Source organism: Protopterus annectens, chromosome 6.part0, assembly GCF_019279795.1.
Source record: "Protopterus annectens isolate FY-2018-M chromosome 6.part0, PAN1.0, whole genome shotgun sequence".
Classification (NCBI taxonomy): domain Eukaryota; kingdom Metazoa; phylum Chordata; order Ceratodontiformes; family Protopteridae; genus Protopterus; species Protopterus annectens.
Window position 1 is genome coordinate 131,717,047 of NC_056737.1, and position 72,089 is coordinate 131,789,135.

A 72,089-nucleotide genomic window follows, 5' to 3' on the forward strand; every position below is an offset into this window, starting at 1 on the left:
TGTGCCAAATTGTGTGGAGGCACATTCAAAAGACACAGCTTGCTACACTATTTGGATCAGATGTATTATTTTTCCTACTCTGTAAACAGATACCCACCCTAGCTTTTGTTAAACCTGAGGACGTCCTGCCTACTTTCCAGTCACTAGAATCTGATATGCCTCAGCAGGCTAGACCATTGTGTGAGTTCTTTAAGGCAAATTACATTGTGGGGAGACCTCGCCGGTATTGCATTAGACATTCCACAGCAGAATGTATTCCACCTTTATATGGTAATGACTTTTGGAACTAGTATGGCACCTGCCTACTGGGCTATCCAAGAACACAGAACACTGTCGAGGGTTGGCACAGACACCTGCGCAGTCTGTTAGGGAGGAAGAAATTGTATCTGAATGATGTCCTGCATGCTATAGAGTTAGAGCAGAATAATTTTGAGGATCTAAAGTATAGGGCTTTGACATGCCTTCCCCCTCCCCTAAACAGAGGCAGCTTGCACAAAAGGAGTCATCCTTCATGAAGTTACTGCATAAAAGGAATTATTTCACACCACGAGGCTTTGTGCAATTAATTGCACAGCATTGTTCTTTCTAAACATTAATCGGTGTTATTAAATGTACAACAGTATTAAGTGCACCGCTAGTGTGCAGTGTTTCATCAACAGTCACATGTACAGGATTGGATGAATCAACGCTATGAGACAGAGAACATGTCTTACATACGCGGAAGGTATTTCTAACTGGGATGGTGCTTCACTTCTTATGTGGATGGTATTTAGATGATGGTGTTGCAATACACTTATGGAATTTTTCGACATTGATATCGAATCTGAAATTCGGCAAAGCACATCGGGTTTATGAACATGCGCACATTTTATTTTCGATGTTTTGATTTGGTATTCTGCTGCAAAAATGTTTTTCAGTTTGGTTAAACAATAGTAAACCATATATATATATATATATATATATATATATATATATATGTGTGTGTGTGTGTGTGTGTGTGTGTGTGTGTGTGTAAGTATATGTAGATGGGGTCTGCTACGTTTTTCAAACAATGCTTTGGTTGACATCTGTTTAGTTGACACTATTTGGTTGACTAAACAGATGGTCAACATCAAGTCAACAAAAGTAGTGGATTGGACCATCTAACGGCCATTCATTGAACACATACCATTGAAAGTCCATTTCACTGAAAGGCCAAATGATCATATATAATATCATTGAACAATCATAGTTGACCAACATAAACAAAATGGAATGTAGTATGGACTTACCGGTATGGTAGGGATGAGGAAATTCGCTCTTTCCCTACTGTTGTGTGATATCAGAGTTCGTATATATAATTAGTGAGGGATGATGGGGATGCAACCCACCAAAAGAGGAGGATTCGGTTAATACAGGACCCTCCTCATGTGGCCCACATCACCTGCTAATTATATATGCCAACTCCGAGATCGCACTACTGTGGGGAAAGGGCAGATTTCCTAGATCAATGTAGCACAGCAAATGAAAACTACTGAAACTCAAAAGCAAAAGAACAGGCACCTATGGGTAATTAACAGTCCAAACGAAGTTTAGCACTTTCATTCTTTCCTAGATCATAGTACAGTAGGGAAAGTGCAGATTCCCTTATCCCTACCATACCGATAAGTCCATACTATGTTCTGGTTTGTTTATGCTGGCTGACTATGTTCGTTCAATGATATTATTTACGATCATTTGACCTTTCAATGAAATGGGCTTTTGATGTTATATGTATGATGAATGGCCATTCGAGGAATGTGCCATTCAATCAGTAAACATAAACTTGGACCTTATCTCTGAATTGTTCAGAGTTTCACAGAATGCCCAGATATTTGCCTTTTATTTTTGGTCTGTTCCCTTAGTTTGTAAGAGGAGTATTTAAAAAATGTGCCAATTTTTTTTTTACTTTGTCCTATTATTTATAGCTTTGTCCAGAGTTAGTATGTGTGTATGTATATATCTATATATATATATATATATATATATATATATATATATATATATATATATATATGTATATATATTTATATATCTATATATATATATATATATATATATATATATATATATATATATATATATATATAGGTTTACTATTATAATTTTGCCGTGCAATTGCATGGCTATGAAGTACTCGAACAACATATGTTCAAGTACTTCATATTTCGGCAGGTTATGTGAGCGAATGTTATTATTGGAAATAGACTGTGCATTCGCAATTATAACGTTCACTCATGTAAGGGGATCGCGGTACAGTGCGGTTAGGGAAATACATCCCTTTCCTCACTGTAGTGCGATCTCAGGGGTGCAGGGGGGCTTGCCTTCCTGCATAAACATGAGTTTAGGCTAGTTAGTTAGGGGGTTAAGGGAAGGGGTGAAGTGTTTGCCCAACAGTTACTTCTAGCTTTTGCTCAACAGAGCTATCCCAGGTAACCCAAACTGGACAGCTGAATGTCAGCCTGCCAGTAGCTTATTAACCCAGGGTTGCTGGGCTTTATAGTGGGCACAGACTGATCAGTAGGGGCACATAAAACCCTCCTGTTGTTAGCATGGACATAGGTCAGAGTAGGCCAGGTCCTCAACCTACTTATCACCAGAAAATATCCATGCCCATTTTTGGCAACATTAGTCCAAACGACTGAATCACCTAGAACACATTTTTCAATCATTGAGTGGCTAGCCCTGATACTGTGTGCAGGCTGTGGTCCATGTTTTTCTCTCTTGAGGATACTGCACAGCACTGTTGATGCCCAAAATGGTTGGTCTATACAACTCTTCCCCCATAGGCATTATCTAGATTCTGTCCTGCTGCCAACTACTGAAGTGGACATACTCAGTATATTTTTTTGGGGGGGGGTATCCCTACAGAGGCACCAGGGGAAAATGCAAACTTCATAAAGGCATTGGTCGGAGATCAGGATTGAAATTTGTACCTTGTGCATGGGAAGCAAAGACCTTAACGATTATGCAAGCTGGTTAATTCACATTCAAGCATTTTCAGTAATTACCTGCCCATGTCAATAAGGGTAAATATGATAAATATGAACAATTTTAAGTAGCCAGTTTAACCAGAAGTCATTTAGAAAGTAGAAGGAAACAAAAGTTTCTTAAGGAAAAAAAAAACATGCGGTCACAGATAGAGCTGTGAGGACGAGATCTTAATTGCTAAGGCACAATGCTTCCTAGTATTAAATTCCAGCAATAAAGCATATGTGGTGCTGTTGATATAATGTATGTAGTTAATGAAAAAAATGTGATACTTAGAGTACCATATGAGAAATGTAGGACACATTGTCTAGTCCTACAGGCAAGTAGTTCAAGTCTGAGCACTGAAGAATACTGCATTAAAAAAGACAGCTCATACCCTGCAGATTTTGTTGTAGACATCAATACATTTTCTTTTGTCTTGCACCCTATATATTTAATAAAGGTGAACATATTAATAAAGTAAATTATTTTCTTTTGTCTATTGGCAACATAAACAAAGAACTTAAAGTCAAATTCATGTATCTCTAAAGATACATGAAATATTGTTTACACATAAACACACATACAAATATCATCATGATTTAAGCTGATTTACTAAACCTAGCTACTGATAAGAAGATCCTCCTTGAATACACATTCTCTACCAAGCATTTATGAGCAGTGTAGCAGATCACAAAATATATTCACATAAAAGTTTAAGACTCAGATTATTGTATGTTCAGTCCCTGAAAGCTTAATATGCTAGATATAGAAATGCTGCTCATTATAAATAAGGTGAGTATAAAAGGCTGGCACTTTGACAAAGATGCCTTTTTTTTTGAAAACTCACAAAACTAAATTGCACTAGTTAAAGTCTGCTGCAGGATTCAAATGCTGTGGAAAAAATTCTATAAACATAAATTTACATAAATTTAAGGCCTCTCAAATTGAGTACAGAGCAGTCTGTATTAATTGGCAACTTTTCCACCTCACAGACTCTCCTGCCCTGTGAATTTCCTTTTTGTTTGGATGTGCTGTTGATTTAATTTGTAAAGTATATTCCACCCCTGTCAGATCTCTCAAAATGTTGTAGACCGAACATCACTGTTATGTAGATTATGCACAGTCATATAGAGTGGGCCACTCAAACAAAGACTACTTTTGAGGAGCCAAATAACTGATTATTAAAGAACCATAATTGGATGATTAAGGTTTGAATTCTTTCAGGATATTGGCACTGATAACCTTGTCTGGCCTTGAATATGACATGAATGCTAACTGATCCTGTTTTATGCAATCTACACTGTGAATCTGTCAAGCAGGGTAAGCTCCCAAAAACTTCCATGTTGCCCAAGCTTTAGCTTTCCTTTTGATTTACTTAACACCTGCCACTTTAAACTGCTCAGACGATTGCACCTAACACCAGACTTTCAATGCTTACAACGGAGGGAGTGAAAAATTTGCATGGCTGTTCACATACAGCAAATAACTCTGAAGCCTGGAATTCTTTTCTACTATTTCCAGGAACAGACCTGTTAACCAAGACATTTTAGAAGTTTGTGAAAACTAATTTTTGTTTATCAAAGCCACTCTAGCTTGTTTATGGTAATATTAATGCTTTATTTGGCAACATGTAGTTATCATGTTACGTTGGAGTTGGGTGCATTGATGCACATATTTAGAAACATATATTGATATATATTGAATAGAACGTTACACCTATTCTCTCATCACAATACAAAAAAAACCTTAAGAATTAGTGATATACTAATTATTTTACTTTACAGTTTGTTCCTAAATGAGCAGTGTATATGTCTAAGACCATTTGATTTCAAATCATCTGTCAATGTTTCCAGTCATTTTAGAGTTATTTAACTAAGACATTCTGAAAAAGTTAGCATTTAATATCAAATGACAGCCATGGTTAATCATATTAATTAGACTGAATTATTTACTAAGTTAAACATTTTATTCTTTGTAGTTACTCCATAGTCTAAGAACATGAAAATACTGTTTGTGCCATCAATACAAATAAAAATTAATAACTACAAAGTTATGTTTATAGGAAAATATGTCAGTGTAAAGATGTATATCTGTAAACAGAGTTTAATTCTTAAATGTATCTTCTAGAGCTTTTCTTCCCAGGCCTCACCTGAAAATGCGCCTTGCCCAGTCAGACTTTCCCAATCAAAAAATATGATTAAAATAAATAAATAAATACACAATTTCTTTCATAGACATTCAACTTTATTTAATAAGTTGCAAAACTCTAATAGTTAATTACATATTTTTCACAAATGATTCACTAAATCTGATTACTTAGAGAAGAAAGTACTGTCAAAAGTATACAATCACAGAAAGCCAGGTCATATTTTGAAGCATATTCTTTTATAGAACTGAAAACTTTAGAAGAAAGTACATTTGTGGGTGTGTGGGTGCACTTGTCTGCATGTGTGTGCATGTGTGTATGTGAGTAGCTGTGAGTGCTGCAAGTGTAGACACAAATAAACACACACATGCACACGTGCGCGCACACACATATATGCACACAATATATAGAATACTTACATGCGCAGTTCACATTTATTGCATGCACAGATACATGAATGCAAATGTATTCTCACTAACTAGCTCAGCAGGAAGCGGTGGCAGGTTGCCATACTGGTCTACTATCATTATATGCTTTATATGAGTATTGATTACTTTGCTCTGACTGAATTGTGCAGTGTAGCAATGAAAAAAAAAAAGGATTTACAGCTTTTTTATTTTTTTGTTCAGAAGTACTACAGCTGTTTTATGCAGCTACTACTCCAAGAGGTAACAGTCATGCCTTTGTATAAATAAGGAAATGAACAACATAAAATGTATATTTCTGCAAATGTCTGTCTTAGGCACCATAGACATCTTTAGAAAATAAATTTAAACAATCTATTTTTTATGTTTTTTTTTCTACAGCATTAATTTCAGTTTTAAACTAAAAAAAATATTCCTTCATATTTAGCATCAGTAAAACAAATAGTTATTGCTGAACTTTAAAATACTTCCGTTTCAGGTCTTGATCACTTAGTAATCAATTTTGATTAAAGTAAAGTAACACATTTAGACAGCCAGGAAGAACAATGACCATAGCAGGTTATCAATGGAAATGTTTCTTTTCTTACTTTATTACCTTAACATTAAAATGTTAATGGGTCATTTGTGAATCCTGAGATATTTCTTAGTACCTCAGAGACAGTTTTGGCAGAGAAAGCTGCTTGCAATTTGTTTGCTCTGCATAACTGTGAAGTCACACTTTACATATAAGTTTGGATTGCTTCATGCTTGATTCTCTCATGGTAATCTATTTTGAGTGTTCTTTTTATGAATAACCAACATGCTGACATTTCTGGCCACCTTATAAAATGTATGAAACAACATCAAAAGTCGGATTTAAGTAGATGATATATGATATGATACCTCCAAACTATAAAATGGTCTTAGGAATCTTTTAACTCATGCCTCCTCTTTTTATGAACATTAGATAAAATATGTCTGTGTGTAAATGTAAATATGATCACCTGCATTTTCTAATGGGGTGTCCCAGTTCATAAATCTGGGTTGCTTAAGAAATCAGGCTTACTTACCATGACTCCAAGTTAACAAACAGTATATAGCTCTTTGTCCATATCATGGATCTATATATTTACAGTTATTAAGTATCTACATTGCACATAGTTTGCTTATCAGACATTAATACTCAGAAGCATCATTTGCGGGTTTGTGATTTTGCTATATATCTTAATTTGTTATTCTTTGTTTTTGTCATCTCTTGGAATAATACTTTAAATGTCAATTCTTTACTATGCACATTAAAACATTAACAAGTAAAACATTGCTTTAGCAGATAAAACTGAATACTAGCATGTTTATCCTACAATGGAAGATTAAGTAATTGCTACATGGAAATATATTTAGAGATACCAGCTATCTTTAATTAGAAAAGTGGAATTGCTATTTCATGTTTACAGATTTTTAAATATGCATTTGTTTCAGAAAGCAAATTATCGCATATTTGAAGTTAATTAATGCTTGAAGTAACACAAACCATCCTGGAAATCAGTATAGCTAGCAAAAGCAACTATGCAAAAAACAGGATTTCTTCAACAATTTTTTTATTATAGCATGCATGAGATGATTTAAAATAATGCAATTCTGCATGAGCTAACTGATATATTATCTCATGGGGAAATGGTAAACATTACCAAATGTCCTTAAAGGTATGCATATAAAAGAGCTGTTGCCTGAGACTGTGCAATGCATTTTACTTTCTGAATGTTTTATAGCAAAGCGTCAGTGATGGTCTGTGTTAATGTTAATTTATCAAAATGTGGTAGACTAAAAAACATTTTTGGAAATATATTCAAGTAACATTTTGTTCCCATATAACAATTGTGCTGACATATGCAAATCAGCATGCTTTCAGTAATAGCTTGCTAAGACACAACATATGAATTTCACGAAGAAAATCTATTTTAAATCCAAAGAAATTATGACAATAAATTTGTAGTATCATGTCAAGTTGTAGGAACAAAGAAACACTATTAGGCAAGTGATTATGAGGTCTATAAGAGACATAGCTACATACAACTTTAGGTACAAACCCTTAAAAGTTTGTACTTCCCTTTTCAAAAACTTAATAGTGCTTACCTCCCAAATTGAGCAGAGCTATACATGACAATCCTGGTGTAAATCTGAGTCTAACCATCCAGTCATCAAAACTACCCTTAAATGTATTCAAAGTAATTCCTGAATGTCAACATTTCAGAAGAACAAAAAAAAAAAAAAGGACAAAAAAACTCCTTTTTTCTCTTTTTTTTTTCTCCTGGGGGCAATTACCCTACAGCCACGATAGGGGAGCAAGCCCACCAAGAAGGAAGAAATCTCCCTAAAAAGAGAAACATTGCTGGCACTATAAATTATTTCCTATGGGGAAAAGTCATTGGCCTTATGCCATTCTTGTTTTTTTTCTGCAAGCTACTGATGCTTGAAGGATTTCTCCTTGAGCATGTATGTGTAGGAAAGATGCCAGGTGTATATTAAGTTAGGAATCTATCTATCCAGTGAGTTTTATTTGTTGGTGTAGATTTAGGACACTAATGCAGATTTTTGTAGAGACACTGGGTTTGCAAAGAAAGGGAAGGACAAACAGGACTGGATCCTTAATGGATCAAACAGCAAGACAGTAGACCACTGATTATAATGAGAGTTGTGCTAATCTGTTAGGATAGTTAAGATACTTAACACATTTGATTTTTTTGTAAGGTGTCTTTGGGGTATTTCTAGCTGAGTAATATGCTTTGCTTTATATGTACTAAAGGGGACATTGTACTCATAAGGGAAGAGAGTGGTTAAACGATGCCAGGTTTGAATCTTGAAGACATTCCTTTAATTGGGCCAGATAGAAGGATTTCCTGATTATGAAGGTAACATGACGATTGAATGAGAGATAGAATTGTCTGCATAAGTACATAGGTTTCTTATGAAAGTGTCTGCTTGAAGAGGAGTACCATTTAAAACCTACAAGGTGGTAACAGCTTTTTTACTGAATCCAGCTAAATTGTACTTTATTGCATTTAACTTGAATCTATGTTCAGTATACCATGCATGTGCATATTCCAGTCTTTACTGGAGCTGCTTAGTATCAGTGCATGACTGGATAACAATGTCCATCTTGCAGTCATGAGCAAACTTGGTCAACCTCACTTCTGGGATATTGGAATGGATGGCTGTAAAAATAAATGTCAAACAGGATTTGACCCAGCTTTGAACCCTGTGATACTCCACTAGTTATAATTTTATGTTCAGAGAGGGTACTACCAACTTGCACAACCTGGGATCTGTTGGATAGCTAATTTGTTATCCCTGCAATAACATAGGGGTTTGTGTAATTTTTTAACAGTTCCAGCATGGGAATAGTGACAAAAGCCTTGGCCAGACTAAGATCTGCAGTGTGCACTGATTACTGTCCACAGGCTTTGCAGCCTTTTCAGAAAAGCTCACTCGACTCAGAAGACGGGACCTGCCCTTCAAATAAATAAATAAATAAACAAACAAACAAACTGACTGGGAACTAAATCAGTTAAATTGCCTGTGTCTGCATACATGAGTAGTGCTATAATATCTTCCACGGTTTTGCATACAAGGCTGGTAAGGCTAATTGTTCTGTGTAATTGCCTGTACTTGAAAGGGGTTCACTCTTGTGGATAGGGATCACAGTGACCATTCACCAGGCATCAGGCACAGACATGATGGATAGGATGAGGCTTTAAAGTTTAAGTAGAGGCTAAGCTAGTGCATACTTGATATTGATGATAATGCAGCCTGGTATATTGCCTGGTCCCACAGAAGTATTACTTTTAGTCTTTGACAGGGATCTAAAAGACTTCTTTCAAAGTTATTTAAGGGGAAATTACATTTTCATGGATACTGGGAGCAACAGTGTGGGTAAGTGGGGTAAAGTTAGCACTAAATCTTTCTGCTAATATATTGGCTATATCCATGGGAATGGAATGGGCCATATCATTATGGATGAGCTCAGTGCATTGCTGGACATTATTCCTTAATTTCCTGACATAACTAAGACAGATTTGCATTTTCTTTGGGTATCTATAGTGACCATAAGCTTGTACCATGCTTTACATTTTCTAATCACACTCCCAAGTTCCTAACTGTCATATCTCAGTGCTGTCAAGAGACAAGATGATGGGGATTTCTCACAGCTTTTCATCATTTGTTTTCTTTTCTTATACAGTTTATTAATACAGGAGTTCTACCAAAGAGGTTTACTGCTAAATTTACTATATGGACAGGTGCTAACTTTTCTATACAGCTCATACCTTTTAAACTCTTAGCACAAGAAATCTGGACAATGCCAAAAACAATGGTTTGAGAAAGGCTCAAAATCAGGGACAGAGTTTAAAAAATGTGTTTACAAACTTAAAAAGTTGATAGAATAGCATGCCTTGCATTAGTATGCATTTTCTGCAAGATATGAAGTCTGAAACCTGAATGCCTGTTTTTATTTAATGACTTCACTCCTCGATGATTTTCCAGAAAACAACACATTTTAGAAGGGACAGAAGAAAATCATGAGACAAAGATCTGGACATTATGAGAAATTCTGAACAGCTGGGAGGGATGATGCAGCAGTTTAAGCATTTTTAAAAGTCAGAGGTAAATGTGGCAAACCTTTCAGATGGATCTATTTTCAGAGGATTTCTGGGAATTTTGCATAGGTCTTCTAAAAGCTAAGTTTGCCATGACAAAGTCCCTAAAGCTGGTTTAATTTCAGAGTGGGCTGATACCAACAGTTTAGATCAATATGTGTACATACCTTTAAGAAGCTATGCAAGGGCTTGGACAAGTGTATAAATTCTGAGCAAGCTAGACTGCCATTTTGTAGTAAGCTGTTGAGATGTAAACATGTATGCATGTAAGTTCTGTCTGTTAACTAGTTTGTTTGTATTTTATGATGTTGCTATCCATCCTGATGTGTTTCTATGTATTAAAACATCTAACCAAATACCCCCGCTTGCTTGTCATCTATGTCAGACAGGTATGAGTGACATGGCGTCAGAAGCGGCATGACTATAGGGCATGAAGTTAGAGGTGGCATGATTAAAATGACCTAAGGCACTTGCTTGGAATGGGTGGAATATACAAGAGTGAAGCATCCCTAAAATGGGCATACTTCACAAAACAGGTCAGAAACAAATTTCCGATATTAAAACTTGTTCAGCACTATTTTTTTTGTAAAATATGAAATGAGGCATACAAAATGTTGTAAATAATATTCGCATAAACCAATATGTACGATATTGATAATAATATTCAAATGACTACGGGAAATGTTTGAAATAAAATCTGAATTGCATAAAACAAATAAAATAAAGGGAAACAAATGCATTTTTGTAAAACATGTATTTTTCATATTAAGCAAAGATATCTGAGTTATCAGAAGTGTATAAAGTGTTTGCACATTTGTGCAGTGTCACAGTAAATCTATTTCACAAAAAATACACCTATTACAGAGCATATTTCGCAAAGTACAATATTTCAGAGTTTATTGTGTATTTGAATGTTATTAAAAGCTCACAGAACAGTTTGTTAGTACATTCATTTCAAGGGCCATATTTTCAGTGTGTTTGTGCATACTTTGTGGGCATGGCTGATGGATTTTGAAAACCCAGTGCACTTGTGTTTGACAGTAATATTGCAAAGAACTGGAGAGTGTTTGAGCAAGAGTACAACATTTTCATACAGGCTACATTTTCTGATAAAGATGACCATGCAAAGGCATTTATTCTACTTAATTTGGCTGCATCAGAAGCCATAGAAAGGGAACATTCATTTGTGTATGCACCTGCTATTGATACAGGAGAGGGGGAAAACCATCATATTATTTTACAGGCTGAGTCAAGGGAGGACCTGGAGTGTGTAAAATGTAAATTTAGAGGGATGTGTAACCACCAGACAAATGCTACAATGGAAAGGCACTTACTTTATACAAGGGATCAAAAGCCTGGTGAAACTTTTGCAGTATATATAACTGACTTCAGAAATAAGGCTAAGACATGCAGATTTGGTGATTTAAAGGATGACTTGATAAAGGACAGACTTGTGTGTGGTATTAAAGATGATGCTGTGAGAAAGATTTTGCTTCATGACAGTGATTTAACTTTGAATAAGGCCACTGAGATTTGTCAGATATATGAGCTCACAGAAAAGTGCATAAATATGCTTACAAATGAGAACAGCTCTAGGAGGCACAGTGACAAAGCTCATGGTTGATAGTATGCAGCATGTTATTAAAAGAAACAGACCCACGCACATGGCAGCAACTGTAGCACCTGCAGCACTCACTGGTAAACCCCAGAACATTCCAGTCAATTCCAGAGTTCGCACAGTCTCAGTGAAGTATGAGTGAGTCAGCAAACTCAAAGCATGGGCCCCAACAAAGTTTTATAGCCACATGTCATAATTGTGGTGGAAGTCATGAATCTAAAAGGGAAAATGTTTAGTTTTTGGTCAACAATGCCACAAATGCAATAAACAGAATCATTCAAAAGGTTATGTAAATCAAGAGGCCCACATTCTTTTATTAAAAGGGAACATTTTATGAAATTAGTTGATCAGTTAGAAAGCTGCAACCCTACTATTTATGTGGATGGTGTGTCAGTGCTTCATGAAATGGTCAATGCAGTAGATTTAAGGGCAAAGAATGAAGTATTTTGCACTGTTCAGTTAAATGGCAAACCCACAGAGCTAAAATTTGATACAGGTTCCAAGTGTAATGCTATGTCAGCAGAAACATTTGTGAGAGTGTGTCATGGTGACAGGCTTGATTTGGCAAGGTGTGTGAAGCTTGTTGCTATTGGAGGTGAAGAAATTCAAACAGAAGGCTCAGTAGTGCTTTCATGTTACTCTGCTAGAAGAACTTATGACTTGTTATTTTATGTGGTCAAGAAGCACGTCCAGTTATTATTACGGCTCAGAAACAATTTCAAAATGGGACTGCTTTCATTTAATAAGGAAGTCCATCATGTTAGCTTAAAAGACCACTACTCTAATTTTGCCTAGTACATTTTTCTACCTATACTTATCTTTTTGAAGACAAACTAGGCAAACTTCCAGTTGTGTACTCCATGAAGTTAGATCCAGATGTCAGTCCAGTTATCAGGCCACACAAAAAGTTCCAATAGCCATGCAGGACAGAGTAAAAGCAGAGCTAGATAAAATGGTGCGACAAGGTGTGATTTGTCCAGTGAAAACTCCAACTGAATGGGTATCCTCCATGGTGGTAGCTCATAAGAAAAGCACAGATGACACCAGAATATGTACCGATCCTTAAGATCTGAACAAAGCACTAAAAAGACCTCATCATCGAATGCACAAAGTCCAAGAAGTCTCAGTCTTGAAGTCAAATGCCACTGTTTTTTTTCTGTTTTAGATGCAGAGAGTTCATTTTGGCAAATTCAGCTTGACAAAAAAATCATCATTGCTCACTATGTTCAGTACTCCATTTGACAGGTATAGATTTTTGAGAATGCCATTTGGGATAAATTCTGCAAGTGAAGTCTTTCAACATGCAATGGAGTAAATTTTTTATGGGTATCCTTGTGCTATCTTAGTAGACGACATACTAGTAGGAGGTCATGATGAAGCAGAGCATGACAGAAATCTCAGAAAAGTTCTAGAAAGGGCACATCAAGTGAATCTCAAGCTCAATCCACACAAATGCAAATTCAGGCTGCAAGAAGTTACTTATGTTGGTCATTCATTTACGAGTACAGGTCTATGACCAGGCCCTTCAAAGCAAATAGCCATTCTCGAGATGTCAGCTCCAGACAATGTTCAAGCCCTGCAACATTTTCTTAGCATGGTCAAGTACCTATGCAAGTTCATTCCAGACTTGAGCCAACTATCAGAACCACTTAGAAAGCTGACACATAAAGATGTAGCCTGGTCTTGGTTAGAGCAACACCAAAGAGCATTTGAAGTCCTGAAACAGAATATTGCTAGTCTACCAACTCTCAGATGCCATGATGTTCACAAGCCAGTTACTCTTTCCTGTGATGCTTCAAAATTTGGTCTTGGTGCAGTCATTCTACAAGAGGATCAACCTATTGCCTATGCATCAAGAACTATTACCCAAACTAAGATGCAGTATGCCCAGATTGAGAAAGAGCTTCTGGCAATTCTGTTTGCATGTTCAAAGTTCCATGATTATGTTTACGGTAGACCTATCCAGATCGAAACAGACCCCCAACCTCTAGTCACTATCTTGAGAAAGCCTATGCATTCACCTCAAGCCAGACTGCAATACATGATGCTGAGACTACAAAAGTATAATTTCTAGCTTGTCTACAAGAAAGGCAAACTTCTAATTCTTGCTGATACCTTATGCAGATCGCCCAGAAACACCACAGAACAGCATGAGAATGAGAACCTTGATTCTGAAGTCATGGAAGTGAGAAAGTTTTCTTCCACATGTCTTGATGAGCTGAGAGATCACACCTTCACAGATCCAGTTTTACAAAGACAAAACCAATTTATCAATCAAGGATGGCCATCAAAGCAATCTTGTTTACCTCAAGAAGTGCAACGTTATTTTCTATACAGAGATGAGATTTTGTCTGACAAAGGTATCATCATGAAAGTTCCAAAAGTAATTGTTCCAAAGTCCTTGCAATAAGAGTACATTATTATCTTGCATAGTGGTCACCCAGGAGTTGATTCTACCAAAAGAAGGGTCAGAGGTCTAGTAGTTTGGATTTCAATGTCACAAGACATTGAGAAAGTACTTTTGTCTTGTTCCATGTGTAACAGTAATTAGCCACATCAACAGAAGGAACCCCTTCAAATAAACCAGATTCTGCAACTACCTTGTTCGTCACTAGCCACTGACATCTTCGAATGAAATGGTCAACATTATTTGGTGTTAGTAGACTCTTACTCCAACTGGTTCAAGATTGACATACCTCCTAACCTAGCATCCAGTACTGTCATTACTAAGATGAAGCATCATTTTGTCAGTCTATGGTAGTCCACACAAAGTTTTTTCTGACAATGGCATGCAGTTTACAAGCCAATAGTTCAAAAGATTTGATGAAGTATGGGACTTTACTCGTGTCATGAGTAGCCCTGAGTACCAGCAGTCAAATGGTTTGGCAGAATGTGTAGTTCAAAGTGCAAAACAGTTATTAGAAAAGTCAAAATGAGAAAACAGTGATGTTTTCCTAAATCTCTTAAATCTCAGAAATGTTCCTCATGATAAACAGCTTAGTTCACCTGCTCAGAGACTTCTGTTGAGACAAACCAGAGCCACATTACCAGTCAGTAGTCAATTGTTGGTTCTGTTCCATATGTCATGATCAACAGATAATTGAAAGCCAATCTGTTGAAAAAGTGCTTAACCCAGAAGTCCTACTACTATAAGACCAGCAAACTGCTCAATCCATTACGAGAAGGAGAAGTGGTAAGCATGCAAATGTCCAAAGGTTATGACTGTAATGGTGTCATCAAGAATATTTTCCTAGAGCCCAGATCATACATTATGGAATCACAAATAGCAGTCGTTAGGTAGAATCGGAAGCAACTGAGACTGGTATCTGAGCCTATGTCACAGCACATAGCCTGTGAGAAAGACTGTTATCTCAGAGTGAGTTGTCCGGTGTTCTATTTCCAGAGGAAGTTCCAGAGGACACTCCCATTCCTGTGACCAGTCCAGAAGTTCCTGGTATGAGTTGTGCACTGCAGACTGTCCCTTTTGCTAAATTTGGTCCAGACTGTTATGTTACAAGATATGGTCGCATCTCTAAACCCTGTAACAGATACAAAGCAACTTGGACATGAACATTGTGTTTTGTTTCTAATGTCTATAGCAATACATGACTAACTTTGATATTGTTTAGACAAAGGGCAATCTTTTTAAGAAGGAGGATGTAGATCAATATGTGTGTATGTACCTTTAAGAAGCTATCCAAGGGTTTGCATAAGTGTATAAATAGTGAGCACGTGCAAGCTAGAGGGCCATTTTGTAGTAAGCTATTGAAATGTAAGCATGTATGTATGTAAGATCTGTCTGTTAACTAGGTTGTTTGTATTTTATGATGCTGCTATTCATCCTGATCTGTTTCTATGTATTAAAACTTCTAAATGAAATACCCTTTATGCTTGTCATCTATGTTAGAGATGAATGAGTGACAAATAGGCCTGACAGAGAGGATGGAGAATTTCTGGTCAAATTTAACTAGAGATAAGGAGATGAAGGGTACAGTACATACAGTGTCTAGATTTGTGAGAACCAGGTCAAGGATATTAGAGTGTCTAGTGGGTAGTTTTATCATTTGTTCTAGTGCTGGGTATTAGTTTTATAATTTGCTGTAGTGCATTGGTATCAACAAAGTTAGGGGACACTTAAGCATATTCATTTTAGAGGTGTAAGTGTGATGATTAATATTTGAGTAATTAAAATCTCTTAATGAGAAGATGTTTGGTTTGATATTTAACTCCTCAATGGTGTTTAAGTAATTTCTATGATCTTTGAGGGACATTGATGAGGATCTGTAGTTATCAATGAAGTAATACTTGGATTTGTTAATGGTTATTTGGGACATCTGTGAGCTCCAAGTTAGTGATGTGGGTAATTGTAGTTGTTACATGACTGGACTTTGTTTTCACTTATGCGTATGTAATGCAATATTTGTAGTTATGTGCACACATTTAAAAAATAATTTGTCATTACACATTTGTTTCAATACACTGCTTGGCCTGTCACAAGCAACTTGATCTGTATTATGGCTAATGAACAGTTCTGTAATCAAACCTAATGGTCATATTTTTCCTTAGGTGTTACATTCCATTTCCTGTGTCTATCTATTGTGGGCACAGTCATATAATACAGTATGTTTCATAGTGCTACCATCTGTGGGTAGGAGGGATGTTGTCTGTTCACAGGTTAGTATCCAAGTAGTTTAGACAATGATGGACATAGTGGGCTGAGATATGTTGGGACTGGATTAAAGCCTAATGGCACTTAAAATTCTACAGTTGACCTTGGCGATATGATGCGCTATGGTTCTGATTACTAGAGTGCCACATGGTGTGCCATGGTTCTAATTACTGCAGTGCCACGTGGTATGCCATTCTTCTTATTACAGCAGCACCTTGTGGTGTGCCACAGTTCTGATTATGGCAATGCCATGTGATGTTCCAAGACTCTAATTGCTGCAGTGGCACAAAGTGTGCCATGGCTTTGCAGGGCCATGTGATGTGGAATGATTTTGACTACTACAGTGGCATGTGGTGTGCCATGGTTCTGATTATGGCAATGCCATGTGATGTTCCATGACTCTGATTACTGCAGTGGCGCAAAGTGTGCCATGGTTCTGCAGGACCATGTGATGTGGAATGATTTTGACTACTACAGTGGCATGTGGCGTGGCATGGTTTATATTACTGCAATGCCACTAGGTGCGCAATGGTTTTGATTACTGCAACACATTGTGCTGTGCCATTGCTTTGATTACTGCACTGCCGTGTTTGACTACTGCAGTGACATGTGGTGTGCCATGGATCACTGCAGTGCCAGGTGCAATTCCATGGCTGTAATTACTGCAATGCCACAAAGTGTGCCATAGTTATTTAGTGACACATGGTCTGCAATGATTCTGACTACTACAGTGGCATGAGGTGTGCCATGGGTCTGATGACTGCAGTACAACATGGTGTGCCATAGTTCTGTGTATACTTTTTACCTTTTCCCTTTTCTTGACTCACTGACTGTTTTCCAGACTCAGTGCAGACTGCATGTATTTTATTTATACTATAAATGCTCCCCTTTTAATCACAGTGTAAACTTTACATCTGCAGATACAATAGCAATTGTAAATATGTGCACTGGGCAACTTATTTAAGGAACTCTATTATCCAGTACTTCTGCTTATTTTCCACTATGGTGTTTATATGTCGGTATTTATGCTGATGTTTACTATAGAAGAGTACTTTTCATAGTACCGCCAGTGATTTTAGTCATAGACATTGGATCTTCATTAATATTTAATCCTGGCAGCAAATATTACATTTGCCAGGGAGATCTTAGCAACATAATTAACCCTAATGATGACAAGCATTTGAACTATGTTGCTTTCATAAGCTGTTTCATATGCAGATGTTTTTGTGAGTAGCTGAATTTTTTATGTGCATTTTTCCTTCATGCTGATGACCATCAGACCTTGCCCCAATACGACATGACCCATCAATTCCCTTTCGTGGGATTTTCACCCTGGATACGGACTAACTGTTATTCATGCAATTATGAGGGTGCTTTATATTTTCACTGGCATCCCAGTAGTAATGGAATTTTTAGTTATTTTTGTAAGCACCTAACCTACTTCTGGTCAGGGGGCAGATGTCACCAAGGAAGCTCCAAAATGCCCTCCCCATGTGATTTCCCATGTGTGTATGATGGCTTTGAAGTCTACCACAACTTAGTGAAGTGATGAGCTTTAATTCCCAACCATTGGCTATGCATTTGCACCCCCCATCCATTATAACAGTGCACATCTGGCTCTCTCCAACTGTCTCCCCTAAGATGGCCATGGTCTTTCTCTTCTGCCATCTCTATCAGGTGTCCCAGTTGTTCACTATACTTTGGTCACTTGGGTCATAGTTATGGATTTTCCCTGAACATTACCATCGTTGAGCTCAAACTGTTGAATTTTTTTTTTGCCAAATTATTTGTGAAAAATGAAAGAAACATTGTGTTAGTTTGTTTTATCTGTGGAAATCACATAACCTTCATAACAGATGTTGCTATCTGCTAGAATTCTGCTGTGAAATATTTATGGCCAGTATAAGATAGCTGTCATCTGCTGTCATTTATGCAGTGTAAGTGGTGCAACAGGTAGCACATTTGCCTTTAGTGTAGAAGGCTATGGGTTCTATTCCCCTCCTGAGTATGCTGCCCTTTGGATGAGACATTAAACTGAGGTTTCATCTGCTTGAGTTGGTGGTAACTCTGATAGATGTAAAATATTCCACTCCACTTACTGAACAAAATAAGGGATGCCCTGGCCAAATTTCTCCTAGTAGTAAAGAAAACAACAGCAGGTCTCTCCTGAAAAATTTGTACAAGCCTAAGGGGATTAACAGGCCTACATAGGATAAATGAAAATAATGAAGGTCAAATTAATAAAATCACCTTAGCATGAACATGTGTGCCCCCTTCCTCACAGTGGCTGTCACCACACAGTACTGTCACATTGCTATCAATGTGAGCCCCACGTTTTGTTATTAGTTGAAATGCATAGTCAAATACTGAAATACTGCATTTTACTTTCTAATTAGCATAAAATAGAAAGTAAAATGTCAAATTCTTAGTCCCCCTAGGTAACACAAAAATGCCACTTCTTGCTGCACAATAACACCATTTTGTGAACGTCTTTTTCTTTCTTTCAGCAGTAAATACTATTTTGTGAAGGCATTTTAAAATGTTGTCTTCTTTGTATCATAATACACTACAATGCAGAAAGTCACAGCCACACTTATAAAACTGGTAATGGATCCATTTTACATAATGAATATTGCCAAAAGCACTGCTACGTTTACTATATATATATATATATATATATATATATATATATATATATATATATATATATATATATAAAGCATAAATTGATATCACAGAATACTACTGTAGTGATAATTTCTCTAGCTCATGTTACCACAGAAAAATATTCCCCCGGATTCATGAAGCTTGCACCAGGTGCAGGCGTAGCGTAGCCGGCATAACGCCAAATATGTCCGCCGAGCGATTCAGGTACGAACCAATCCCACGTGCACTACCGGCGTATGCCAGAGCTACGCAGCCCTCGGCATAGGTATGCAAATCACCCCATGCGCAGTGTCGCACCATGATAATGAAGGCATACAGCGATTCACGAAGTGGTGCAGGCGTAGTGCAAGCCCATGAAAATGTAAACCAAAAAACACGGTTTACATTTTCCCAAACAGAACATCGGAGTTATGGAAGCAGACCACATGCATGTATTACAAAGTTAACATATGCCAATGGAGAAATACACAGCCAATGGCACAATAAAAGATACACAACACCTAAAAAACAACATTTAATGTCATGTCCACAGTAACGCACAGTACAACTGCAGGGCATGTGTGTGCAAACAGGAATACAAAGGAAATATATAAAAATGGCAGAAAATCACAATGAAAGACAAATCAGGATTGCACCATAATATGCAATGGTAGGCATGGCACACCACAAGCAAGGCGCAAGGGTTGCCAGGGGCCCGCGACAGTGTTTGGCACTGTAACTATGAATTAGTAGTCAATGCCATGCAAATGAGGCAGGTAATACTGAATCGCAAACGTCCCGCTGGATTAAGGATGTACCTGACAGCGCAGCGCAATAACACCGAGGAGTGTATCAAAGGTGATACATGACATCAGCAAAGGGGTGTGCCACTGTATCAGTAAGCACATTGGAACAATGCAAATCTGGCCTGGCTGTTGCTAAGCAAAGCTGAAGGACAGGGGTGGGGAGGAGGGTATAGAACCATGTAGTTGAGAGCACATATGGTGCCCGAAAGTGCATGTTTACGGGGATGAACTCATGCCCGAAACCCGGTAAGCGGATGCACGCGCCGCGAACAATAGCACAAACAGGAAGGTCATGGGAAGAAAAGAAGGAAATGCTGAAGCAGGGAAATTGGCGTAGTAATGAACAATTAACACCAATCAACACACGGCGGCCAAACAATGGCAGTAGACAAGCCTGCATGCAGAAACCTGCAAAACAGGATAGGGGAGGCATAGGATTGCAAAGAAAGGTGTGGAGGACCTGGAATGCAAAGATAGGAGAACTGTCATAGCAGAGCAAAGCAAACCCAACTTAGATCGGCAATAGCACACATTACGCAAGATAAGCCAGGTCTAGGAAAGTACAAATGAAAGCAGGCAGCTGGATGCATGCCAGCAAATGGTAGGTGTAACATGCACAAATGTAAACGGAAGGGCAGGAGGTAATTCACGGCATCCAAATGTAATGCAACACCAAAGGCAGCACAATAGCAGCTTCGTAAATAAAACACAGAAGATACCCTGTAGCCACGATTGTACATACACACCCTATGACATCATCAGTGTTCACAGCAGAACAGTATAAAGTGTGAAAGCACCTAACACACACCTGTGTATTCCCAAACACCGCACCATAGGTGTAAACAGACGGGGAACTTTTAAAATGTAGATGTTGGGAGCTGCCATAGCCGTGATTCATCAGCATGTGTTACAGACCGACGGTGTTGTGGAGGATGATGCCGACAACCACTGTAAGCCTCGGAGGAGGAGAAGAGTGTTCAGACCAAGGGTAACCTACCAGGGGCTACATGATCTGGAGATAGTAGAGTGTTACAGGGTGGACAGGGACATCTTACAGCAAATAGTAGAGCTGTACCGGCCATGCCTGAGAACCAGAAACAACAGAGGGGAACCCATCCCAGTGGACACGAAGGTATGTGTAAGCTTGCGAATACTAGCCACAGGTACCTTTCAAAGGCCAACTGGAGATATAATGGGGATCTCACAGGCATCGGCATCCAGGGTACTACACCAGTTCCTGGATGCCATGTTACCACATGCCAATGAGCATATATACTTCCCCCGAACTCAGGAGGAGTTGGCCAGTAATATGCATCACTTCCACCTTGTGGCAAACTACCCGGAGGTACTGGGTGCAATAGACTGCATGCACATACAAATTAAGTCACCACCCGGTGAGTATGGTAGGGGCTACATAAACCGCAAGGGATTCCACTCCATCAACTGCCAGGTCATGTGCAATGCCCAGGGCATTATCATGGATGTGTGTGCTGGCAGCCCTGGAAGCTACCATGACTCCCATATCTTTCATGCCTCACAGCTGTTTCAGGTATTTGTCAGGGGGGACATCCCACAAGGTCACCTTGTGGGGGATGCTGGCTATGCACTGGAGCCGTGGATGATGACCCCCATCAGAAATGCACACACACCAATGCAAGAACGCCATGATGAGGCACACGCACAAACCAGAATCATCATAGAATGTGTGTTCGGGATGCTGAAATCACGGTTCCAGTGCTTGGACACATCTGGTGGAGCCTTGCAGTACTCTCCAGGCACATGTGCCCACATCTTCATAGTATTTGCCATGCTACATAATATGATCCTGCGGAAACAGCTGCAGCAGGGTCATAATGGGGGAGGGCCTCACAGCCCACCGCAAGTGCCAAGGCCAACACAGGCACAGAGGGATCCAGACCATGGACACACTGTGCCAGCCCCAGTAGGCAGATGGGGGCATGCCCAATATGCCAACGCCTTGGCAAAGAGGGAATGTATAGCACATACCTTGACAGTGTAGGCTCCCACGGACTGACACCCCTCCCCACCTGCACACAGTAACATGGATGGCACACAAACATGACTACCTGTAAATTGTGATGTATGGGTGGCCCATTGTGGAATCCTACATAGGCAGCCCTCAAACACTGTACATGCAACAGCCATGGGAACACGGAACTGTCAACACCTGAACAGTAGATGCGCCCATCAGCATCTGTCAGTGCTGTGTGTATAGGTTCCCAGGTACATTGGTAGGTACACACCCGATTGTCAGAGGCAAAACACCAAATGGGGCAAACAGTGACACCCATCGCCACAACATCGAGTAAGCAACTGTCGCGTATTGGAGCAGAGGCAATCGCGGGAGCACATGTGTGTAAGCACTGTCCTACACACAGTCATCATGGATTACCCGCCGCATTACTGAGGGGCTCCACAAAATGTAATCATGGATGTAGTGTCAAGGCAGGGGATGTACCCACGACAGGCAGTAGTCACCCCGGCATGCTGCATCCACAGTCATATGAAGGTGTAGCAAATTATCGGGTGTACCTAATTGTGATATACATACCCAGTGCTGGAGTACAGCCAGTAAACATCACATGGACATACCATTAACTGGACCCATCAAGTTGTAAACTAACGGAGTCATCCATGTGAGTGTAGTGTGGAGTAACTGCTGTAGTTTACTGCACATACAAATTGACATAATTTGTGTACAACCTCCAGATGTCCAAGTGGTACATGCAGTGACTGTCCTGCATGTTCCTGGTCCCACGTCCCGCAAGGGATGTAACATAATCCCGACGGCATGGGTAATGCAGTCCGGATGCAGATTATCAGAATATGTGTAGCACACGTTAGCAGGAATAAGTGTTGCCCACAGCTGGTAAGCGATGTTTAAATACGACTATACGGATATGCGCAAAACAGGGCTAAGTGTCACCAACCACTGCGCAGATCATGGTCAATAATGTACAGAACAGGTGACACCAGCATTAGTCACCCCTGAACAAATAGCGCCTGCTCTGAAGGGTAAAACGACCACTGCCAGGAGTGGAACAGGCAGTCATGTACACAATCACCTAACACTATTGCTAGGCAAGATGTACGTATGGTAGGGTTGCCACAGTTCAAATGACAAATGTGTGACAAACACCAGATGTCAGCAGGATGACACACACCCGGCCAAGATGAAAACCAGAACAACAGTGCTTTGCATAGATAAAATGCTTATAGTTTAGTAATGGTCACAGGTATGTGTTCCATGTCCTGTAACATGTAGGTGGGTCAGATACAGAATAAGTGTGTCATGCAACAATGACATAAACTATAGGGAATATGTTTGTCCCAAAGTCACAGGACATTTGCTATGTTCACAAATATTTCGCAGGACACAACTGCACAAAGAGGGATTGACCTCGCAAAGTGGGATGGGAGGTACTCTTAACCTATGGCAGGTGTGTAATGTGACAGGTACAGACACAAACATGCGGAGTCTAGGAAACACAGTATACACCGACAAACACACAATGAAAGGTGTAGCGTGCCTGTCACCACCCCTGTCCGAGATATGTATATATATATATATATATATATATATATATATATATATATATATATATATATATATATATATATATATATATATATCTACACATATATAATACAGATAGAAAGGGCGATAGTGTGATATATGTCGATATACAAGGGGTCACTGGCATCTGCAAATATATAGATAGGTCGTCAATATTCTAAACACCTTTGAGGTACAAATAAACAGGATACCGCCAACTATGGAACATGTCACACACCGACACGCGTAACCAGGAGGATGAAAGACAGAAAGAACACAGTACTGGAACAGTAGAACCGCGAGCAATAGGATGATAGTAAGGACATGTAGTCACTGCTGTTGGCGGTGTGGACCACGTAGGTACTGTGTACAACTGTGGTTGTGTGTGATGTAGCCTGTGTATGTGTGTGATGAGGGTGCCATGTGTGTTCCTGTGTGACTAAATTGTGCCGTGTGTGTCCGCATAGTGTGTTTGTAGGTGGCAAATCGGAGGTAGATGACTATGGTAGGTGCGGGTATAGCTATCCGTAGGCATGCGGTAAACACCTGTCCCACATTGGGAGGGACAGCCCTCCCTGGGCAGGTGTGTCCTGACATGAAACATTAGAAAGGGCAACTGTCCATGAGTGTAGGACATTAGTTTATCCCACATAATATGCAATAGTTGCAGGAAATACTCATGCATGTATGTAAGAAATGGAAATGTTACATGCAAATCGATAGGTAGTGAAGGACCAAGAACAATAGGTATGTCATGAGGATAAAAGTATGTGCTATCCTGTGTACTGACCGTGGCCATATGTCAGCCTGTAAACACCACTGTGTGACCCGCAAGTGTCCAACTATGGCCATATGAAAAGGTGGCAAGCCATGTGACAGAGGGTCTGACACCAACACCACTGCAATGACTGCAAATATCTGGGGCAGACATACACGGGATAGCGTTCATTTACAAATATCTCTGCACATATCGCCGTACATCTGGAGATATGGAAGTATCAACCGCACCTGCATACCATATTGAAACCAATTAACAACGGCCCACAGTAAATTCCCATAATAGAAGTCTATTAAGTGATAGCACTGTAATTAGGGAAGGGGCCCACACACATATATATGGACTACATAGAAATGCAAGCCCCACAAAACCATATATGCTACGTACACCCGCCTATATCCCCCACACTGTAAACAATAGCAATACAGACCGTAACCACAGCCCAAACATCTAGTTAGTCAATTACATCTGCTGAACCATTGACATACCTTGTGAGAGACATTTAAAGGCACAATGCAAAATTGTATCTGTCATATAACGGAACAAACGGCAATGTTACGGGTGTTTGCAATAGTCCTTTATCAGCAAGGTGGGATGACACATACAGTCACAGGTAGAATCACACACAATCCACGGGGGACATGACCCCAAAATAGACTTGGCTCTACACAAAGCAGTTGCAATTACACATAACAAAACACAATATAGGCCGTCTCCCCAAAGGCAGGGCAAATGGCCAATGCCCAGGTGGAGAATTCAATTATACCCCACTGCTGCCATGTAATTGGCGAATGGAGTAGCTGCACAGCTGAAGTGCACGTAATTAGTCACACCGGACCACCAATTGGAGGCAGTAAACCACATGTTGCAGGTATAGATGTATATAAGGATGACTTACCAGATATGCAAACTGTATGCTGATACCGTATAACAGTTGAAAGACTGATACAGAGGAGCGAGATAGAGACAAAACACCAGAACGATATCAAGGTATGTATAACACTAACTGGATGTATAGTATGTTCTGAATTATGTAATGTCAGTGTATGCATAGCCTGGTTTGCAGTAATTAACAGTGTCCTCCATGCATAACGTGGGGAATGGTATTTATGTAGTGATGTCTCGCTGATCGTACTAATGCTTGTAGAAGATGTGCATCCAGCAGTGGGCCACATGGTAAACAGCACAGACACCACAAGGGATGCAACATGATGGTGTTAAACAGAACAATGTCATACAACCCGCTGTCAGTGGCAGGGTATGTCCAATAAGTACGTGCCATAGCAGGGGATAGTATATGTAGATATACTGTAACAGTACGCATATGTATGGGCATATAACATCAATGACATGTCTAAGGTGGACCCTCTGTGCAAGTAATGGTTGAATTATGGGATACCATGTAAAACATGTGTAATGTATAGTACAGTAGATTGATACATCAGATATGTTACACAGGAGAACAGGCATATGATGCATAACAAAGGTATCATATAGTGATGTGAGTACTATGTAATTAAGATATGTATAAACAGTTATGATGAAATAACTATGTACTCCACTCTGTGCATTTGCAAAGGATGCAAACATTATTCCCATACTATAATAGCAGAAGAGATGTGACAGACAAACATGAACATAAGCGTGTACAATAACAGTAGACATATGGCCCATAGTCACGGGACATTGTAATAGCGTGACAACCAATCTAACTTGAAGGGCTATACCAGTAACCATGCACAAAGGACATGTAATAGCTGCACAGGTTCATAGTGGTGTACCATGCAGTCAGGCAAGTCAATGTGTAACAACAACTACAGTGTGCACACCAGTGGCACCTCTTCAGGATAGTGTCCTGTGAACAGAAGAGCCATGTATAACCTGTATCACTGCACAGTACAGCCACTGCAGTGATCCCTGGCTTACATGTGTCCACCATCCAGCAAGCGAGGTATCACATGAACACTGCTACTGACTGTCCATGCGTGATGTACATAGGAAACATGTCCCAAAGCATGGTGAGTGTCCGGTCTGGGAATGCAACCCCCAAGCACATGCCACACACAGTCGCATGTGTGCACATATCCATGAGCATCATGGTCATAGTGGCTATTGTGTATGTCGTGTATGCGGAGTATATCCATAAACATATTTGCAGACATGGGCCCTGTCTTTGCAGCAGACGTCACCCCTGAGTATGTAGTCTGCAAATGTGTACAGATGTGGTGTATGTACATAAGCTGCATACGTTACCAGTTGTAGCTCAATAAACATCATGGCGTTTTAATGTTGGGGTATGTAAAGCTGTTGTGTATGGTACACCCTACGCGGGGTGTTGTACCCATGGATGTGTGTATACGTCTGGTGTTCAGAGGTACAATGGGTGCCTATGTACCAGCTACACACCCAGGACAGACATGTGTGAACACGTAGAAGGATATCCACACCACAGTGGCAATGTGGTAATCACAGGAGTGTGTGCAACATACATGTGTCTTACACACATGTACAATGCAACATGTATGTAGGGGAATAACACCTATGTGATAACTAGTGGGAAGATGATGTACTGCAAAGGTGATGTTCACACCAAGTGTCATGCAGGTAGAGGCCATGATGTTCGGTATCTGTCACAGTGACACCCATATGGATGGGGTCTGTATCAGCTGGTGGAGCAACAATGGTGCTGGGTATGCAGTGGTTTGTAAAGCTAGGCAGGGAAGTCCCCTCAGTGGTAGCCTGTACCTCAGGGAAGCATATACCAAACATGAGGGCCCCATGACTGAGGACTGTGGTAAGCCAAGAGTAACTGGATTGCAGTATGTGATTTGGTATGCCACCCTCAGTGTGTGTGTCCCATCCATTAGCCACATTGCATAACATCCGGAGACATATGTTGTGATGTGCAGGTGGATGTGTATGTAGTCAATACCAGAATGGAGAATGGTGCTGAATGGCAGCGAGAGGACAATGCAGGCTGTTTGGACACCCGTGTTGTCATCAACAACTCTGGTGACTGTAGGAAAGGTGTTCAACAGGTGTAGGAGGCATGCTGTGGCCCCAACAAGACCAACCCAGCTGGCATCAAAGGACTGGAGCACAACAGAGACTCGACAAATGATGTCAATGATGATGTTCCCTATAGCCGTGCATAACAGACCAGTGAGGTGTGTAGGGCAATAGTCCCAGTCGTGCAGTGTGGCGTCACCTGTGAGGAGTGTTACAGTCACTGTGTGCCAGTCAGGGGCCACAATGTCTGGTACAAGACTATTACTGAATATGGCGTCCCAGTGTGGAGAAATGCTGTTCAGAGTTCTGTGGACATCACAGCCTGGGATATTGCAGGGTGACAAGGGGCCTGTGTCCTAGGACCTATAGAGTGCAGGTCAGTACTGTGTAGGTGTGACTGCAGGTACACCGCAATGTACCTGCAAGGAATGTGGCCCTGCAGGGAGTGAGAGGGTGTAATGTTAGCAATGAAGCCATCAGACAGGATGTTGCCAACATCACCTGTTACTGTCATGTTCCAGAGTGACAGTTGTATGTGTGAGCAGATATGGGTATTGCATACGACTACTGACATACCACCAAAATGCCCTGTGGTACATCTCGGAATGTGTCGCAGTAATGTGTATGTAGCTAGTTATGGTGTATGTGATATGGGATCCTGTGGCCCTACTGAGGCTGACCAGTGAGTCACCCCACCCATGGGAATGTACACCACTGTGTAACAGCCCCCACCTGTTGTTGTAAAGTATGTCCGTGGGACTGCACCCCCAGAGTGTCGTCTGTATTCTGGTGTGTACCTGCATGGCTCTGTGTGGAATAGCATGAACCACATTGTCGTGTACATGCTATTGAAGTGCACTGGGGTATGTCTCAGTGTTTGCATGTGCATTGTCCACCTGCACGTGTGTCACGACAACAACTACCGCTGTCATATGACATCTGTAGTTGGTGTTGTAGTACTCATCTACTGTGTATGCCATGAAGTGTGTGGTGCCGGTATGTGGCTAACATGGGTGGGTAGCAGATGTTCGGATTCCACCAATGAAGGGACAACCGCAGGTGTCGAACAGCAGTCACATGTTGGTAGTGTCCATGTCAAGGATACTGTTGGTCTTGGAGGTGGTGTATGGGTTGAACCAGCTGAGCGGAGGTTATGACTCACGCACAGTGTATGCCTAATGTGTCAGTACATGTGCGGCTATCACAGTTAGATGTGGGTTACTGTCAGTCTCACATTAGTAGCAGCAGTAGTTCCGGACACAGTCATATGCATGTGGAGCACCTGTGATGCATTGTGCGAAGTAACCAGACGGGATGTGTGCACAACATAGTGGAATATGGGGACACCTCAGCTGTGGGTGTGCCAGTCCAGGTACGTGCCTGAGAGGTACGGTCTGTCTATACCCAGTCATTGCAGGTGTGCTCTGCAGAGCCAAGAGGTAGGTTCCAGTGACTGCAGAGATATTGCAGTGGTGCAGTATCACGTGTGCCTTGCCTGCATGCATCACATAGGATGATGTCAAGCATTGTGTGACATGACCACATGCTTCGCTAGCCTGTTCCCATTCTGGTGGTGACTGTTATTGGGCAGTGTGCAAGCCAGGCAGTATAAAAGCAGCAAGAGACCAACATGTGATCCGTACTCCCAGGGCTGACAGGTGCAGGTCAACTATGCCACAGCATCATGTTGTTTGTCTGGGTCTGTCAAAGTAGATGTATACTAGATGCCTGTGGAATGACAGCAGAAGCAGGGACAACTGTTGGGAGTGACACAGTCATTCGTAGTACAGTGGTAACAGGTCCGGATGAACGCAAAATGCTTCCCAGGGCATGGACCACACCAGCAGGGTGACAATACTAGTGGGCTAGTGCATGTCCCTGCACACGTAGTCTGTGCCCTGAGTGACAATGTCTGTCACACAAACATGGAAGGGGAGTCACACCGTACCTGCTGACTTGTGGCATGTGTGCATAGGTTATGTTGCAGAACCAGTTACTGGACAGCAGGATGTTAGTGACTATCGCCTTGTATAGCCTGCTGAGTGGAACAGCAGTGTGACTGCCAACAGTCACGTAAGACAGGTGTGTGGAGTATATTATGACACCCTACTGGCTGTATGTGATGGGCACACGTGTCTGTGGGCTATAGGTTGGTGTGGTTGTGTTTGGTGATGTGGGCTGTTGTCGGTGCCCACACAGAGTATGGAGGGGTACTGTACAAGGTGTCTACATATGCGTGGCCTGTGGTGGGGATCCCCACCACAGGCCACGCATATGTAGACACTGTTGTCCAGTACTCCTCTCTACTGTGGCGGGCGTACAGTGGTGCAGTGATTATTCTACTGGTTAGCAAAGAGCTGGTCTGGTTCGATTGTGGGCTGGGGTGTGTGGGGTGGCCTTTGCATGTTCTCCCTCTGTCCTGTGTTTTCCTCCGGGTCACCTTCAATCCTCCCCACATTCCCAATTCTCCCAGACATGCATTTCTCCATTTCTCTCGGGCGAACTGTGGACTACATTCCCGGTCCATTCTTCCCAAAAATGTTAAATAAATAAATAAATAAAATAAATAAAATGTGGGACCATGTGATGTGTGGGGTGCATTGCCAATGTTGCACAACCCCATATGACTGTCAGGTGCAGTCAGGTTTGGTGGCAGTATAACCCCCAGCAGGGCTGCATATGTGCATCCCCCACAGGCTGTACTGTTATATGTTGGGAGGTGTACATTGACTGTGGACATGAGAATAGCTCTATTGCCACATGTACAACATAGTCATCATAGTGACAGGCAATAGCACTGGTATGTGCCAGTTGGACATGCCTGTATATAAGTGGTACGTGGCAGGTGGACAGGCCGTAGAAACCACCATGTCTCACGAGGTATGTGAGTGATGTGTGTACGACAGCTGTTGTACAGTTATCAAGCTGGAAATGTATGTACAGACTGTGTACCTGTGAGGACTGGTGTGAAATGGCTGCTAAACTAAGCAGTAGCTCATAACATGCCAAGAAGCTCTGAACAAGTGCTGAGCATGCCCACACATTACAGATAGGGTGTTGTATACTATCAACCCACATGTGTTGGCAACAGTCATGATTGGTGGCATCGCATCAGAACACTGCCGGGTATGGTCTGCAGGTTCATGAACCATTATCAATGTAGATGTTAGCAGTACAGATGTACAAGACAGTACGGATGTTCAGCTACAGATGCCTGTGTATGTCATAGGAGTGTTCTACTAGTGGCCTGTTGACAGACTCACAACTACCAAAGGTGCTACAGTGACATGTGCATATCACACGGTGTCAGCTACAGTAAACCAGAGTTAATGTGTTGTACCCCACCCGCATTGTAGCCCATACCACACAGACAAATGTCAGCCATCTGTGTATGTGATGATGTGAATGGCCATGACCTATGGGCAATTGTCACAGTGTTGTGAACAACATACAGAATGGGCTGTGTGTGTGATGTGTGTGACATATGTGCACATTCTTGTGGATGATATCAGCAATGACACCAGTAGGGGAATACCCCCGTACCCATTAGGAAACACCTAGGCTGTGGTCAACAGTATGGACACTGTGTTAGGGATAGTGTAGTGTAGTACACCTCCCTGAGCTGGAGACATCTCCCTGGCCGTTTAGGTAGTCATCTGAGGTACCCATGACATGACAGGGCGGTATCCATGTGCACAGAGATCATAGGACAGGCATACACAGCACCCGTGTAACCAATATTAGAATACACATCACCCTCCAGGGGTAGGGCCCATTCATGGATGGCCAATACCAGCCTTCACAATACTCACCTCCAGTATGCAGCATGCTATCCACCTTGCATACAGACATATGTGACACTATGCTGTTAGACATGCTACATGTCCATAGCCTGATCTGAAAGACATACATCATGGAAACCACCATCCTACGACTAGGATGGCCACATGCTGGACTGATCCCTGTGCCATACCTGTGACATACTCCTGCCATACCATGCAGCCCTGTCCACATAGCTGCACATATCACCCCTGCCATATATGGTGTGATGGCCATATGGTAGATGTATCATCTATCTGGATCAGTAATGTGTCACTGATGCCCCTCGTGGTGGTGCAATGGGTGTCAGATACAGCTATGAAACCCAGCCTGTACATGCTATAGCTGATAACCTTACCTGTGAATGATGTCCGACTAGCCATTGTCCCATGTCTATCACATGTGCAACACAGGTGATCCATGGCAGGATGTTGAACAGCTGTGCATGTAGATGTCTATGGAAAAACAGATGCATGTACAGGTTTCCATGTGTACTTGGTGCATTGTCACTGCCCAAGTCCAGTAAGGCTGTGTCTGTGTTGATATGTGACATATCCACCGCATCTAGTTCAACAGCATTACCATGGATACATCAGGCATGGGTAGATAGGTAAGAACACCAGTGCATGCACACAGACATGTCCACATGGAGAATGACGTCACATGCAGTAGGAACACTAATGAGGCGACACACATATATGGGGATGATATCTAATGCATACTGGGTGTTACATGTGTGGGACACATACATGCCAATCGTGTTAGTGTCATGTTGATTTGCAAAGATAACTGTGCGAATGTACTAGAATGTATGTGCAGCAGTATCACTGTACATGTCTGTAAATGTGACCTGTCACCTTCATCATGTCTTACAGATAATGCTGCGTACATGCCTACTAGCATATAGCCGACAGGAGGATGATGTCGTAATACCGTACCTCCATGAGAGCTACGAGGCGTTATTTAGCCACGTGCCACAGCATGCAAAGCAGCGGGATGACCTGTAGCAGGATCTTCGCAGGAGGGTCAACTAAGTGGGCGGCCACAACCGCACCTACCAGCAGGTGCGCAGACACTGCACGGACCTCATACGTCATGCAAAACAGCATGCCACTGCAATTGCTAGAGAACAAGGTGGTAAGGGTGGTGGGCCACCAACCCAGCCTCCACTTACACACACGGAGGAGCTACTGGCCAGTCTGGGAACACCCTTGGAACAGCCCCCACAAACAGTAGCTGCCATCGTGGAGGTGGGTGTCTCCCAACCAATGAGCCTGGAGTTGCCTGGTAAGTCAGTACTGAACATATGGCCAGTATATCCCACGTATGTGCATGTGTCAGTGTACATCATGTAATGTAACAATATATGCAAGGTATGTGGACACACATGCTTTATGCTACCCTGTGTATGCACCAGACCTCCGAACTGTACAGGTAATTGCAGGATGTCCAGATGTCTGCCTCATATTGTCGGTGTGTTCCCCTTAATATCTGTCCCTTTCTGGCAAATAGCTGAGGAATGGAGTCATTAAATGATGACATACAGTTGTGTTTACAACTGCATATTCCATTGCAGACCCATGTGCATGCAAACCTATTGGTCTATCACATATCCAGGTTAGTAAGAGCAATATGTCACAGTTGTCCCTATATGTCCCCCATCATAGTAGGTTTTGTCCACATTTATTGTTCTAAGAGGTTGAGAGGTATGGTATGCACGCATGTGCTGACTATATGCTATTGTACAGGCAAATGTGTTAACCTACACTGTGCACCCTGTGGCTGTCATACAGTCATGGATAATGTTCATACTGCTGTGTCACCCTATACAGGTACCTCTGGCATGCCGCACAGACAAGAGTCTGTTGCAGGTGAGTCTATCATCAGTATCAGGCATGTCAAAGCATAGATCTATTCGCCATGTGGCCAGTTAATACATGGATATACAGGTCGCATCACCCATCATCCACACAGGCCACCCATGTGCAATATATGCAACTGAAATGATACACAGACATGAAACTACAGTATTTGTCATTGCTACATGTGTGTCCAGCTGTGCATACAACGGTGGAGGTGTTCTACAATGGAGGCATATGTACTATACAGTGGAACAGAATGTGTGGTACACAAACCAGTACCGCACAGTGAGCTGTGATATGGACAGACCACAGGTGTCACCATTGTGTTATATGCCCCTGCAATGGTTTCACACATTGTGATGTTCCATCCGACATGTCCGAGACACGTAGCGTTTTGTTTGCAATATTGTCACAATTCCCCATAACCCGTACCCCACATACCACACATACACCTGTTGTCTGCATAACCCTGTGGATGGACATAACCAACATCTATGGGTGTATGTCATATGGGACAACACAGACATGTGTGATAGACGGCCATCACATACATGACCAACACATGTGCACACATGGCCATGGGGGATGGCCAGAGACACATAGCCACACAGAAGACGGGATGTGGATACACCCTGTCCCACTTTGTCCACACATGGTCCAAGTACAGCCATACTAGACCGATTGTACAGGTGATGTGGTACGCTGCACATCATACCTGCTTGTGCACAGCTAGTGGAGGTGTCAGTGACATGTACCTTATAAGATGTGTTGAACATGATGTCTGTGTCATAGCATGATGGTAGTCACCTTCAGATTCCACTGACAGTGACACCAGGCCACAGAAACAGTACATTTCCCCCCTGCCGTAGGACATCACTGTTAGCTGTGCACCATGTGTGCATGGTACATCAATGTCATGTGTGAAATGGTGACGTGACAGGTCTGCTATGTGTGGACATGGTTGCTAGGCAGCTAACACTCTGTAGTCATCATGCAGGGGTGTCATCTGTATGTCCTCCAGTGACCTGTCACATGACACAGCATGGTTGGGTGTGTATACACCTCAGCATCATAGGTTACAATCCACAGGTATGTCATGGGTATGCATGCAGTTCTGGATATGCAGTGTGTACATAACATGCACTGTTTAGCAATATAGATGCCTCATGATGCCATGCAATGGAACAGTGTCTGTACATCACACTGTACAGCAATGTAGGTGGCCCAGTCCCCTACCATGCCCATGCACATTTGCTCAACATGCATTCTATCTGTAGGGCATATGGACAACATTGCAATGTGATTCCCAGTACGATGCTGTACATGTGTCACAACACCATTGTGTCAGGCATGCATGCATGAACATGTCAGCAGATTACATGTCAAGGTCACATCAGCCATGTGTACTGTTATCCTGTTCTGGTCCACATGGTATATCACGGGGATGCATGCATACTACCATGATCGTGTGAATTGCATGGATAATGATATGAAACCTGCCTGCTGTAGTGTGCATTTCAGGGGGTATGCTTACAAACACTATTGATGTCTGAGATGCATGCTGTCAGCTGTATCACAAGCATGCTGCATGCCATCTGTCATCTCACATGTATGGTGTGTCAGTGTGTGTGTCGGTGTGTCAGTGTGTGTGTCTGTGTGTCAGGGTGTGTGTCAGGGTATGTGTCGGTGTGTGTCTGTGTGGCTGTGTGTGTCGGTGTGTCTGTGTGTGTTGGTGTGTGTGTGTGTCGGTGTGTGTCGGTGTGTCTATCGTAATGTAGAGTATTTCTTTGCATTCACAGGTGATGTAGGTGCGTTACCCTCCTGTGGTCCATCTGATAGTGTCCCCACAGATGCTAGCAGTGATGAACATATGCACGAGGTACAGGCAGGGATGTCAGGGGCGTAATCTGTTCCAATGGTTGCCATCCCAGCTGTGTCCCCCTCTTCCCCACACACAGTTCAGCTGCCAACACATACCGCATCTACAGTGGCCATAGAGGAAGGACAGTCATTGTTTGTTAGCATTGAACAGGAACGTGTGGTGGCTACAGAAGGTGTGTCTCCACACCATGGTGGCAGTATATTGACTGCAGATGTGCCACACAGGCATGTGGCTGGTGCTGCTCGTAGGAGGACCTCTGGCAGACATGCATCTGCAGGACATAGCGCAACAGCTGGGATCACCAGACACATGTTCCAGACTGTAATGGTGGCACAGGCATGTGCCGAATGGCAGAACAGAGAAGGGCAGAGGCTGTAGAGGGCTGCTATCAGTACCCTAAACAACAACATCCAGGCATTGGCAGGTGCTCAACAGCAGCTTGCTGATGTTCTGGACAGGTGATTGGGTGACATGGTCAGAATCCTTGACTGTGGCATGGCAATCTGTGAGTGTGAGCTGTCTGTGCTGGAACATCTGGTAGGGGTGAGGCGTAGGACATATGGACGTAGGCCAGCTACACCACCTAGTGCAGGTCAACGTGAGCGTGCCACCTCACATGGCCGCTCCCATAGTGCCGGTAGCAGTAGCAGTGCAGCTGGTGCTGCGATGTCCACACCAGGTCACAGCAGGCCACGTGGACGTGGCCCTGGACGTTCCCGGCAGGGACACGGTTCCAGTGGCCATGTGTCATCAGACAGTAGCCATTCCGTACCTCTGCCTGGTAGTGCCCGTGGAACCCCTGGCAGGCACAGGACACGTGGCCATGTCCAGTCACAGTGAGCTGTACAACCTGGTCTGTACATTCTGGAGCTGTCCATAATACCCTTGTGTAGGCCTTACAAATGACAGAACTGTGTGCACACATGCACGCACACAGCGAACACAACTGTAGGGCTCTACAACACCCACATACATACGGAACAGACATGTCCATTCAAATCACTGGCCCTTACCCGCACACATGTCATCCATTGGTGGAGCCTATGCCCCTGGCAAACAGTATCACCCTGTGCATATGATGAAGCCTGTGCCACATCCCTGTCATCCACACCATCGGTGCAGGGATATGCTCATATGGTCTGATGCACAGGGTGAACAGAATAGTGAGAGGTGTATCTAACGTTACTTGTGTATGCATATTGAGGGATGTGTATGTTGCATTGGACATGTGTGAATACTGAGAGATGTGTATGTGACATCAATGGTGTACTGTCAACATGCACCAGTCATATCATGTAGTCCAGGTGCAGCATGCATTGTGATATGTTCACAATATGTGTCTCGGTTACAACAGTAACAGCATGTTGGTAATGCCCTGGTTCCCTCCTATGGTGTACTGGCATGTGCCTACAGGTAGCAGTGTTTGCAGACCCCCATGTTTAACTGTGGAGTACTCACAGGCACGTATGGCAATATCAGCATGCTAAATGCACCCTCCACCCGACTGTTGGACAGTCGAACATGACACAGATGTCCGAACATGACACAAATGTCCACACATATACTGAACCAGAAGCATGTGGTCACTTGAACATACTACAGCGGATGGAGATGTGACATACATACCGGGAAACATTACAGGTATGTTGACATGGTGCAGGGGTTGTACACAGAGGTCAGGCCAATGATGATGTTAGAGGCCACCTGATAGCATGAGGCCACACTGTGTAGCAGTAATACCCTGTCACAGTACAGGTACATGGCCACATTCACGGGGTCTACAGCACTATAACACACCCCATAGTGTTCATGTGTGGACCCGTGCCTATGTGGTCATCACCCTCGCAGTACTTTGCACCCACACGACGTGGCACAGAGAAGGGACATGCACAGGTAGCCAGTATGGCTGGGACCGACGGCATCAACTGGGTAGTAGACTGCATCACCATGAGGAGTTAGTGATCCTGTTTCCACAGTATGGTAGCATACACCCTCACACCAAGTACCAGACAGCCATACATACACAGACACACTGTGGTGACCAGATATGTGTGTGCGGATAGCCGATGTGTGTGATGCACCACACCTGCCAACCTCATGCTTTCCACACTGCAGTATGTACAGATCTGTACAACGGTGTACAGGGATGTGTTACATCTGGGACGTAGTCCCCACCATATGTGGCATGTGTGGTCACACAAGTGGACACACATGACAGTGCTGGGAATGACACACCTGCCATATGATGATCTGTTTGATAGACATGCAGCGGTACTGTCCGCAGTATGTGTACCAACACTATGTCTGGCAATTGTGTGGCTATGTGCACACAGGTGGATGTCAGTGATACAGGTGTCACGTGACATACAGTTGGCTACACCTGACCGCTGTGTATGTGTTAAGTCATCACCATCAAGTAACAGTGACATAGCGTACTGTTTGCACATGGCATGGTAGGGTGGCATGTGACACACCTGTGAGCCATCCCTGGAACACATACATCTACACAGGTGGATCAACACTTTATGTACACAGATTCCTCCATACATGATGTACAACCAACTGTACTGTCTGTATGTCACCATATACAGGTGTCAATGATGGGGCTGCATTGCGAATGCATGTTGCAGTTGGGCACAGCTGTGGTATGGACATCGGCCACTGCACATGCATGATTGCTGCATGCACAGTACAGATTGTACATGTTTGTTGGTCCTACATGTGTCTCCTGTAGTGATGTTTGTATGCATTGCTATTGGTGGACATGTGTGTTGACATACATGACACATGGACTGTGGTATGATATCACATGCGTCATGGACGACTACTACAGGGGAATGTGTCCTCCAACATTGCTACCTCCTGTACTGTGAGCATTCAACAGACATGGACCCACCTTCCATTTGCGTGCGTATGATTGCTTAGGCCACTGTTCTGCACGGGGGACAGCAAAGGCTTAGCTATGTACATATGTGTTGTGTGTGGTCCATGCACACATCCACTACAATCACATGTTTGACATATCCAAACATGCGTGTTCATTGGTGTACAGCAACACTCATGTGTCACAGCTGTGTACCACCCTGGGCCCCTGGTATGTCTTGAGCTGACCTGGTCATGTATAGTGGTATACTTGCAATGCATAACACCTGTTGGAACCCTGTCAGTACATGTGTACACTGCACAGTTGCTGTAGACCTCTGTACAGTCCACTGGTCATGTGTCACACGGTGTTGTGGTAATGTATGGCTGTGTACTGCTGCAGCAATGACATGGTGATGTCTTGAGGGCTACAGTGTAGACTATGGTGTGTACATCTGGGATCTGCACCTGTGACAGCTGTGATGGCAGCTGAGCATGTGCTGGTCACTGCATGTGTGTGACCGCTCTGTGCGTGGGGACAGTTATGCCTTACTGTGCCCTTCCGTGTCTAGACTCTGTCTGCATGCAAGATGGCCCTTTGCAACTGCTAAGTGTGTGAGCATGCCCAGTATGCTGTTGTGTAGATGGAAACACATGACAGTCCCAACTGAGCCCTTGCGAGTTGAGACTCCGTCCGCATGCAAGACTGCCCTTAGCAAATGCTAAGTGTGTGAGCATGCCCAGCATGCTGTTGTGTAGATGGACACACATGACAGTCCCAATTGAGCCCTTGTGAGTTGAGACTCCATCCGCATGCAAGACGGCCCTTTGCAAATGCTAAGTGTGTGAGCATGTCCAGTGTGCCATTGTGTAGATCGACACACAGTACAGTCCGAACGGACGTGTATTACTAAGCATGTGGCCATGCCCAGTGACACCTTGTGTCGGTGATGTCCCTCTGTGCATGGCTGTTGACATCCTGTATAGCCATGGTGGTCATCCAGCCAACAGATGTCCATTTTCAATGTCACGATGGATGCCTACGTAGTACACACTGGTCGACTATCTTGAAGGGTGTACTGTCTGTGGGGTGTCCCGTGACTATTTCATGTTGTCGTGGTGCACCGTACATCTTACGTTGCCACGATCACACCACTGCCGTGTGTTTGTCTACGTGTACCGTGGTACAGTAATATGTCTGTATGCTTTCAGACTGATCACTCTCTATACAATCCCTGTCAGCGTCCTTCTCAGTGCGGATGATGACACACGCCTAGAAGTATGCCTCTGGGACGGCTGTGTTTAGTAATCTCGGTAGCGCGTTCTGTAAATGCGTCATGCTGTAGTGTGTTAGGGTAGTTAGGTGTATGTTTGACTCCCAGCCCTGCCAAGTGTGTGTGTTTGTGTGTGTGTGTGTGTGTGTGTGTGTGTGTGTGTGTGTGTGTGTGTGTGTGTGTTTGTGCGCATGCTCCCATCCGCCTGGGGACTCAGTCTTGCTTTTAGATGCCTTACACCACAGCAGTTTCCTACCAAAGTCCTTGCCTTTGCAGATGATGACATGCACCTAGATGTCTGCCTCTGAGACTGCTGTGCTTAGTAATCTCGGTAGCGCATTCTGTAAATGCGTCATGCTGTAGTGTGTTAGGGTAGTTAGGTGTATGTTCGACTCCCAGCCCTGCCAAGTGTGTGTGTGTGTGTGTGTGTGTGTGTGTGTGTGTGTGTGTGTGTGTGTGTGTGTGTGTGTGTGTGTGTGTGCATGCTCACGTCCACCTGGGGACTCGGTCTTGCTTTTAGACGCCGCACACCACAGCAGTTTCCTACCAACGTCTTTGCCTTTGCAGATGATGACACACACCTAGATGTTTACCTCTGGGACTGCTGTGCTTAGTAATCTCGGTAGCGCGTTCTGTAAAAGCGTCATGCTGTAGTGTGTTAGGGTAGTTAGGTGTATGTTCGACTCCCAGCCCTGCCAAGTGTGTGTGTGTGTGTGTGTGTGTGTGTGTGTGTGTGTGTGTGCGTTTGCTCGCATGCTCATGTCTGCCTGGGGACTCGGTCTTGCTTTTAGATGCCGCACACCACAGCAGATTCCTACCGACGTCTTTGCCTTTGCGGATGATGACACGCACCTAGATGTCTGCCTCTGGGACTGCTGTGCTTAGTAATCTCAGTAGCACGTTCTGTAAATGCGTCATGCTGTAGTGTGTTAGGGTAGTTAGGTGTATGTTCAACTCCCAGCCCTGCCAAGTGTGTGTGTGTATGTGTGTGTGTGTGTGTGTGTGTGTGTGTTTGCGCGCATGCTCATGTCCGCCTGGCGACTCAGTCTTGCTTTTAGACGCCGCACACCACAGCAGTTTCCTACCGACGTCTTTGCTTTTGCGGATGATGACACGCACCTAGATGTCTGCCTCTGGGACTGCTGTGCTTAGTAATGTTGGTAGCGTGTTCTGTAAATGCGTCATGCTGTAGTGTGTTAGGGTAGTTAGGTGTATGTTCGACTCCCAGCCCTGCCAAGTGTGTTTGTGTGTGTGTGTGTATGTGTTTCCAGCTGCATGACAACAGTACATTGCTTTTACAGTATTCACTCTCCATAACATCCGTGCAGCATCTTTGCCTTTGATGCTGCTCTCTGCAGGCTAGACGTGTGCTTGTGTGAATCATGTGATCCACTGATCACGGTAGCACATTTTGTAACCACATAATACTGTTGTTTGGTACAGTGCTTACGTTTATGTTCTGCTCCCAACCCTGCCACGTGTGTGTGTGTGTGTGTGTGTGTGTGTGTGTGTGTGTGTGTGTGTGTGTGTGTGTGTGTGTGCATGTATCTATCTACATATATCTATATATATATATATATATATGTATATATATATATATATATATGTATATATATAGATATATATATATATATATATATATATATATACATATATTTATATAAAATGTATATTGTTTATAGATATGTATGTTGGGATTATCACTCTTGACTGTGCTGCATTGTCTGTACGTGAGCACCTTGGATGTATGTACATCTGCTATGGCTCTGTGATAGTGCACATACTGTGTGCTGTAGTGTTCATGGGTTATACATGTGTAGTGACCGGTTATTGTGTTGCTGAGTATTACATGGGCATTGGAAACAATGTTAGTGCAGCACCTTTGACTGGTAGTATGCAGATCTTGGCAACAGTCAGCAGTGGTTATTACATTGGAGTGTGAGTATGGCTCAAATCCATCTGTAGTAACTGTCAATTCTATGCACCTCAGGTTAACATTACAGACGCACGTTTATCTACAGGTTGTGGTACAGATCCCAGGACTGCATGTGTAGACAGTGACAGGTGCAGGACTGGGTTGTGTTGGATGCATGGAGGGGTATCCATGGCCAGTAATGGGGATCTCTACAGCCTGGCAGGTATGGTCTGTGACTGTCCCACAACCTCCTGTATATGGCTGACACATGCTCTACCTGTATATATGCAGACACACACACTTACCACAAACAGCTATGGCTATCACATACACACACCCATTGCACCACCATTGGGCCATGCAATAACCATTGTCCCTCACACACACACACACACACACACACACCTACGTATACATTGGATGGCTCTATGACAGCTCCGGACATGATAACACCACACCCTGTGCATATGATGTCACCTGTGCCACCACCTGTGATGTGTAACATTGATGCAGGATCTGACTAACCTGGTGCTGCTGCACACGGTGGCTTTATTCCACTGTATTGATGTTAGCATGCTGTTAACACACAGTCTGTTACTTCCAGGTGTACATCAGCAGGCATGATGCAGTGCAGCTATGACCATCACTGTAGCATAGTTTACAGCACTGTTACTTCTGATGATGTATTCTCCATCCATGTGCCATTTCACTGATGTGTGTAGTATTGGCAGCATGTGTGTCTGTGTGTGCAGTACATGTGTGATGTGCGTAGTACACATGTATACATGCTTACAAACGCATACGCGACATTACACAATGCTTCACCATTCGTACACTAGCTTACTCGTTCTTCCACACTCCACACACGCACATGGGCTAATACGCACGCACACATGCTTACTCGGGCTTACTGGCGCACACCGGCGCAGACACACTGTGGGCAGGTTTGCAGGTCACATCGGTGGTATCCATGGTGTATGCCATCTGTCTCCTGACGTTCCTTAGGATAGCTCATGACATGCCTCTTCCACTGAGTACTGACAGCACACATGTGACACTGCTCCGGTGAGGTTACAGTGTTTTATACCATACACACCCGTGTTGTCACCTGTCTTCTACTCTAATAGTCCCCTTAACCTACACTACACTGTAGAGGCTTGGCCCATATGGCATGACATGTTGTGATTCACTATCCTCAGCCTCACTTGCCTTGCTTCGTTACATCTCTGACAGAGCGCTTCCACACATAAGTACCAGTACGCAGTAGCCATGTTGTCTCCAGCTTGCCATTCATCTGAATGGCGTACTAACATCTAACTAAACCTACATTTTGTATGTATATTATCCATATGTCTTGTTTTGAAGCGCAGCGCGTTCTCATGGTGCTGCGCTACACTTCCACACCAGGGATCGGGGGAGGACAACTACTGGTTTATTGATATCCAATGGACAAAGCCGCCACTGGCCTTGGACTTGGACATTGGCATGCTTCTTCGACTGTATTCATACTGTATTTGCAGCTGTCATTGCTCCGTTTAGCAACGTGCAAAACGTTAGTCGCATAACATCCGGGTACATTTCTGCACATAACTCTGCTCTTGCATGGACAGCTTATTGTTTCATGTATCGCGTAATTACATCATTTGCATAGCTTACACATACAAATGGGGTATGTAGCAAATCCCAACATTGTCCGTGCAATGTTCGTGTTATGGGCAGTCTTGCACACCCCTACGGGTGTTTGCTGAATAGACTGGCAGTCATCTTTCCTTGCTGTACTCTCACTCAATCCATACACGCCGGAGGCTTTGTGTATCATGGCCTAGGCTTTGCTGTGTGCTATGTCTATTTGTGGTGTATGCATGGCTGTGGGTATGTCCAACTATCATCACTGGTAAAGGTGACGCCCTATAGGTACTTCCTGTAGACTGCTGTGTCATTTGACATGTCAGCACATATCTGCAGACAATACTGAACTTCCTACTGCAGTGCTTTTCATACCTTCTGAGTTATCTTGCGGTCGATAATGCTGTTTCCTCAGACATGTATCTGTTTCGGATCATACCTATCAACCTCCTAGTACAAAACATCTGTACAAAGCCTAACATGATGAGGGGACAGATAGGGGAAGATTCTACATATTGCTCTTACAAACGTAGATAGTTGACAATATTACAGGTTTTGCATTAGTATGACCTTTCTGAGGGATTTGAGGTCTTAAACACATATGTTTATCATTATTTAATGATGTCAGTTCTCAGGTATTTGGCAGACAGGTACAGATTGTGAGAGGAACACACCACACATATGAGGCATACATCTGCACATTCGTACAGTTGCGAGGTATGTTTCTGATACTGGACATCAATTTTCTTACGCCAATGCACACAATACATGGCGCCATCACAGGCCAGTTGCCATTACATTCCTATTGCAGGACACACCCACAGGGTTATATCCCACACACAGGCCAACAGGTGCTTATCCACACTAATTATTCCATCATGTACCTTATGTGTACGCCGGTATTTGCCCTTTCCATCAGTGGCAGAGCTCATGTATGAGTATGGTTGACTGGACACTGTATCGGTGACACTGCATGACACCCTGAGGGACACATGTCTTTTGAGTCTATTAAACTTCCACACTGACTTTCACAGGCCATACATTGTAATTTACATTTGTGGGAAAACATGCTTATGACTTGTACACGTTTTGTCATTTGTCCTGACGTCTTTCTTCTCACCTGTCCACCTAGTATCACTAGTTCTGTACATTTCATTAGGACGGGTTACCATCATACCTCTCACCTGTACACATTATGGGTATACGTCCGGGGGTTTGACCTATGATTCTGTTACATTTGTCATGATAATGTGCCTTTCTGGTAGATAGCTGGCAAGGCATGAAGGACTGTGCGGTTAGGTTATCATGACTGACATTTCTATTTCATGATTAGTAACTCTCATAACATTCGTATTCCTAACTATGCAATTATTCTAACAACGTTCTGACTTTGTCTGGGGTATATTTAATATAGTCCCTATTTGTCTGTCATGTACTATGCCTTAGTCCAGCTGTCTTATTCTGACATTCTGGCAGGTATGGTTACCATCTTGGTCATACGCATGTCCATCCATGATAATCGCCTACATGACACTGATATAGGTCCCTTTGTCTTCCCCCAATGGTTTACACAATATCCAGTAGATGGGTTACACCTTTTTGGAGAATATAGGTGTGTGCTATACCCACATAGGTATATTGATTACTCCCATGGGGCGTACCTAATAGATCTGTGCCAACCAACACCTTGGCGCAATTCTGCATACCCATGATTCCCATACCTGACACACCTCCACAGTACCAATTAGACATGTTTAATGTGAGCGATAATAAAGTGTGAGGACACTTCTGAGCACTCCCCCCTCTGTGGATATCAGTTCGTACGTCATACATTCAATCGACCCATGTGTTATTACCCTTGCACCTGCTACTGTTGCATGTACACCTGTATCGTAGTTGCAGGTGTGACTTCTTTTGCATCAATGATGGTTCGCACTTCGTACAGGATCAATTTTTGGGGTCCTGCAAAGGACACCTATATTCATGTTTAATGTGCAGAACTTGCAGGCCCTGTCACACTGGTACTTTCCGGGCATTGATTTGGAAACCATCGGTGTATTCTCCTTTCATGCATGTCTGTCTGTCTATCCATATTAGCTATACCGTGACCTGTTTATGTACATGTGTTATATGTACAGGGACATATGTTTGTTGTGTATATATCTATTCATGTATCGTGTGTGTATAGATATATATATGTACATATATACATATGTCTGTACATTCCTCATCTCATAATTTGCTTTGGATTATGTCTGTGGATATATGTGTATATATTTCTCCACATCATACCTTTCAACTGTACAGATTTCCGCTGCATGTACAGCTGTTTGCCTCTTATCTTTGGTCCGTTTTTCATAACCTTGTGTCTATCTGGCAAGTTAGTGGCATATCATTAAAGACTGACGTTGGTAAATAATGACAAACATTTCAGGTTATGACTTCATACCCTTCAGAGAATCCATGCTAGTGACACACCTGTTATTCTATCCACTTTCTATGTTTGTTAGGGCAATATCTGGGGATTGTCCCTATTTGTACCAGTTGTTGTCATGGCTTTGTCCGGTTTCGTACTTTACAGGGTTAACAGGTATGAGCCATGTACATAGAACATGGGGCAAACACCATTAATTTTCTATTCTGTGAGTGGATTACACACGCGCAGGCGCACTTGCATATCCTAATTGTGGGTTACATATGTTTCATAGATAATTGTGCTTACGTGAACTTTCATAATTCTGACCGTAAAAGTTACATATCTGTATTCCAGTTTATGGACTACTGCGAAACACACGTTCACTTTTACATATTTAAATGTGTGTACAGCACGAACGCTTTCATTACACTTTCAAGTTATATGTGCAGTGGTTGTAGGTCAACCGGGACTGCATTCACCTTGGCCGGATGCCGGAACCACTATTCTATTTGTGTTCTCCCTCATTGATATGCATATCCATAGTACTTAGCTACATCAACATATGCCTCACCGCTTCACCTACAACACAGGCATCCATTCTCCTGCTGGGAAAAAGGCGGTACTACGTATTACACATTCCATATTGCCTACTGCTGTGGACTCCGGCTGCATTGTTAATCACTCCGAGGATATGCAGAATACCAAGGCATATAGTCCAGCCACATACAGGTCTTTGATTGTCAGGGTGTTCATGTAGTGATCTGGGTTTAGGCTTGTCCACCTGGTGAACGGAATTTCCCTGGCCGAGGTCAAATGTCAGATGAAGCATATGGACGGGGATTATCTCCCTATTCTGAAGTTTTACCTGTGTTTATAGACACAAGTGTTTGGGCACCTGTCAGCAGCTTATTCTGTTGGCATTACATATTATGGGTGGGGTTGTTACAGTCCATACTCCATGGTGAAGGGTGTTCCCATTCACATTTGACTATTACCTGTATACAGTCATACGGGGATTATTATTTTTGGACATGAAGTGACTACAGGTATGCAGTTGTACATTACACAAGTGTGAAGGGCTGCTCCTGTAAATATGTACGGACCATACCTCTCAACCTCTTAGAGCACCGAACCTGTGCAAAACCTACATGATGGGGGGACATTTAGGGACACATTTTAACAATTGCTCTTACAAGCTTAGAACGTTGATGGAATGCTAGGTTTTGTATTAGCATGACTTTTCTGCAGGTTGTATATCCTATTTCTCATTATTTAGTGACGTCAGTCCTCAGCTATTTACCACACTGGTGCAGATTGTCGGAGGCATACACCAACACTATGGGGCGAACCTGTGGTCATTCTTAGGGTTGCCACCTTTTCAACTGCCCAAAGTGGGACATGTTCTGTAGAGATGTCAGATTTTTCAGGACAAAACATACCTACAGCAGTGCATAGTACAGAACTTTAACCTTTTTTGTACATATAATAGCTTATTCTAGTAACATTTGAATTGCTTATGCTACTTCACATAACATATTGAGGATTCATATATAAAATAACTGTTTTATGCAACTATTAAAGTAAATTAGGAAATAACATTGTCCTAAACTCTCAGGACATTTGCTATGTCTTGATTTTTTTCACAGGACACAACTGCCTACAGAGGGACTATTACTCGCAAAGTGGGACAGGAGGTGACCCTAGTCATTCTGCAAATGTCCGGACAGTTGAGTGGTATGGCACGGACCTCTGTAATACGCTGTTGTGTTCTGGCAGAGCAGTAGCTCAGCATTAAAGACTGCAGTCGAAACGTGCTGACAGACAGTTGGGTTTCAGACTTCATACTCCAGACATTAATGCCAATTTGCAAACTGTTATTCTATCAAATTCTATGTTTCTAAGAGCTATCTTTACAGATTGTCCCTGTTTTTGGACCTTTGTCTCACTTATATTCATGGCTCTGTCCAGATATCTTGCTCACACAGGTTGACAGGTATGGTCAGTCACGACTGCACACAGTCAGTGTCCCTCACACTTGATGAGGGTTGACCTGTTTACATCAGTGTCTCCCTCACCCTCATGCTGTTTTCCACTTTGCAAATGTGTGCATTATATTCTCTCTCCTATTCATGTCTGGACACGTGTGTCACGGGAAGGTATTTTATCCTGGGTGGTAGGTTATGCATGCCCACTTAGGGCTGGACAGTGTCATGGACCTCCACTGCACGTTCTGAGTTGTGTCCAGATATCTACTGGATTGGACATCATGCCGTCATACCCATTCTACTATTTACACAAGTTGGTCATCCCATGAGGGATATCCCAAAAATTGGACTAGACCAAAACGAGTTAGATAATGAAGATTTTTGTGGCTTCACAAAAATGTGCAGGGGGGTTTTACATGCAGGGGATACATGGTTTTCAAACCTGACACTGCCTAGGGTGACAATACCTACTACATATGCGTAAGGGTCACTGTGTGTAGCTGTTTCTGCAACAAACCAGTGGACCAAGTACGGCTGGATTTGGTGGACGTTTTGGTATGGTGGCAGGTTGTGTGTTGTGGAGGGTATGCTGGGTAGGCTATTATGCATCCAGGTGTGTTGCATTTGTTATGGCTAGTTCCATCAGGACCCATTTGTGGGTATGTGACGGTGCCGAATCTATACATTTGTCTCGCATATTTCCATATTCATATGTTTGTGGGATTGTGTTCTACACTATGGTCTGTCTGCTTGTCTTGCAGCTGTTTCTACATGAGATTGTGTTTCTTTCCACTTCACACGCTGCCCCCTCATACACCTCCGGTTCACCTTTTCTGCATACGACACAGTATCGCCTTTGAGGAATTTACCATTAAACACTCACCCCTCACACGCAAATTCCTCACACCCCATAGAGCACTACTTTGGTTGTTGGCCCATGACACGGCCAGAGTTACACATTGACTACCCTACATATGTCGGGTACCTTTATGGTTGTGTGGACTACCCTGCCATGTTTGCTTTCTACATGCTATACCTCACGCACATAGGTACATGCCCATACTTCACTTTCATTACTTGGTTGGTGTATCCAGGTACTACCCATTCGACTGTGTCACATACACATTCAGATTATACAGCTGCCTTCCAGATTTTGCCAGCCTGTTCTACTCATTGGTAGGATGGCACCTTTTCCTATGTCCAAGCTATTCCTTACACATGTCCGACTGTTGTGGACAATGCCTCCCCACAGTCGACGGTTGTGTTTCCACCTTTTCAATTGGCCACAGTGTGACATAGGGTTATCACCTGTCTCACTTTGCGAGGGACAGTCCCTCTTTGGGCAGTTGTGTCCTGACATGTAATTGTAAACATTGCAAATGTCCTGAGATTTTAGGACAAACTTATTTCTTATATTTTATGTGATAGATGCATTAAACTTTTATTCTGTATCTGAAATACCTGTCTGTTATGAGAAACAGAATAAGCAACTAAAATGCTACAAGAATACGCTTTTCTGTAGGCAAAACAGTTACGTTCTGTCCTTTGTACTGGCCGTGGGTATGTGTCGGCCTGTAAAATCTGATGTCTGTACCAAACATGTCCCACTTTGGCCATTTGTAAAGGTGGCAACCCTACTGTGACAGTTGCGGTGAACACAGCATATTTTACAGGTCGACACATACCCACGGTCAGTTCGGCAGATAGAACTTACAATTCTTGCCTATATCTAAGCTTATTCTTGTAGCATTTCGGTATCTTATTCTGTTTGTTATGACATTTATGTAATATACGTCCTGTAAAATATATTTAATGCAGCTATTGCATGACGTCTATGGAAGAATTATGTCCTATATTCTCTGGACATTTGCCAGTTTTATATGTTTGTGTCAGGACACATCTGCCCACAGAGGGACTGTCGCTCGCAAAGTGGGACAGGTGGTAATCTTGGTCGAAGGTACAGATCATACTGTTCCTTTCGGCCTACATGTGTCCGTATTGTTATGGCTGTTTATATGCTCCTTCTGTTTCGTTTACATGCGTATGCTATTTCCTATCACATTTGGTATGTGAAATACGGACATACCTTTTGTATGTGACTATTACATGGCTTGTGGGATATGATTCAGACATACGGTCACTACATATATCTACATTTCTCCTCGTGTATTTTGTTATGGATACACCTGCACAGCTATGTTCCCTCCCTCACATTATGGGTCGGCTGGTGACCCTCTCCGTTGGACTGGACATACCTACTGGCAGCGCGCTAACATATGATACATTTCACTTCCACATGGTATAGCTATCAACACTACGTTGGACTACAGGCACACAGTTTTCATGTCATTTGTTCATGGGTAGGGACCCGTTATTCCCTACCGTGCATTTGTGTTTGATTCTTCATTTTCTGTTCGCAGGGACTCTGCTTTGCATATGTTTCAGTCTCCATGGACACTGATAGGTACGATTACTATTGCTAGCGGAAAATAATATTCAGCAGTTTAGGTTGCTCCTCGACAGCCGACATTGACACACCTCCCTGCGCAACTTCGATATGCCCCTTGCACTCATGCATGTTTCCTATGCACGTGGCTGTGGCGGCTGCGCACCTTCATTAATATGCATATGGCGCGACTACTCCATATATACGCCGCACGGCCGGTGCAAGCCTTACGCCGGACTTGCGCCGAGCTTCATGAATCCCAGGGATTGTGTTGTTGATGCTTTTTCTTTTTGTTATTCACCAGTACATTCACAAATAACTATCCATAGGACAAGTATGTTGTCTTCCCATCATAATAAAATGCAACAAGTAATAGTAACTAATAGGAAACAGTGTTTCCCACAATTATGCAATATCTAGTTCACAGACCACTGTTACTTTCCCTTTCTCTTGTTTATACAGATTTCATACAATAGCAATATAATCCTACAAAAGTCTGCAACACTCCTTACCATGAAATGGTGCTATGTTGCCACCGATGTGTGTGCCATTGTTTTCCACTGTGACAACAATGCAAAATGCTGTTTTTTTGCAGTCATTTTAAGCGTACTATATTTCTGTTTAGAAAAGTAATGTTGCTCTTTGGAATAATTTTAAACTACTAGAAAAGTCCAGCAAAACAGCATCCACAAAAAGCAGTGGATAAAAATGCTCACTTACTTATCTTTTACATATCTCTTTCTTTATAACATTTATAATAATACAACAACTTTCTGGCCTCTCAATATATCATCCTCTGTCATTACTGCCTAATGCTAAATTATTAATTTACTGCAGGTCAACATTTGACATTGACAAATGATTTTCTTTTTACCTGAGAGGGTAGTGTATTTTAATGTGAGAGATAAAACAGTAATTTTGGTTTTGTTGCTGCATACATATGTAATAATTAAGCACATGCAGTGGAAAGTAGAGTGTGAGAGAAATGATTAAAATGGTTCTGTAGTTCAAAGATACATTTATCTGAATAGACATAAGAATTATCCTCCCTAATGCAAGAATTAATAAATTAGAGCCACAACCAACATCCAAGAGTGCTTGGGTGCCCTTGCTTATTATATTCCCTGGCCTAGGCTGAAAAGACTAACAATTTCTGTTTTTTGTATGAAGACAGACTATGTAAGATTCTTCTGCAAGAGTTAATGTGATGTGTCCAGAAGGATCTTGTACTGGAATAGCTTCCATATTTTATCAGGGTAATACCAACATATATGTATGCACAGATTGCCTGATGGAGGAAAAACTTAGGGAATAATTCTGGAAGAGTGATATTCTCTGTCGTAAGTTCTGATGAAGTGGCAGTCTCTAAAATATGTTTTTAATTTTTTAATTAAATGTACAATCCAGTCAGAATAACTTTCCCAATGTGATTTGATCATAGAATATATTTTACTTAGTTGGGATGATTTGAAGATCATATTGGGAGTTGGGATGATATGAGGCCCACATTTGTGGTTGGTTAGGTTACATTTAGTTGGAGTGATATAGGTACCACATTGCAGGTTGTGAAGGTCATATTTATTTGTGATGATGTAAGGATCACATTGGGGCTTGGGCAGGTTGTATTTAATTGGATTGATGTGGGAATCACATTGGTGGCTGGGTAGGTTATAATTAGTTGGGATAATGTAGGGATTAGAATGAGAGCTGGTTAGGTTATTTTTAGTTGTGATGATGTTGGGACCACATTATCAGTTAGGTAGGTTATAATTACTTGGGATGATATTGTGCAGGTTATATTAACTCATTCAAGCCTATAGCACCTTTTTGTATACTTCCAGTTAACACCCATAACTCTGTATGGTGTCTAGTCCTTTCTTGGATTTGACCTTTTTAACTAAGTAACTGACTAGCTTATAATAGGCATGATTAGAAAGGGCAATGATTTATTAATAAAATGATACTAAGATTGCTAATCTAGGCTGTCCTACAGTAGAAAAGTAAACTTTTTAAGATGATTTTTTTCAGAAAATGCTCTGGAATGCAAAGATGTGTCTATGCTGTAAGAGGTGCAGCATTCCATGCCACATAGGAGTTAATGAGCTGAGTGGGGATGACATGGGGAGAGCACTGGTGGTTGCTTAGGTCATATTTAGCTGTGATGATGTGTGGATTAAGTTATGTTTAGTTAGGATAATATGGGGAGAGAATTGGAGTTGGGTAGGTTATATCTAGCTGGGTTGATGGGGAAGTACATTAGGAGATGGTTAAGTTATATTTATTACATACATACATATATACAATATTCAAGCACAGGCATTAATGCCTTTCTAGCCTGCCAATATACCAAATCAGTTGTTCCCATGAATGTCCAGGCTGTTCTTAAAAATATCTAAATTAGTGCTTACTTTAATATAATTTGTTAGTCTACTCCATGCATCAGCTACTTTCCCAAAGACCAATTAGTACACTTCTTATTCTTATAGAATCTTCTACACAGGTTGTCTGATGATTCTTTACTACTTTTTGATAACTGCAAACATTCCCAGAGGTAAATGTCTCTAAATGCTCTATATTCCTGAATGAGGTCTCCTCTTAAATAATTATATGTGACACTATACAAGTTTAGATATTTTACACTTTCATAATAGCTTACATTTTCACATCCATGGATGCCTTTGGTATATTTTTTGCTGTACCCTTTCCAGTTTACTCGTGCTTGTTTTCTTATAAGGTTTCTATATTGTTATTTCATACTCAAGTTTGGGTGTAATGTAACTTGCAAACAATGACTTCATCATTTCTGATTTTCCAGACTTTATAAATATTTTTATACAACCTGTAGTTCTACAACTATCATTAAACAAATGATTGATATGATCAGAAAAATTCTAAGCTGGATCTATTCATATCCCAAGTCCTTAAATGCATCTACAGTTTTAATCAGCGTGTGCTGTATTAAATATTCACCTTTTCAAGTTATGCCTCCCAAATCTCATATGCTAAGTTTTTTGATGTATTTATCAGCATATTATTCTCCTGTACCCAAATGGTCAATATAGTCAAGGAATTTTGCATACATGACCTATTTATAACACATGTAATCGGTTTACCTAATTTCAAGTCATCAGCATGCAGACTATATGTAAGACCTCAGATGAAAAAGATAGATCTGAAAGATACAATCTCAACAAGTATGGGCCTAGGACAGTGCCCTGTGGGACACCCTGACTGTAACCTTGAATTTCACCTGTACAATTGCTGTATCATACGTGCTCTGTCCTATTTGTAAGTCGTGCAGCTATCCATCTTATCAAGAGTACATAGGGATGACATATGGAACACATCGGTGCATTATATTTAGTTGAAATGATGCTTGGAGCACATTGGGGCTTTAGTAGGTTAAATTTAGTTGGGATAATATATGGACCACATTGGGCGATGGGTAAATAATATTAAATTGAGATGATGTGAGGATTACATTGGAGGCAGAGTACATTATCTTTAGTTGGACAGATGTGTTGAGGGACCACAGGATTGGTAAGTTATATTTTCTTGAGATTTATAAGTATGTTGAGAGCAAGAAAGTTATAGTTAGTCGGGCTGGTATGGGAAGGACGTTGGAGGTTGGGGATGTTATGTTTATTGGAATGATGTAGGGAGCACATTGTACATAGTTGGTAAGATGTGGGGTGCATATTGTGGCTTGATAGGTTATATTTTGTTGCAATGATGTGGGCAGCAAATTGGGAGGTTATATGTAGTTGGGTTGCTGTGGGGTCACACAATGGTTGAATAAGCTATATCTAGCTGTGATAATGTTGGAAGCACCATGGTGTTTTGGCAGTTTGCATTTCTTTGCGATAACATGGACAGCACATTTGGGGTTATTTAGGTTATAGTTAGATGAACTTTTATTGGGAGTTTGACAGGTTATGTTTAGTTGGGATAATTTGGGCAGAACATTAGGAAGTGAGTTAGCTGTAGGTCATTGTGACGATGTATAAGATCACATTACAAGTTAGGAAGGTTATATTTAATTGTTAGTAAATGAGAAGCACATTGAGGAGTTTGGGTAGTGTCACTTATCTAGTCAGGATGAAATAGATGAGTCTTTGTGGGTTCTGTTCAGGCAGCTTTATTATGTACAAACACATCAGGATTGAGGCTTAATAACTTTAACTTAGATAAACTTATAAACAAACTAGCTATTACACTCATACACGCTCATTCTCTAGCTGCACTCTCAAAATGGCACACTCACTCCTTGAAATGCTTCTTAAAGATACAGCACACACACTCTGTTCTACATCCTTCCTCTTTGAGAAATAAGTCATGCAATATTGACATCAGTTGACATGCAATCAATACAAATAATTCTTTGCCATGCAATTATACAGAACTAGATACATATATACAATCATATCCAGGTTGCTGTGTATTTCACACTAGGTCTGGAAATAAGACCAAATCGTGTGACATAAAAATTAGAATGAGGTTTAGCAACTGGGACTATCTCTGCTGAATGTTCAACCTTAGGGACATCAGGAACATCATCAGGAATGGAAGTAGAAGTTAAGACACATTCTGCAACAGGAACATTGTCTGGATTGCTCTGAGATCTAATGTCTGTATCATAGGAACAATGCTGTGATATCAGTTCCGGTACAGGAAGATGTCTGCAATTTCTCCTGTACTCCACACCCTCAGATTCTATGAAGTATGATCTCAGCTCGGTACATATACCTGTTACTTGACCTTTCACCATTTGTATCCAAATTGTCTCTCCTTCTTTCAGTGGACGAAGAAATCTGCTCAATTTATCATAGCTGGACTTCTGGAAAGAATGGTTTCTGAATAATTGGGTTCTGATTGTTCTGTTATTCTTATCTTTAGGTCTCAACAAACTGGAACTAATAGGCAGTTTTGTTCTGGTTTGCCTGGATATAAGTCTCTGAGCAGGCAAGCCAAGTATATCATCATGGGGTATGTTTCTGAGATTAAGTAAATTCAAAAAGACATCAGTATTATGCTCTAACCTCTCAAGTAATTGCGTTTCACTCTGTACTGTACATTCAGCTAGTCCATTTTACTGTGGATATTCTGGACTACTAGTAACATGAAACCATTCTCTTACAAAATTCTGAAACTACTGACTAGTAAATTTGTCAGAAATGTGTGGACTACCGTGGACTGAGAAATGAAATTTCAATTTAGCGATAACAGCACTGGACGTTAGATTAGGTAATAAATCAATCTCAAAACAGTCCGGATAAGAGTCTACCAACACTAAGTTATGCTGATTTTTCCACTCGAATATATCAGTGGCTATTGTTGACCAAGGTAGTTCAGGAATCTGACTTAGTTGAAGTAGTTCTTTTTGCGAATGTGGTTTAGTACTATTGCATACTGAACAAGAAGAAAGTGCTTTGTCAATGCCTTTTACTAGAGAAGGCCAAAATACTAGTTCTCTCACCCTTCTTCTGGTAGATTTTGAACCTGGGTAACCACAATGCAAAATCTGGATATATTCATGTTGTCAGGAGGCAGGAACAACAATTTTAGGACCTTTGAAGATAATACCATCTTCCATCAAAATCTCATCTCTGTAAGGGAAAATAAGTTTGCACTTCAGGTGGTAAACTAGATTGCTTTGACGGCAATCCAACATTAATGTAGTGGCTGAGCTTGTGCAAAATTGGATCAGTGTTTGTATAATCTCTCAGCACAGCAAGTCTCGTGGTAGAAAGATTATGCACTTCCATGATGTCAAAGTCAAAATTCTCTGCATGAAACTGTTCTGTTGTATTTCTGAGTGATCTGGATAAGGTATCAGCCAGATAAAGAAGTTTGCCTTTTGTATAGACCATTTTGAAGTTGTACTTTTGCAATTAGAGCATCATTCTTTGTAGTCTCACTGGAGCTGAATGCATAGGTTTCTTTAAAATAGTAACTAATTAATTGTTATCTCTGTATACCTAATCCATTTACCAACAATGATTGTTTTTTATCTAAATGTAACCTTGACTATAATCTGCCAATGATGTTGTTAAATGTTTACAGACTTCTCTGTAACCACAATTTTAGTGTAATTTAATTTCAATGTGGAGCTTTTCTCCCCAGGCCTCTGCTGAAAATGGATATGTATCCAGTCGGACATTCCCAGTTAACAAATGTAAAATAAAATAAAATAAAATAAACTAGAGGATAGTGATCAGTTTCAATCTGAATAGCTCGACCATATAGTCATGAAACTTTGAACATGCAAATACTATTGACAAAAGTTCTTTCTCAATTTGAGCATATTGCATTTCAGTTTGAGTAGGAGTTCTAGATGCATAGGCTACTGGTCTGCCCTCTTGAAAAATAACTGTGCCAAGACCAAATTTTGAAGCATTACAGGAAAGAGTGACTGGTTTATTGACATCATAGTATCTTAATGTAGGTGGAGTGGCATTTTTCGGCTTAAGATCTTCAAATGCTTTCTGGTGCTTTTCCAACCAGGACCATGTAAGATTTTTGCACATCAGCTCTCTCAAAGGTGCTGTCAACTCCATGAAGTCTGGTATAAGCTTTCCTAAACAGCTGACCATGCCAAGAAAGCATTGTAGAGCTTGAACATTATGTGGTGCCAGCATCTCAAGAATAGCTGCTTGCTTGGACGGGTCTGGTCTCAAGCCTGTGCTGGTAAATAAATGACCTACATATGTAACTTCTGTTAGCTTGAATTTGCACTTTAGAGGATTAAACTTTAAGTTCACTTCATGTGCTCTGTCTAGAACTTTCTTAAGGTTTCTGTCATGCTCTGATTCACCATTGCCTCAAACCAATAAATTATCTACTATTATAGCACAAGGATAACCTGAAAACATTTGCTCCATTGCATGCTGGAAGACTTCACTTGCAGAATTTATTCCAAATGGCATCCTAAGGAATCTATATTTGACCAACGAGGTACTAAAGTATTCGATCAAGCATCACTTGCCAAAATGAACTTTTTGCATCCAAGACAGAAAAAACGGTGGCATTTGGCATTAGGGCTGCAACTTCCTTGACAGTACGCATTGGAGAATGTGGTCTCTTTAATGCTTTGTTCAAATCTCTTGGGTCAGTACATATCCTGATTTCATCTGAGCCTTTCTTGTGATGATACCCATTCAGTTGGTTTTGTAACTGTATAAATTATATCTTGCTGCACCATTTTCTCCAACTGAGCTTTAACTTTATCCTGCATATCTGTTGGCACAATTTTTGCTTGTCTAACCACTGAACTGACCTCTAGGTCTAACCTCATAGAATACACAACTGGAAGTTTGCCCAATTTGTCATCAAAAACATCAGCATACTCTGAGAAAATGGCTTCAGAAAATGTGGAACTAGAACATGTGCTTATATGATGAACTTCGGTAAAATAAAGCATATTCATTCTCAAACTGTCGGCTGAGACCCAAAAATGACTGCACAAGTCTTAGGACTACATAGAATAACAAGCTGTAACAATTTCTAGCCACATAACATGAAAGCACTACTGAGCCTTCAGTTTGAAATTCTTCACCTCCATAAGCAACAAGTTTCACACAACTAGCCACATTGAGTTGCTCACCAGATCTCACCTTAGGAAATGTGTCAGCTGACATAGCATTACGCCTTGATCAGTGTCTACATTGAGCTTGGTGGCTTTACCATTGATTTGGAGAGTACAAAACACTTTGTACTTTGCCATCAAATGTACTGCATCAGCCTTTTCACCAATTACTGATACTCCATCTACATCAAAATTAGAATTGAAGCTCTCTATATGATCAAATTGCTTTTTTGAGTGACCCTTCTTTATAAGTGTGTGAGGTTTATTGATTTGCAAAACATTTGAAAATAGTTCCATTTTTTTACACTTGTGACATTGGTGACCAAATGCTAAACTTCTCTCTCTCTCTTAGACTCATGATTGGCACCACAACTATAACACTTAACAATAAAAATGGATTTGGGTTTTGCTGACTCATCCTTATACTCAATTGAGCATGCTCTTTTCTTAGAACTTGCTGGAAAACTAAGTGATTTCTCAGGAGAACCTGCAGGGGCTGTAGCTGCCACATGCTTAGGCTTGCTTCTGCTAGCCACGTGTTGCATACTATCTACATTTGCTCTGGAGTCTGCTGAAACCATGCTCTTATCAACTGTAAGCATAGTTGTGCACCTTTCTGCAACTTCATGGATTTGACAAGTCTCAATAGCTTTACTCAATGTTAAATCACTATCACAAAACAAAGCCTTTCTCATAGCAACACTATTAATACCACACACAAGCCTGTCCTTTATCAACTTATCTTTTAAGCCACTAAACTGACACATTTTAGCATTGTTCCTCAGGTCAGTTATATAAGCTGTAAAAGTTTCCCCTGGTCTATGATCTCTTGTGTAGAACTAATGCCTCTCTAATGCAATATTTGTCTGGGGTTTACACATTTATCTGAATCTGTGCTTCAAACACTTAGGATCTTCCCTTAATTCAGCCTGTACAACAATATGATGATTTTCACCTTCTCCCTCATATACTGCTGGTGCATACACAAATGAATGTTCTTTTTCAATGGTCTCTGACCCAGCTAGATTTAGCAAAATGAATGCCCTGGTGCATGCATCTTTGTCAGAATAAGCTGCTTGTATAAAATATTATACTCTTGCTCAAATATTCTCCAATTCTCTGCAGTATTCTGATCAAATACAAGTGGTGAGGGTTTTCAAAATCCATCTGCCATATTAACACATACCAGTGAAGGTTTTTGCAAGTATGCACAAACACACACACATATATATGCCAGAAATTTATGCCAATATTTGTAACTTTGCCCAATAGCACAACAAGCCTCTGAGTAACTGAACTTTGGGAAACAAGTCTCTTGGGCACTGTGATACTTTTGAAATTACCTTACTATAAACTCATTTATCATCATTTTAAGAAACATTTCAAAGTAACTGCACTTTACGAATAAACAATATACAGCACACAGAAACTTCCCCAAAATGGCAGTACTTTGCTAGATAAATCTTTACAGAGACAGAAACACTCTGTAATGGCAGCACTTTGCGAATAGACACACCCAGCACAAGAAACATTTTGAAATTACTGTATTTTGACAGTATTTCATGAAATAGTTGCACTTTGCACACAAACTCTTTGGAATATATGCACAGTAATAAGCACACTTAGAATTTCTTCAAATAACTCTAGCTATACCCTGAATACAATGTGAAATAGTAGTTATGCCAAAACAAAGTACTTTACCAAAAACATATGCAGTCATCTTGCTTTATTTAAGCTTAATGTGCCCCTTTTGTCCTTATTATATTTGTTTTGCTTGTTTAATCTCTTTTCATGCCCATTGCACTTTTCTTGGGCTTGTTTTACTCTAAACATGTCCATTTTGCTTTAAACATGCTCATTTTGCTTTAAACATGCTTGTTTTGCAATTCTGAGGTAATTCCAAAACCTTTGTGTGCTTTTCTGATAATCATTTTATAAAATATCTTAATTTTAAACATTTTGTTAAATTACTAAGCCTTTTGTGCCTCTTGCTTGTTTAATAATGCAGTTTGTGCCCTTGTAATGCTCCATTTTATCTTTTTTATAAGATAAACTGTTTGTGCAAGTTCTCATTACCTTTGGTCCATTTCTGGCCCTTTTTTTTGCTCATTTATCTTAGTTTACATTCACAGTTAACTCTGTACCTCATGGCTCTGAATAGCAGTCTCTGAATTCCTGGTTCTGACATCATGTCGCATGACTAGTCAGGATGAAATAGACGAGTCTTTCTGGGTTGTGTTCAAGCAGCTTTATTATGTATAAACGCATCAGGATTGAGGCTTAATAACTTTAACTTAGATAAACTTATAAACAAAGCAGCTATTACACTCACACATGCTCACTCTCTGGCTGCAATCTCAAAATAACACCGAAGCTAGCACTTGCTTGTTATTTATATGCATGTTCACTCCTTGAAATGCTTCTTAAAGATACAGCACACACACTCTGCTCTACAAGTAGGTTGTATTTGGCTGGGATAATGTGGAGAGCACATTGGGAATTGTGTAGGCTACAGCTAAGCGGGATGATGTGAAGGACTCATTAGAGGCTGGGTAAGTTATATTTGGCTGCAATGATGTGAGGATCACATTTGAGGTTGTGTATACTATATTTACTTGTGATTAAGTGGCGAGTGCATCAGAGCTTTTGTTGGTTATATTTAATTTAGATAATATTGGGAGAATAGTGCTGGTTAGGCAGGTTATATTGAGTTGGTATGATGTGAGGAGTACATTGGGGATATGTTTATTTATTTTATTATTGATTTATTTATCTTTGTTTACTGGGGAAGTCAGACTAGGTAATACCCAATTTCAGAGGATACCTGGGGAGAAAAGCTGCATTTGCTTAAATTGCATTATACTAAGTTCCAGTTAAATACAGAGTAGTTACATTTCTATTTACATTTATAAACAAACAGTAGTTACATTTACACATTCTAAGATTTTACAGAAGTAGAAGTTACTAAAGAGAAAACCCACATGCAACTTAGTGCATTTTACAGGCAACAGTTATGTATAAAATTATTTTGTCATTTTAGTGAGAGGCTGAGTATATTCTGTTTAAGGAGAGTATTTGAATAGTGTCGTATAGTGAGAACAAAGTCTTAACTTTGAGATCAGCATGTGCAGGACCAGGAATGGTTAAGATGTTTAAGCAGTGGTTTAAAACTATTGAGTGTGTTCGAGAATTTTATTTGTGTGGGGATACTATTCCAGAGTTTAGCAATGTACTGGAAGTGGAGCGTGTCTCCTGCAACATTTTTTGACTTATTTGTAAGTGATTAGAATTTGTTACTAAAGTGGAGGTGCCTTGCTAGACAGTAGGCCAGTACTAAGTTAGGTAGTGCAGGACATTTTTCTGGATGATGGATAAGTTTGTGTGCTGCAGTTAGTTGTGAATATTTTAGGTAGTTTTGTAGTTCAAGCCAGTTTGATTGTCTTAAGCTATTATAATGGTGGGTCCTATGAGGAGATTGGTGACAAATTTAGCTACTTTGTTATAGCAGGATACAAATTTCATTCTTTAAGTATTGTTTAAGTGTGTTAGGATAGGAGCAGCATATTAAGAGATTCAGCAATAAGAAGGTGGTGGCTAGAGTTTTTCTTGCAGTATCTGTAAAGAATCTGTTGGGTCTATAAAAGAAGCCTAGTTTCTGGTGAGTAGATTTAATGGTGTGCAGTATATGCTGGTTATATTTGAGAATATCATCACTTGTAACACCTAGAAGTTTTCAGTGAGTTACAGTTTCAATGACAGCATTATTTCCTGACTTTGTGGTAGAAAATTGCTTTTGATTTTGGCAACTTTTTGAGATAAAAAGCATGAACTTAGTTTTCTTTGGGTTGAGTAGGAGGTTTGATTCTTTGAACCAGGTTTCTACAGAGGAGAAAGAGTTTTAGGCAATGTTTTGGAGCTTATTTATTGTTGAAGCCACACATGTTAATGTTGAGTTGGCTACATACTGAAATAAACTAGCATGATGAATGGAGGTGTGGAGGTCATAAATTCATTACAGCTGACTGCGCCTCCAGGCATTGCTGCTGTTATCTCCTACTGATGCCTTTAGGCATCAAATATTACTTGTTTGTATTTACATTAACAATTCCATAACCATGCTACATACAAGGTATCAGCAGATTTCATCTTGAAACATACATAATGGCAAACACAATTGTATTGTTGTTTGACCTCTGTTTAATGCAGCTAAATTGATATTGAATATTATTTTATACTGTTTATTTGTATTGTAATAATTTTCATATTTCTCTAAATATGTCACCATTCAGGAACTGCATTGCCTCATATGAAAACTCACAGATGTATGAAGAAAATCATGCTGGCAGCATGTGTGATGCTTGAATGGTTACTGACATATCATAAGCTGCTTATACAAAATTACAAAAGTAATATTTACTGCCTCTATTTTGGTTTATAAAATCCAGTTTAAAGCATCAAACTGAATGAATGCCACTAATGTAAAGATTAATTTATCTTGAATAGTTTGCCATTTACAGTTTTCAAGTAACACATACTTCCAGACCTATGAATATTTGTTTGAACTGTAAGGTGATAACTTCATTTTTTAAAGGCTCAAGCCATACCGTTTGGAAGTTAAAAGTACACAGTCAAAAGAGCTGTACTGGAGGGAATGAGTTAATATATTATAATTAATATGAGTTAATAAATATATTAAATAGGAGAGGACCCAGGATAGAGCCCTGAGGGACACCTGTAGTAACTGACTGAAAAGATGAGTAGGTTTGCTGTCATTTAATGGCTTGTTGCCTTTCAGACAGGTAACTAAGAAACCACAACAAGGAGTACTGTGAAAGTCCTATTGAGGAGAGTTGAATGAGCAGTTGCTAGTGTGAGACAGTATCAAATGCCTTTGAGAAGTCTAAGAACATGGTGGACACAAGCAGAACATTGTTGCTATGTTGGTTTATTATATTGGTAAAATATATTAGAGCAGTAGCACTGCTGTGCTGGGGCCCAAAGCCATGTTGTGTTTCCAAGAGCAGGTTATTTGAGGTTAGGTATTGCATCAGCTGAATATGGATACATTTCTCTAATATTTTGGAGAGGGAGACAGAATCACTCTTGTTCTGTAGATATTAAACTCTGTAGATGTGCCACCTTTGTGCAGTGGTATGACGTAGGATTTTTTCCACAGTGATGGGCTATATCTTTCTGCTACAGACCTATTAATTAGTATGGACACAGGGAAGGCTATGACTTCTGTGACCATATTAAGGTAGTCTGATTGTAGTTGGTCTGCAGGTATGAAAGTAGTTTTTAGTCTGAGGATCAACTTCTTTATGAGTGAAGTAGGTACTGAACTAAAACTGAAGAGCTGTGGGTGGTTTTGATTGGACAGGAGTCGACAGAGGGAGCAGAGATAATCTAAGTTGTATAAAGTATGAATTAATCTGTGAGAGGATAGAGTCTGTCATGTTGTTTGTTTTTGGAGATGGAGTGATGGTCTTGACAGTGTGGAATAGGTTATTTATTGATGACCCAAAAAGTTTTGGGTTCTCATTATGTTTGTCTTGTATGCTGGTGTAGTATCTGTGTTTATACTGTCTGACATGGAGTTTTGCAAGGTTTCTAAGATGTCTAAATTGCTGGAAGGCATTTTAAGTTATATTTTTATACCCATTTTTCCAGGCTTTTTGTCATGATTTATTTTTTGTTTCTTTTCTCAGCCATGGTGTTGGGTTGGACTTTACTCTTTTATTATGTGCTGGTGCTACATTATTTAAGGTCTGTAGGAATATGTTATTAAAGTCTTCTACGACAGTATCTAGTGGCATTGTTCTAGGTACATTCCAGTTATATTGCATTATAGTCTCATGGTTACTTTGTTGGGATATCCACTACAGGATGCTCTTAGCAGTATCATTGTTATTCCCTGGTGGTATATAAATTGCTGTTAAATGTACAGTTTTCCTATTGTTAATTTTAGGGAGTGTTATTAGTAGTTCAGCATTGTTAAATGTGTGTATTTCCTGTGGAAATAAGGTGATGTTTAGGGAATGTTTTATAGATGATTACTACACCACCTGCACGCTTGTTTTGTCTGCCATGCCTGAGTATATTGTATCCTGGGGGGGGGGGTCTCATTATCTCTTATTTCTTTTGTAACCAGGTTTCAGTAGCTATGACTACATCAGGAATGTATGTGGCAAGGTAGGCATGTATGTCATGGATTTTATTGCACATACTTCTTAGATTCATATTTGGTAAAGTGAGTTTGGATTCTGATTTTTTACTGAGATGTATTAGGTGACAAGTTTATTTTGGGGTTGGAAGTGATGGTTTTATGAACAGTGGTACCTGGGTTGGGGTGAATATCTCTGATAATTTGTTGAATTGATATTTTACAGAGGGAATAGTGCAGCCAGTTATATTTAGCTCTTGGTCTAGTATTTGATTGTAAATTTGTATACTTAGTTTTGCGATATTTATAGACAAATAAATAATGTGGTTTGCTTGTAGAGATAGGCTGCTGTTGAGAAAGGCAGGCTTGGTAGATGTTGATATTCTTTGTGAGGATTGGTTAAAGTCTTAAGTATTTGAAGAAGGTGGCTTTGATAATTGGTGATGAAGGCTAGTAGAGTGAGGAGGAATAGTAAAATAATCTGAGATAGAAGCATCTTATTTAACTTGGATTTTACCTTTGTTGTAAATAAGGATTAGAAAATGTTAGGAGGGTACTGGGTTGATTGCAGACATGTAATTTGATACTTACAGGGGGCAAGGGTTAAGACAATTTGAGAGAGAGTCTTGGGAGGTAAACAAGAGTGGATGTTACAACTGGGAGAAATTCTACTAATTTTTTTTCTGGAGGGAACTGATGGCACTGGTTTGAGGAATATGTGGGTGGTGCTATGGAAGTATAAATGTAGAGTATAAGGTGGTGGGTGGAAATTGGGAAGCAGGGTAGGGGAGTGGAGTGAGCCTGAGCATTAGGGAGGGGAAATGAAGTGGTTGAAAACTTGGCAAAGAGACAGAGAAAAGAAGTGACTTAACGTAAACAGTCACAAATCTGCTGATAGAGATAAGTAAAAGGAGCAATTCAATTTAGAAGGCCTCTGAGATAGTAGATGAAAGTCTTGATTTTATTGCTATATGACACAGTTTTAGTAGTTTTAATAGTAGGAATTGAGTAGGTTATATTTATTTGGGGTGATATAGGGATTTCATCGGACCGGATCAAATACACTTTTAAGGTTTATTTCTGGCCACTTGCAAGTGCATTGTTATATGGGACAGTATTTATATAACTGGTTACCACGGATGACTCTTATGAAGCCGCTCAAGCAGTTCTGAGCTGCTCTCAAAACCTCGGCATTTCAATCACCCATTCCACACACATCTTCTGCACACATGGAAGAGACAAACCACCCCGTAGCTGTACTTACATATAATATATTTTGTGGCTACACACCCACAGCCCACACACTTTTATCCCTTTTCCCCTCTTTCCCCATCATTTCCACAGCTAGCCATTTTGGATTTTTTTCCTTTTGGTCACTTCCATGGAATTTCAAGATTAGATTTTGAACTTTTTAGGGGTCTCAATGGACAGTTCTTCCTAAGCCGCTCACACATTTATGAGCCGCTCTCAGAACCCTGCCAATTCAAACTTCCTTTCCACACAGACTTCTCATACATATGGAAGAAATAACTACTCAGTAGCATTCCAACTAATAAATATAGCGCGTAGGTCAGGGCATTACACCCACAGCCCACACACGGTACTCTATTCCCGCTTTTTTCTATTTCATTTTTTTGACCTAACAGTTCCCATGTCTTTCCTTTTATTCCTTTTATCCAGCTTTTTCCACTCTACTTTAAGATTTACACTCCAGCATTCCAACTAAGAAATATAGCATGTGGGTCAGGGCATTACACCCACAGCCCAGACACGGAACTCTGTTCCCACCTTTATTCTATTGCTATTCCATTTTTCTGACCTAACAGTTCCCAGGTTTTTCCTTTTAGTCCATTTAATCAGCTTTCTCTACTCTACTTTAATATTTACAATCCAACATCAGTAAAAACCGGCTGGATACAACCCCCATTCGGACTTCTCCCTAAACGCACAAAACACACATATACATATACATGATAAACCGCATGCAGTTTCAACATCACGGCATTTCTGCTCCAAACACATTTCGCCCATAGTTTAGATTATTGAGCTGCATTGTAATTGTCAGATGCAATTCGACATAGTGGATTACCATACTTATGCATATATATAACAAAACACAGGAAATGATTACTACTATTCTGACTTTTAAGCTACATCCTATTATAAGTTTTTAGTTCCCCTGACTCCCTATAATTACAAGACAGTATATCACATTGTCTATCCGCATTTCATTGGATCGCATCAGAATGGCAACTAAGGGACACATTAAAACATAAATTCAATATAACTTCTACGATGGTCCATTTTTCAAATGAACATAAGCACTACACAATTTCACTTACAAATACTTGGACAGTGAATAATATAATATACTGGTGAATATATTAGTTAATAAAGAGGTTTAAACATTTAATTAAATAGTCAACTATAGAGTGAAATGTATTTGGTTAATGTTTTGAAATGGATAATGGTCTGCCGAACATTTGGGTAAAGAGGCACGGTACAAGGGTTAACATCAGTCCCTCCTTCTGGTTCATGCCTTGTGGTTTTCAAACAAGACACATCACCACCACAGAAGGAACAAGAGTCTCCAAACAGGTCCAACAAAATTAAGGGCCACAAGCCAGAACAGAAGATCACGCCCATCAGAAGGCTCCATGCCTGATTGGCCGGACCAGATCCCCGCCCTTCCAACAGAGGCATAAAAACCCACACACCAAGCTCTCAGGTCATTTTGACCAGTGCTTGGAGAGCACACATTAAAGTCCTTTTAAGGGCTACCAAAGCAACCAAAAGGTATAGATCTGAGTAAAGGCAGCCCAGAACAGGGCACACCACTCCAGTCAGATGGAAAAGCATTTGAGCCAAGCATAAACACAACAGCTCTTTTCAGGGCTTTCTGACTGACAAATACCAGGGGATTAACAAAACAGCTTTTTTCAGAGCTCACAGGACTAAAGACAATGGATTTATCCCAGGCACTGCACGGCCACAACAGCTTTTATCAAAGCTTCCAATTAACCAATTTCGGCTCACACTAGCAGAGGCACAACAGCTCTTATCAGAGCTCATTGTTCTTAATCTAGGCAGACCTACATAAGCACCTGGCTCCCATAAACACACAAAAGATCTCTGAATAATAGCACACAGAAAGGACAGCTAATAAACAGCTCTTCTAAGAGCTAACACCAGACTTTTTTAAGGTTAAAAACTGCGGACATCCAGAAAAAATGGCTCTTTCAAGAGCCAACCAACTGGAAAGCAAGAGTACAACCAGGTACATGCAGGAGTGAGTTTATCAAACCAAAAAGAGTGTGAAACAAGTAAAATTATTTATTCCTTCCCCCAGGCAGGCTACACTCAAGGAAGGGTCAACACCTTTTTCATTCATTGTTTTTAGCCATAATTCATTGGTATGGCAGAAAACAGAAAGTTTATGTGTATAAAATTATAAAAAAAATGTTAAAGTATATTAAAATGTATATTTGGAAAGCTGCAGATTTTAGCAGATTACAGTTTTCTGTTTGACATGCTGTCAGTAAACCAGTTTTTTAAGGGGTAGCTGTGCAGTGGATGAAAGCAACTTGCCATCTATTTGCTCAGTTTAAAGTCTAGCATTAAGGGCTAGTGTGTCTGTATATATATATATATATATATATATATATATATATATATATATGTGTGTGAAATAACTTCAGAAATGAAATTTACTGTCTCTTTTTCAATATGCTGGCTGGCAAACATATGCGGTAACTGTGTTGTGGATGAAAGCAACTTACCCTCTTCATTTGGTCATTTTACAGTCTGGCATCAAGGTCTAGTGCACATCTGTGTAAAATAAACTGGAATGTTTACTCTCTAGCCAATCTCTGAGTAAAATAAATTTGAAATTATCACTGATTTCACATAAAGTCCTTGTCTTTGCCTTTATTTTGATCTATATCCTACCCTTTTCTTTTTGTCCAGTATATAGCCTGGCTTTATAAGATTAGTGTGCATTCATATGAAATAAGCTGGAATATTTACTCTCTGTGGTGTTTGTGTGGAACTGAGTTGAAACTGTTCCTAACTTTGCCTCATATTGTTGGTCTGTGCCTTATAAAATTTGCTTTGTCGGCCAAGTCATTGAGGTTTCCAGTTACTACTATAGGGAAGTGGTTGACTGAAAATGAAAGCAACTTTCTATCTTGTTGTTGTTAAAAAAACAAAAGTCCAAAAATCCAAAACCTGTAACAAACTGTAGACCACAAGGAAAGAAAGACAGGATCCATGCTGTATATGTATTTAGTGCTTTCGTTTTTTAATAAAAACTTCTTCATTCTTTATTTTAGCCATTTTAGGCTATAAAATTGTTTTTCAATGTATGAAAGGCTTAATTAATCAATTATGATGTCATTAATTAATGAATTTGTTGGGTGTGGGATATAAAAAGGATCAGTTTTGTGTTGTTTGTATGTCTTGTTGTTGTTAGCTCAACTTACCTCCTGACTTTATAGGAATATTATGCATTTGTATCAAATAAGTTTTGAATACAGTCTTCATAAAACCAAAAACTGGCCCTGATTATGTAGAATGTCCCTAACTGTCTGTTTCCGAATGGTTCCTCATAAATTTGTATTTTTTGGCAAATTAATGAGGACTGCAGACATAAAATAATAAGAACCATTTGAGTTTCATCTTTATGTCCTCCAGAAAGCACATGCCAATATAAATAGTATAACTGTAGCAACTTTCTGAGTATATAAGAGAAATAGTTGAGCTCTCTTTCTGATTTGATGCCTTTGTCCCTCTTTTTTTGGGCTTTTTGTTTTTGATTCTTGTGTTAAGAGCTATAGAGGTATTGTTTTTTTATTATGGTGAGAGAAGTTTTGCATAACAAAATAGCTGTAATTGTTGGATGTAAGTGGGGTCTACTTGTGGTTGAAAACTTATCTTCTTATCACTTGCTCAGCTAACCATTTGGCTGCATTTGGCTAGTGTGCATTTGTGAGAAATAAATTGAAAAACTTGTGAGATCAGTACTGTTTATGTCAGACAAAGTTAAAATCAAATGGCTTTCAATTGTCCTGTAGTTTGCTGAATGACCACAATTATACATCATAGTTTGATTTGTTCTTCATAAAATGTGTGGCTTTCTGGCAAATTATTGAGGATTGCAATCTTTAAATAATGACGAATATTTGAGTTTCTGACTTCATGTTTTCCAGAAAATGCATGCTATTACAAGAATTGTTATCCTTGCAAGTTCACATATGTAACTGTTCTTGATTCTAGATTTGACTTTGTCCTGAGTCTTGGTCTAAGAGGTTGAGAGATGCATTTTTACCACAATCAAATGAGGAGTATATGATAAAGTGGTTATAACTACTGGGTTGTTATGAAGGGTGTCTGCAAATGAAGGTAACTTAACTGCTTACTGTTTGCTCCATTTAAACACTCTGGCTTTGCAGGACTAGAGCACATGTATGAGAAATAAGTTGACATAGTTGGGCTGTTATGTGATTATGTGAAACAAACTGGAGATTAGTTATTGTGTCCATAATTATAATTTTAATTTTACCACAATCAGACATCTGAGTTTTAGCCTATCAACAATAGGGCTATGATTGCTGAGCATGGGGCGTATCTGTTTTTGAGCATACCATAACTGCTGTCACAATCAAGTCATAAGGTTATTATCTGACTTTGCAGAACTAATTTGCATTTGTGTGAAGTATATTGGAATGCTTTAATGTGGCCATTTTTATTTTAATCAGACTTTTCAAGTATACACAGTCAGGTACCTGTAACTGATGGTTAGACTCTAATTACACTTATTAAGTAAACAAATAATCAAATAAATCACTAAAAATGTTTTGTTAAACTTTGTGTAAATTATTTAAGACCTTTAAAATAAATGTCTTTCAAATTTAAAATCATTTTATAAAAATAATTTATAAGCTGTATGATCAAAACATTATTTAATTACAAGTTCAATAAAATGATAAAAGAGGATAAATACTAACAATAACAAACTCCCAAGTCAAAAAAAGTAAAAACTGTAGTCTCCAAAAAAGAAAGTTGACTCAGAAATTGCCAGGCAATCCAGTATGTAGAGTAAAAACTTTCTTTATTCCATAAACAGACAGAGCATGTTGGAGGGACAGGTTCATAACCCAAATACTGGCCATGCTATGGAATAGACTTCCCATACATGTCAAGCAGAGCACCTCACTGGCCCTCTTCAAGAGAAATCTTGATGAGTGGATGGGAAATAGAAAATTCACACCAGAGATCACTCCAGTGGCTTTACTCGACAGATGCACTGGGAACTAAGGTCAGGTGGCACAATGCCAGGGTAATCCTATGGAGTAGGCTTGTAAAGGCCCCAGGGCCATTAGCCTAGTACACACCTATGAACCTATGAACCTATAAGTGCTTTCGCAGAGATACTGCTTCATCTAATGTAATTCCAAACTGATTTTTTACCATTTAAATAAAAAAACTATCACCAATTATCCAATCAGTAAAAGCTCATTGTTGTTGAAAAAATAGGACCATTATTTCACTTTTTATGCATGCTAAAGCTGCTTAAAAATACATTCACTGTCACAGCAATAAACTACAAAAGCATATATAAAAAATAAAAATATATATACATGTAAAACTATAGACATAAAACTATAAATATGGTATAAAAATCTAAAACCTAGATTATCTGAACAGCGGTCTTGCTTTTAACATAGGTTTGAGTGGGACTTTGTCATTTAAACCATGACCATTGTCCCCTCTCAAGCGAACTATCCATCTTGTTTCTAACTGTTCAGTATAATTTCTGGTATCTCCACCTCTGATGTTTTCATAAACTCTACCTATTGCTCTAAATTTAAAAACATGAGAATTATCTGTTTCACTAACATGTTTGGCAAGTGCATTAGAAACACTGCCTTTGCTGATATGGTAGGTATGCTCTTTTATTCTGTCATGAAATGCCTTATCTGTTTTCCCTACATAGAATTTATTACATTTCTGGCAACATGCTAAATAAACTATATGTATTGATGAATAAGTGGCAGAAAATGTAAAAGTATAAGTCCTGTGCTGATCTGGATGTATAAATAAGTTAGAACTATCTATATGCTTACGTGCAGTACATCTACCACAAGCCTTAGTAATATTGGTACTGTTTTCATCCCTTCTGTTCTTAGGGTAACATAATTGCTGCTTCAGTGATCTCATACTTTTATATAAAAAATTGGGTCTACTGTCCACAATCCCTTTTATTTCATCATCTGCTGTAACAATTTGCCAGTACTTACTAATAATCTCCTTATACATACGTGAGTTATTAGAATAATTTACTTCTATATATCTTATTTTCTCTTACTTGATGTAATTCACTACAACTAGAAAAATAAGGTCTAGCCTTGCCATTTCTCATCCTAGTAACATCTTGAATGACATTATCAACTTTTTGATCAAGATAGCCTCTTCTTTCAAAAGTTTCTCTTAGAGCAGCAGTCTGTTCTAAGAAATCGTTGTCCCCTACATTGAATTGGGAAGCTCTGTATACCTGATTTTCGATATTTTAAATACATAACTAGGATGCATACTTTCTCTGAATAACAGGTGGTCACAGTGACATTTTTTTATATAAATTTGTGGTAACACCACCTAAACTAACTTTATAGACTTCAACGTCAAGGAAATGTATCTTTTCATTTGAAATTGCTTGTGAAAACTGAAAATATGCAGTAGTGTTATATATATAGTTAACAAACTCATTAAATTGTTGCAGTGACCCACTCCACAAAATAAACAAATCGTCAACAAATCTGCAATAAAACAGTACCATGTCCTTTAATCTTCCATTAAGTATATACTTTTCTTCCCATGCAGATATCACGGCATTGGTGTAGCTATTGGCACATGAGGTGCCCATAACTATGGCATTTCTCTGCCAGTAGATGATTTCATCAAACACAAAAATATTGTTGTACAATACACATTTCAGCAAGGATGTAAACATCTGTAGCTTATCAGTTGTATAATCAGTGCAGTTTCTTAAAAACTCATTAAAGCTATCAGTGCTAATAAAAGAAGATATCTACCATATCAGCAAAGGCAGTGTTTCTAATGCACTTGCCAAACATGTTAGTTAAACAGATAATTCTCATGTTTTTAAATTTAGAGCAATAGGTAGAGTTTATGAAAACATCAGAGGTGGAGATTCCAGAAATTATACTGAACAATTAGAAACAAGATGGATAGTTCGCTTGAGAGGGGACAATGGTCATGGTTTAAATGACAAAGTCCCATTCAAACCTATGTTAAAAGCAAGACTGCTGTTCAGAAAAATCTAGGTTTTAGATTTTGATACAGTGTTTATAGTTTTATATGTTTATAGTTTTACATGTATATATATTTCTATTTTTTTTTATGCTTTTGTATTTTAATGCTGTGACAGTGAATGTGTTTTAAGCAGCTTTTGCATACATAAAAAGTGAAATAATGGTCCTGTTACTTTAACAACATTGAACTTTTACTAATTGGATAATTGGTAATAGTTTTTTATATTTAAAAGGTAAACAATCATTTTGGAATTACATCTGATGATGCAGTATCCCTGCGAAAGCGCTTATGTCTGTTTATGGAATAAAGAAAGTTTTTACTCTACATACTGGATTGCCTGCCCATTTCTGAGTTAACTTTGTTTTTTGGAGATTATTTAATTACAGTCAAGGTATACCACTAAAATCTATCAAATTAAATTAACAAATAAAACATTAGAGCACCACTATGGCTTCATACAGATACAATTCATGTTACTATGTAGAAAAGTCATCACAATTTAGCAGATCTTAATTTCAGAACTGGAAAATACTAATAAAATCATTTAAACCAGGAAATACAGTAGCACTGAGCTTTAATTGCCAAAACAGTATGCTAGGGTGAGCTCGTACTCTACCCCCTAGTGTT